This window comes from Camellia sinensis, chromosome 12 (genome assembly GCF_055761805.1).
Source record: "Camellia sinensis isolate YWXY chromosome 12, ASM5576180v1, whole genome shotgun sequence".
In the NCBI taxonomy this organism is placed as follows: domain Eukaryota; kingdom Viridiplantae; phylum Streptophyta; class Magnoliopsida; order Ericales; family Theaceae; genus Camellia; species Camellia sinensis.
Genome location: NC_138972.1, coordinates 62,544,021 through 62,615,909, shown reverse-complemented (window position 1 = coordinate 62,615,909; position 71,889 = coordinate 62,544,021). Strand labels below are relative to the sequence as shown.

Below are 71,889 nucleotides of genomic sequence, written 5' to 3'. Positions count from 1 at the left end.
AACACAACATTAGTAGCAGTACTGTTAGATATAGTAACATGAGGCAATGAAATACATTTATGATACAAAAATGTAAGCTCAAGAGAACCAAATATTGCAAATATGAAGCATGGCAAACAAGGCATCCAACATGAAAATCACTTCAATATGGTTAGAAACTTAATTAATAAAGCAAGTGAAGAGATCACATTAACACAGGGCAATCTAGAAAAACAAAAATCCCCAATTTAAACCAGAGAAAGAAATCTAACAAAAAGCCCAAAACACTAACCCTAGATGCCAGAGAGAGAGACTAAACCATTATGAAATAAGCAAAACCAACAATGGAGAACCCTAGACATGAAGAACAAAAACAAAATAGACACAGCAACATATTATAAAACAAACTCGATCAGACCAAACACTAGGAAACCATGGGGACAGAAATTCTAAGAAATACGACACAAGTAAAATATGAGAAAGAGAGGAGAGACATACCTTGGGTGTGCACACACAAAAATCACCAAGAAGAGACCAAGGAATGGCAATGGACTGGAATCGCAAAGGAAGCCCTAGGAGAGAGAAACCACTTTGAAAAAAATAAACTCAAAGGTCGAAGGAGGGAGAATTTAAACAAACCAGTCCGCTTGAGTGTGCAGTTTAACGCTCAAGCGTGAGACAAAACATGTAGAGACCCGCTCCAGCGAGAAAAAGGACGCTCGAGCGCCAATTCACCCCTCGCAGAACTGTAAAGCTAAGTGCAAAATGCTGCAAGGCTCAAAACCACGCTCAAGCGGGAACAAAACAAATTTTTTTTGTTTTTGTTTTTGTTTTTGTTTTTGTTTTTTTTTTGTTTTTTTAAACAAAAAACAACTAAGATGACCTGTAATCAGCAGAGAGTCCAAGTGGACGACTATATCTCTAGGATAAAAGAATCCATCAATCATGAGTCCTGAAGACTTGTAGAAAAAAATTATAACACCAGATCATGAACAGAACAGATATGGTTTTAATCAATGACATAAGCAACATACGAATGCATAACTCAAAAACACGCATGAGAGCTCACAAATAGGCTGTGAGTGTGTGTAATCCTTGAGAGCCTCAAAGATAGAGTTAATCCTCGTAGTGATCGAATGGCTGGACCTCCGACAAGAGTAATAGACCATCACAGAGAAAAGTCAAACCACTAAGAATCACGGGGTATTTGTTGAGTAAACGTGGAGGCTCTCCCTTCAATAATGATTCCCTCTTTTTTATGTTTTTGAACTTTTCTTTCTTGTGGGCACTCACTGGTGGCATGCAAGCTCAAGAGTATGGAGACCAAACCAGAGAAGAATGAAATCAACAAGGATGGCCTGGTTGGTGCCTTTGAGGTAGCCTTTTCCTAATGCCCGAATTTCAATGAACTGAGGGAGAAACCATGGAAGTGAAAAAAGATGGTAGATGGTTAAGAGACTCAACACACCCATGATATACTAGTATAGGTCAATTCCTCTGAAAAAGTACCAAAAACACTGTTAGTGGTCCATAGAGAACTTTGATCACTTGTGCGAAAACCCCTGCAACAGTTTATCTCAAGAATGTGTACAAAATGAGATCATGAAGTAAATGAGTATGGGCATTTAGAATGAGCTATGAACAAAGACGAATGAGATCTTGTAAGCAACATGAGCAGTGTTCATATAAATTTTTGATGCAAAGATATTAGGACTCAATGACAATGAGATTATCACATCCAAGTATACAATAAGCCAACCACTCACATCCTTTTTAGAAAACAGGAAACACCCTAGTTACTGAGCACGACACCCAAGGTCTTTCTAAGAAACTCAAATCGAAGAAGATCAAGGGGTTTTGTAAAAATATCAGTTTTTTGATGCTCAGTGGGTACATGTTCCAGAACAACAAGGCATTATTCCACTAACTCTCGAATAAAATGATGACGAATGTCAATGTGTTTGGTACGAGAGTGTTGGATAGGATTTTTTGAAATGTTTATGGCACTTGTGTTATCACAGAAAAGAGTGAGAGTGTTCTGTTCTATCCCATAATTATGAAGCATTTGCTTCATCCACAACATTTGTGCACAATAACTTCCTATAGTAATGTACTCAGCCTCAACATTCGAAAGAGAGATGGCATTTTACTTTTTGCTATGCCAAGAAACCAGATTATTCCCAAGGTAAAAACACCCCCCGGATGTACTCTTCCTATCATCAGCACACCCTGCCCAGTCGGCATCAGAAAAACTAGTAATTTCAGCTTTAGTATCAGTAGAAAAGCAAACCCCATACCCCAATATCCCATTAACATATTTGATGATGCGTTTGACCGCAAGAAGGTGAGACTCTTTAGGACTGGCTTGGTATCGGGCACAAACACCTACACTGAAAGCAATATCAGGACGATTGGCTGTGAGATACAAAAGACTCCCTATCATACTCCTATAAAGGGTAGGATCAACATCAATACTAGAGGAATCTTTGGAAAGGTGAAGGCTGGTGCTCATGGGAGTACGCGTATGTTTGGCAGACTTAAGACCAAACTTTGACACAAGAGTTTTGGCATACTTAGATTGAGAAAAAACATACCTGAAGGAGACTGTTTAATTTGAGGACCCAAAAAATAAGACAACTCTCCCATCATGCTCATCTCAAACTCATGTGTCATGCAATCCAAAAAATATTTCACAAGATGATCAACAGCGGATCCAAACACAATATCATCAACATAAATCTAAGCAACAAGAATATGAGACTTAGTATGTTTCACAAATAAAGTCTTGTCCACACTACCCCTTTGAAAATCATTATTAAGAAGAAATGTAGTAAGTCTATCATACCAAGCCCGAGGGGCTTGTTTTAACCCATACAAAGCCTTGTCTAACTTGTAGACATGATTTGGACATTTAGGGTCCTCAAACCCTTTTGGTTGCTCAACATATGCCTCTTCTTTCAAGTACCCATTCAGAAAGGCACTTTTCACATCCATTTGAAACAATTTGAAACCAAGATAACAAGTAACACCAAGTAAAATACGAATAGATTCGAGACGTGCAACTAGGGCAAACGTCTCATCATAGTCAACACTTTCTACTTGAGTGTAACCTTGAGCAACCAGCCTGGCTTTATTCCTAACCACAGTACCATTCTCATCAGATTTATTTTTAAAGATCCATTTGGTACCTATCACATTCATGTCTCTAGGTCTTGGAACTAGAGTCCAAACCTTATTACGTTCAAATTGCCCTAATTCTTCATGCATAGCATTGCCCAACTATCATCTAGCAAGGCCTCTTTGAAGTTTTTATGTTCAATTAATGAAACATAACATATATGTGATACCTCATCCCGAATCTGTCTTCGGGTTTTCATTCGATCCGATACACTTCCAATCACCTGTTGAGCTGGATGATTCAGTTTCACCCTTGCTAATGGTTTGAATTCAGGACTTGCAGTGACAGAAGCATCAGGAGTGATGTTTCTTTGTGCACTCTTTGGACTTTGACTTACCTGTGAGGATGGTGACGTCTCAACTTCTTGTGCTTGGACCTCAGCTTCTCTTTGACTTTGTGGTTCAGTATCCAAGATTGGAGACTCACCATTGTCATCCTCATTTGTTGCTGGAGTAGGGGAACCTGTATATCCTAGAAAAATACCTTCATCACTTCGGGAGTCAAAATTTTCCCAAAGGCTCTCTATCTTTGAAAATGTAACACTTACTCCCAAAAGTTTTGAAGTATCTTACATTAGGTTTCAATCCCTTCCACAATTCATATGGAGTTTGTAAAGTGCCGGGCCTTAAATACACGCGATTTATGACATAAACAGCAGTATTTAAGGCTTCAGCCCAAAACTTTGGAGGAAGTTTCTTACTAAGGAGCATGACCCTAGCCATTTCTTGAACAACTCTGTTCTTCCTCTCAACCACTCCATTTTGTTGTGGAGTAATAGGTGCAGAAAATTCATGCTTAATTCCATGAATATCACAAAAATCCGAAAACGAACTATTTTCAAACTCACGACCATGATCAGTTCGGATTCTTATGATACGCCCAATGGAAACACCCTGTTCATTTTGGATTTTAAGGACTAAGGCCTGAAAAGCATCAAATGTATCAGATTTTTCCCTTAAAAAATTTACCCACGAAAATCGAGTAAAATCATCAACAATTAAAAAAATGTATCTTTTACCTTCGATGCTTTCAGTGCGAGTAGGACCCATTAAATCCATGTGAACCAATTCAAGAGGACGTTTGGTTATAAAGCTGTTCACCTTTTTATGAGGGGCACGGGTTTGCTTTCCAAGTTGACATGGTCCACACACATGGTTCAGATTCTTACCCAGTTTAGGTACTCCTCTCACGAGCTCCTTGTTGGCTATCTTAGTTAGGTCTTTCAAATTCATATGACCTAATCTTTGATGCCACAAGTCAATGTTACTTATGATGGCAGAGTGACAAGTGAGATCATTAGTAGTAACAATCCCATAGCAGTTATCAGATGTGCGAACCCCATGCAAGACAGTATTTCCCTTTTTATCCCAAATTTCACATTTATTTTTTGAAAACAATACTTCATGGTGGGAATCACACATTTGACTAATGCTCAAAAGATTTTCTTTAAGACCATCAACAAGAAGAGCATTATCGAGCTTGGGAAGACCAGCAACACTTATAGAGCCCTTACCAATGACTCTAGAAGTGCCGCCATCTCCAAAGGTAACAATTCCTCCTTCATATTTTTCAAGGGAGGTGAAGCAGGATTTGTTACCGGACATGTGATGAGAGCACCCACTATCAAGATATCACATGTGTGAGTCACGTGCTTTTAGGGTAGTGTGAACAACTAAACAAGTCAAATCATCTTTTCTTACGCAAATCTTTTTGGTCTTGGTAAATGTCTTGGCGTTGTGAACACCCTCATGAATCTTGGTCTTCCGCCTAGACATGTAAGGTTGTCTCCTAACCCAAAAAGTATTCGAATTTCTACCCTTTTGAGACACCTTACCAAACAATTCATAGCAATAAGGACAAATGTGGCCATACCTACCACAGTGATGACAAATAAAAACAGGTTTTACCTTCCTTTTGTTAATCTTACCCCCTTTAGGTAGATGAAGAGAGGGATCACCCTAGTCTACCTTCAGCTTTCCCTTTGCTTGAGTCTTCGGGTCATGTGAAGTAGAGGCCTGTCCTTTGTGAGCTGTCGCACCATAGCCTAGACCACTTTTGTCACACCCCATTTGTTGAGACCTGAGGATGTCTTCTAAAGATTTGGAACCTTTGTTCCACATGGCAATAGTGGCTCTAGCAATATGGAGTTCTTCATCTTTCTGACAGACTATCTCTTCCAATGTAGCTTGTGACATCTCAAGGCTTTCAAGCTTCTCTTCATATGTGGAATACACCTTCAGAAGTTCATTCCTTTCAGTTTCATAGGATAGAAGTTTTCCACATAAGTCTTGCCTGTCACTTGAGATCTTGATGATATTCTGCTTTGCTGTTACAAGTTCTCCTTTCAGCTTGACATTCTCACTTTCACATGCTTTGAGTTTGAAAGAGAGTTTGTCATTGATTTTTGACAAATTTAGAGATTCCTTGTAAAGCTTTTTGTAAGCTTATTGCAGTTCATCACCATTAATCTCATCATTGTCTTATGATGTTTCATCATCCTCTTTTTGCTCTTCATTCTCCTTGACCTCATCCAATCTAGCAACTAAGGCAGGAAAGTTGCTGGATGGTGGTGAAGGTGAATCTCTTCTTTCATAAAATTGGCTCAGAATTTTCCATGCATCTTTAGCCTTTGTGCAGTGAGCAACCCGTTGCTATTCTTCATCAGAAATTGCTCCATGAATAGTAATCAGGGTTCTCTGATTGCACAGATTGTCAGCACTTTCTGTATCTTCTTCAATGGCCTGCTAGCCTTCTAGATCAAAAGCTCTCAGAAAAGCCTCATTCTGATCTTCTAATACAAGTAGTTACTCTCATCAAAGGTGGGAGCATGATGCAGGTTCTGACCATGAGCTAATTCCACTGGCTTTGGAAGAGGTTGGGTGAAAGTGGACCAAAATGCCATGAAAGCACTATCCCCGTCTTCTCCGGATTCATGTTCTTCAAGTTCTTGCTTCGACCCGCTTTCATCATCCCAAGTCACAGTGTAGACTTTCTTTCAATTCTTTTTCGAAGGGCATTCAAGGGTAATATGACCAAACCCTTGACATTCATAGCACTTGATCCCTTGCCCTTTTACAATCTTCTTTTCAGTTTTAGGAGCAAGTTTTGGTGGAAAAGTTTTGGATTTTTCATTACTCTTGTCTTTTGAAATAGGGTCTCTGAAATTAGGCTTCTTTTTCTTCAAATTTTTTTTAAACTATTTAGTAAACATAGCCGTCATCTCAGACTCTAAATCAAATTCAGTCTCCGGAGTTTTTGCAGTCTTATGAGCACTAGTGAAAGCCACACTATCTTTTTGTTTTTTCTTTGAAATCTGGTAGGCTTCATAAGTCTGCAAGTTTCCAACCAACTGATCAAGCTTGAGGGTATCAACATTCTGAGCCTCCTCAATGACTGTCACTTTTGATTGGAACCTCTCGGGTAAAGACCTCAAAATTTTTCCAACAACTTTAGCTTCTGGGATTTTTTCACCGAGTGTGAAACAGGAATTCACGATATCACTGAGTTTTGCATAGAAATCATCAAATGTCTCTTCATTGCGCATAAAAAGGGTTTCAAAAGTGGAGGTGAGACGCTGAAGTTTTGACCTTTTGACAGAAGTAGTACCTTCGTGAGTCATTTCCAGAATGTCCCAAGCCTCTTTTGCTACCTCACACGTGCAGATACGATGAAACTCTTCAGGTGTGACGGAGCAAAACAGGGGATTGAGAGCCTTACTATTCCAACTCGAGTTCTGGTAATCAGTTGTGTCCCATTTAGTAAGGGGTTTAGCAATATTAACACCATCAATGGTGACAATAGGTTCACTCCACCCATAGATCACACAGTGGCAAACTTTCTCATCGATGGATTTTAAAAACGCTCTCATACGAGCTTTTCAATAAGAATAGTTTGTACCATCGAGTAAAGGAGGTCTATGGGTCGAGTTACCTTCACGAATTGAATCCATGACACTAGTCACACAAAATCACACTCCTATAGTTTTGATAAAAACAAAGAGTGACCCGCTCTGATACCAATTTAAAATCCTAAGTGATTCGTGCTTAGATCAAGATTAAAATATTCCAAATCCCAATTATTCAAAACACGCAATCTAAATCATCAAGTACTTACGAAAGTGATTTAGATTGTTGTTTTTCTGAATAAACAATAAATCAACACAAACGATTTTTTCATGGAAAAAACCACAATTGAAGAACCTTCAATTGTAATAAAAAACCACGGGTGAAACACCACTAATCAATCCACTACTGAAGAAAGAAAGATTACAAAGATAATACACAAATTACCCAACTCAGTCAATTTGTCTTCACACATTCTGTAATTCTTTCACCAAGCCTTCGTCTCGGAACTGATCAACCTGAAGTTGAATCCACAACTTCACTTGTCGAATCAATGACTACGTACAGAATCAAACAACTTTGAAACTCTACGTTTGAATCTTCAGAATCCACCGAAGATTAACACTCTTGTATGTATTCGATCAACCTTCTTGATATGTGCTTCTCAATTCATGAGTGTAATACTCATTCAATCTTATCAAGGAAAACTCACAAAAGTCTCCAGAAGAAAACCTCACACAAAACCCTAAAAAACCTTAAACAAGATCTAGGAGAAGTAATCCTAAAATTGACCCAACATGCGAATAAATAGAATCTGAGATAGCGTGGTCCGCTCGAGCGTGGGAATTCCTGCTCGAGCGGAGACTGCATATTCCATGATTCATACAAGGTTCACGTTCGAGCAGAAGTTTCCATGCTCGAGCGTAGAATCAAACTATCTAGTATTTTTGCAGGCGTGGCAGAGATGCTGTGAGAGTGCAAACCCCGCTCGAGCGTTACTTTCCCCGCTCGAGCGGGAAGACCAAAACTGGAAAATCTGGAATATTATAAATTGTTACAACCTTGGTTTTGTTCCATGGAATTTGACAACAAAGGGTCCTAACACTTGTTGCTTCATTTATGTTCATTGTATGTCTAAGTGGCTATATGGTTGATAAATTTTATCAATCTTGCTACTGTTACACCATAATAATGGTTATTTTTCTGTCTGATTGCTACAGATTGTGCTAGTAGTAATTGAGCTTCTTGTTGCTCAGTTCATGTGGTTGGATTATGATAACCCATCAAAGCCTATATATTTGTATATGAATTCTTCTGTGACTCAGGTTAATACTTATAGCATTTCCCCCATTTTTGTCTCATTTTTTCTTCTTATTATCAGTCCATTTATTTCATGAGGTAAGTTCTTGACAAGGCAGATCTTGTGACAATTATATTTTCTTGTACCTCATAATGTCCTTACCATTACCTTTTAACCTAGTTTTTCATCACAAAAATGCTAATTCTTCTTTATTCCCAACTTAATATCCATGGCTTAAATTGTTCATTGTAAGTAGTATTTTTTGTATTTCATTCTTGCGCTTTGTTTTAAACTTTCTGGTCCATAAATTAACCGTCTTCATTAGAGACTCAATAATTTATACGTGTATAAGATTTTTGGTAATTGCTTCTTGAGTGTTAATGTAATATGGCCAACATGGATTGGTCTGTAAATCTAATTCTCTTTTTCTCTCTGTGTGTGTGTGTGTATATATATATATATATATATAAGTAGAACAATTTATTAATAATAAAAAGGAACATGGCATAGTCAAGCTTTGTCATGTAATTTGCCCATAAGTTGGTCAATGACATTTTCTGAATTTGAAAGGCTTTAATTGACAAATTTACGATATCATGTTGGTTTTGCAGGCATATTTTGTAACTAATATGGAGCCAATCAAGTTTTGGGAGTTTGGTTCACTTGTTCTTGAAGGTCTTGGCCATGAAAGGTACTCATCTTCTTGAAGGTCCTAAACTAATTATAGAACATGTGTAGGCAGCTTTGTCTCAAGTTTCCTAAGTTGTCCTACATTAGAAGAAGGTAATTTGGTGTATTGAACCTCATCTTCATGAAACTGCTAATTTGGGAAGGTTTTTCTAATTGTCATAATTCTTTTAAGCTCAATTTAATGAGCTAGTGAATGTTTATTCAAAATTCAAATACGCATATCCTCAGAATAGGTTCTTATTAAATCAAGTCCCTAAAAATATTATCCTTATATTTTGGTTTTATGTTATTACGCTCAAGCATATTATCGAGTTCCCGGTTTGGGAGTTAGAGCCGGATTTCGGTCTAGGCAAACTAGTTCCGTAAGAAACTTAGAATTCGAGATGTTGACGCCTCAAAATCACCAAACGGCGTCGGATTAGCACGAAGCTTGGCACACGCGACCGCCATGGCACGAGAGACTTGTGGGAGAAGACGAGACTTGAATCGGGTCCCTGGTTTGGGAGTTAGAGATGGATTTCAGCCTAGGGAAACTAGTTTCTTAAGAAACTTAGAATTTGAGGTGTTGATGCCCCAAAATCACCAAACAGCGTCGGATTAGCACGAAACTTGGCACACATGACCACCTTGGCACGAGAGACTTGTGGGAGAAGACGAGACTTAAATCGGGTTTCCGGTTTGGGAATTAGAGCCAAATTTCGATCTAGGCAAACTAGTTCCTTAAGAAACTTTGAATTCGAGGTGTTGACGCCCTAAAATCACCAAACGGCATCAGATTATCCCAAAACTTGGTACACACAACCACCTTGGCACGGGAGACTTGTGGGAGAAGACGGGACTCAAATCGGGTTCCCAATTTGGGAGTTAGAGGCGAATTTCGGTCTAGGCAAACTAGTTTCTTAAGAAACTTAGAATTCGAGGTGTTGATAACCCAAAATCTCCAAACAACGTTGGATTAGCATGGAACATGGCACACACCACCACCTAGGCACGAGAAACTTGTGGGAGAAGCGGGACTCGAATCAGGTTCCCAGTTTGGGAGTTAGAGCTGAATTTCGATCTAGGCAAACTAGTTCCTTAAGAAACTTAGAATTTGAGGTGTTGACACCTCAAAATCACCAAACGGTGTTGGATTAGCACGAAACTTGGCACACACGACCGCCTGGGCAGGAGAGGCTTGTGGGGGAAGACGAGACTCGAATTGGGTTCCCAGTTTGGGAGTTAGAGCCGGATTTCGGTCTAGGCAAACTAGTTTATTAAGAAACTTAAAATTTAAGGTGTTGAAGCCCCAAAATACCAAACTACGTCAGATTAGCATGAAACTTGGCACAAATGACCGCCTTGGCATGAGAGACTTGTGGGAGAAGACGAGACTGGAATCGGGTTCCCGATTTGTGAGTTAGAGTCGGATTTCAGTCTAGGCAAATTAGTCCTTTAAGAAACTTAGAATTTGAGGTGTTGACGCCCCAAAATACCAAACGGCGTCAGATTAGTACGAAACTTGGCATACACGACCGCCTAAGCACGAGAGACTTGTGGGAGAAGACGGGACTCGAATCAAGTTCCCGATTTGGGAGTTAGAGTCAGATTTCGGTCTAGGCAAACTAGTTTTTTAAAAAACTTAGAATTCGAGGTGTTGATGCCCCAAAATCTCCAAACAATGCTGGATTAGCATGAAACTTGGCACACACCACCACCTAGGCACAAGAGACTTGTGGGAGAAGACGAGACTTGAAACGGGTTCCCGGTTTGGGAGTTAGAGCTGGATTTCGGTCTAGGCAAACTAGCTCCTTAAGAAACTTAGAATTCGAGGTGTTGACACCCTAAAATCACCAAATGGTGTCGAATTAGCATGAAACTTGGCACACACGACCGTCTAGACATTAGAGACTTGTGGGAGAAGACGGGACTCGAGTCGGGTTCCCGGTTTGGGAGTTAGATCCAGATTTCGGTCTAGGCAAATTAGTTTATTAAGAAACTTAGAATTCAAGGTATTGATGCCCCAAAATCACCAAACGGCGTCGGATTAGCATGAAACTTGGCACGCACGACTGCCTTGGCACGAGAGACTTGTGGGAGAAGACGGGACTTGAATCGGGTTCCCGATTTGGGAGTTAGAGCTAGTTTCGGTCTAGGCAAAATTTATTACTTAATTATCTTTGTAATTGTATACTAGTTAATTTTTTTTTTTTTTGTAATTAACATATTAATACATAATTATATTGTCATTAATTTTTTTTTTTCCAGATATTTCCCGAGTAGGAGTTTGCTTCTTGTGGAATGCATGCCTGTGAAAAATGCGACTAACTTTTGTTTTTGTTATCCACGGAGAATGATGAGGAAAACTTTTGCTTTTGGTTTATGTTATTTTGAATTGTGAACAACATTATATATTTAAACATTATACATGCACTATGGAACATTATGTAATGGGGTAATTTTGTTGATATGTAATTATGAATGCAAGAATATTTTTATTATAGAGAAATTGTTATTTCTATATAGAAATTTTTATATTATTATGCAACTATTGGTTTCTTTTTCATTTTTTTGCATTTAATGCAGGTAATTTTAATATTTTTAATAATCTTTTTTTTTTTTTGGGCGACGGTACCACACCATTGCAAAAAAACATTAGAACTAAAATCTATTTTTTTCGCGACATAGGCAATGCCGTCACAAAAGAAATTGGCGACAGAGGTCATGTTGTCGCAACAAAAAAAATTTCGTGACAGCATTTTGTTTTCCGTCTCAAATAAAACTTTTAGTGACGGTACAACATTGCCGTCGCAAAAGGTCTCAATTTTTTATATATTATAGACGACAGTAAAATGCTGTCGCTAAAACGTTTTAGCAACGTCCTTTGTTGTGACCCTCTCTTTGCCGTCGCTAAAATTTTTTTAAGACGGCATTAGGAGTATTAGTGTCGTCGCAAAAAATTGAAATTTTTGTAGTGCAACAAGTTAACTCATCAATTATGGCTCCGAACAATGAGGAGGAAGTTTCAATTATAATAACTAAAAGGTCAAATGCAACCCATAACTTTTCAAAAGTCCCAAAAAAAATAAAAAAAATAAAAAAAATGTAAGTATAGAGTAACGGTTACCACTTAACATAAACAAGTCGGGATTAAGACCTTAGACACTACATCTACAACCCAGAAAGTGTTTTTAATTAGTTTTTCTATTTGTATAGAAATTGATCATAGAACCTAGATTTTTATTTATTTATTATTTTAATTAATAATTGCACTGATTTAAGCACCTAATTAGTAGTATTGACTAGAATATGTCGTAGTGTAGTTGTATACAGAGTATCTAGTGATAAGTATCAGGAATCAGGTGATGTAGTCATGAATTTTTAAAAATCATTAACTATGAAAAAAATATTTATGTTGGCGATTGTGGATCTTGATTAGTATATTGTAGACTTTACCACACACGTTCATGGATCCAACTAAAGGCATTGTTGTCTTAAAAAAATGTAAGTGCGTATGTTTGAGGTTGCAATTGCACGAAAAATACCTTGCAAGGAGGAATGGTGCATTTTAAATGTTGCCAACTCCTATATATTATTAGTTGATAGATGTGGTATTAATTTTATATGTTAACATGACTATTGTATACATTATGTTCTTTCAAGCCTTTAGATTCAATAAGGGAATTTTCATTCAAATAAAACGTACTCTTGGAAAACTTATATTAGTAATACTATTTTTGTGTCCTTGCATTTGTAAAGATTTATAATGCAGGAGCTAAAAACAAAACCCTCTACAAATTTTGAGCACTATAATTCTAAATTTTCCAAATTTAAGTATTAAAAGTAAATTAATAATAATGTGATGCCAGGGACAAAACACTTTCAACTTAGAAACTGAATGATGCGACACCAATCATCGATGATAGAAGACAAATCGGCGAAGTCATTTTCAAATTTCAAAGAAATTTGGAGAGTATATGAAGCAATTTTTTTCTAATGTGAAGTTGGTGATATTGTTTGAATAACACAATAACCTCCAAGGGTGTTTTAGTAACTATAACCTCAATGGGGGTAATTTTATTTCCACATACTAAATTTCCTCAAAGCACACACTTAATGAATACTTTCTCAGAGCACACAATGAATACTTTCTCAGAGCACACATCAAAAACAAAAATATTCTCAGTACACATCTCTTCATTCCAACAATGTTCTTATCTTTTATTTTCAAAATCCTTTTTTTTTTTAATTTTTTTATCCACCTATTCTTCTTCTTTTGAAAAACTTGGAATGACGCTACTACCGTTGCCGTTGCCGCCACCACCACCACTCTTAACCCTCCATTGCCACCGCTACTCTTAGCCCATCCTTGTTTTAGCCTAAACCACCCTAATATACCCTTGCTACCTACCATTCTTCAAAACCCTAACCTCTACGACCTTCTCCGCCACGATCCCAACCTCTACAAATCTTTTTATTGCCGCGAACCCAACATTTGCAAACCCTAGATCCGTTCGAAGGTTGATATCCAACCAAACCCTATATGTTCGGATATGTATTGGGAAAATAGAAAAAGATAAAGATTTGTCCTAAATTATAATTTAATTTTGAAGAAATTCATTAAGTGTGTGTCCTGAGGGGATTTAGTGTGTGAAAATAGAATTACTCATCAATGGGATTTATTGGAACATAAGAAAACAATTTGGATTAAGTGAAACATAAATAGGTGAAGAGAGATTTATGAAAAAGTACCTCTATAATTTATTCTTTAACTTAAAGCAAGATTTATCTATTTAAGGGGAATGGGCTCAATGAGCAACAAAGTCACACGTTCTTTGTTCTTCCCTCCAATATCATGTCCGTGGCCATCTCCATGTTGGTACATGAATTGGGAAACCCTAGCCATGTTTGTTACAATCTCAACAAAAGTGCCATTGATGGAAGAGTCCACAACACGAGCTTCATTGATCTTTTTCCATGCCTCACTAATCAAATAGATTATGTGTTCTTTGGCATCTTCTGCAGAAACACCAGTTTCGTGCATGTAAATTTGGATTGATTTAGGAATGTCACCTCGTTTTACCTCATCCTAAACAAATCAAGAAGAAATTGCAGATCAATAGGTGTTAGTAAAGAAGAAGGAATTGCAAGTAACTTTATGAAGTACTTAGGTTGATATCGTAGATATATATTGCTCTAATTGGACTAGAGGATCCAACTTAGGGCAATTTGGACCCATTTCAGGTGCATCTCGGTGATCTGAACCACTTATTATTTTTATACCTTCCGAGCAGATCATCCATGCAAAAAACACATCGAATGGATATCGGCAGTAACATATTCGGATCACATTTGTCTTTTTAAAAAATAGACTGTCTATTCTCAAGATTATACTTATCATTCATTTTTTTATAAAGGAAAACGTGATCCAACCATGTGACTAATAATATCTGATCAATTGAATTTCTTGTGTTAATAATCTATTTAAAACACACTAAAAATTAAACAGTTTAGATTATCAAGATAGACTCAAAACAGGCCAAAATTGCTCTATATTAAACCCTCTAGTCTAATTAGAGAACTTGAAAGAAGCCCAATCCAATTAGCTTACACACCCATGATGTTCCCAAATCATCTGCAAGTCTTGCAACCATTGATGACCACTTAATTATGTCATCGCACTTTTCTATGCATTCCAACTCCTCGTTGGTTATGGCATTTTTACTAAGAAAATAAGCATGTGCTAGTAATGTAGGAATAGAGGATGAAGTCCATGCATGGTCAAGGTACTGTAGACACCCCATTTTTGACCGCCCTTAAGACTTGGGCACTACTGATGGTTTGCTCGGTGTTGAGAGATGTGCAGGGCAAAGATTATTAGTTTCTTCGGCTAGAAGAGAGGCAAATCTTTCAAAACACTTTGTTTAGGGTTTTGGAGTTGAAGAAAAGAGGAAAGGAGAGGAGAAAACTGGTCTGGGAAAAGTTCGGCATGAATCCGGGTAGAAGCAAGTCGAGCAGCCCTCGCTGAATCGGGCTTATCTATCTGTACACTTGGAGTTTAGCTATGGGGCCACCACCGTCGGAAAGCTTACTTCCGGGGCTTCATTTTGCACTCAAGAATCTCCTAGAGCCAAGTCCGGGTGGGGGAGATATGATCAGTTGAAGTCGGGCATCATCCCGGTTGGATCGAATCTGCGCGGCTTCACGGAAAAGGGCATAACTTTTTGCACAGAAGGAATTTTAATGCAAGGTTTGCGCCATTGGAAAGCTAACTTCCGGGGCTTCAATCTGGACATCCACCGGCACTTTTTTGACCTCACCGGCCACCCATCGGCACTCTGTTTGTGCCGGCCGGCAATTTATTGTGCCGACCGGCCATTTATTGTGCCGACCGGCACTTTATTGTGCTGACCGGCAATTTCTGCTAGCCGAAGACCTTTCGGAGCATTCTGCAGATTGAGTGGATTCCAGCTGTACCAGCTGGAATGCACAGAATTGATCCCCCACGTGCATGTGTGCTTGTTTTGCACCCTTTGCACACCTTTGGCCCCTTTTCTTGCACCCTTTGCTCAAGGCTTCTTGAGGAAGCCTTGACCCCTTTTCTTGGCTTCCTCAAGAAGCCTACCAGCTGTCCAAGCTTCTCCAATAAGCCTTGAACCCCTTTGACCCTTTGAAGCTTGTCTTAGAAGCTTAGCATTGCTTATATAAGCACCTCTCCTCCTCCTTTGTTTAGGTTAGAGACTTGAGGCAAAAAAACCAGAGATATACCATATATATCTGATATATATACATACAAACCTCCATCTCTCTCTATATCTCTCCCATTCAACCATCAAACACCCTTGTTCTTGGGCCATTTCTTCATCAACTCATAGCACAAGGCATCCAACGCCTATTCCAACAGCTTGAGGCTGTTCTCCAGAGCTTAGGAGCACCTAAACTTGGTCCAAGAGGTGCTGGTTCATTGGTCTACAAGGGTGAGTCCTCATCTTCCCTTTTCTAGCCTTTTTTGCTTCATATCTAAGCCATAGTTTCTTGCACTTTTGGGCTCCGACCTAAACTTCAAATCATCATATTTTGAGGTCCTCTTCATGTTTGATTGAGGACCTCTTGCTGTTTGAGGATAGTAGCTAGCACTTCCTTCTTTATCTCTCCTTTAGGCCCTAATCTTGCATGTTATTTTTGGCCTACGTGTAATCTGTTTTTGAGGATGTAGTAAACTGTAGATAGGCTTATTTTGAGCCCTTCTTCAACATTGAAGAAGGGCTCAACACTGTTTGGGACTTCCATGTTGTACTCCCCTTTATATCCTCTTTTTGGTCCCATTTTTGTATGTCTTGGCAGCCCCTGATGTTGCTGTTTTTGGACCTTGGTCCGAACTAAAAGTGGCTTTATTTTGACCTCCTGAACATGTTTTATTAAGGTTATTTTCTTGTTTGGTGAATTTTTTGTATACCTCATGTTATAGCCACTTTTTGAGCCTCATTTTGCATTGTATTTCTAGCATGTTTGTATACTGATTTCGGGGCTTCCATGAACTGTAAATGTGCATATTTTGGGCCCCTCTTCAATGTTGTTGAAGGGCCCTAACATGTTTGGGGACAGCAGCTGTGAGTTGCTTCATAATCTCATGTTTAGGCCCTTTTTTGTATGCCATTTTAGCCCTATCTTTGCTTGCTGTTTGGCCATGCCATAAACTGTAAAAATGCTTATTTTGAAGCTGTTTTGCTTCTGTCTTCATGCTCCATGTCCATATTGTGCATGCTTTGTATAGCTGTAAGCCATTTCGGGTGCCAAAAGTCCATGTTTCGGGACTATTCCATGTATCGGTTGTGTTTTCGCCTCATTTCGGGGCTGTTTTCCCCCACATTTCAGTGCTGAAATCCCATTAGCATATTTGCATGTCATTTTCCATGCCATTGCATTGCATATGCCATTGCCTCGGTTTGCGTGCCCGTGCGCACGCATTTCGAGGCACTTCATTTTCATTCATCGGCCTCTTATGTGAGTGTGGCTGAGGCTCTCTCATGTTAGTATAAGTCCATGTTGCATTCTATATGCCATTTTAGCCATTGCATCGGTTTGCGTGCCCGTGCGCACGCATTTCGAGGCACTTCATCTTCTTCCATTGGCCACTGTTTTAGGCCTTGCTTAGAGTTGCCTAATTCATGTTTAAGTCCATCTTGTCATCCATTTGCATGCCTCTATGTTTGCTTGTATGCTTGCATAAATGAGTCGCCATGTCATGTTGCATCCTTAGCTTGCATGCTTAGGTTGCATTGCATCTTGCATGCATGCCTTGTTCCTTGACTTGGTGATAGGAATTGGGCCTTATTTGGTTTGTTTGGTTTGCATGCATTTGAAATCAAAGTTGCATACTTGGTTCCTTGGGCCATCATGCATGGAAATGCGTGATTGGTGGTCCGAGAATCGAGGCACATGCCCCTTTGAGTCATTACCATGATAAGGGACGTGAATGGTGCATATATGCCTTGAATTGTGCTGCCATGCTTTGCCTTGCCCTCTGTTGCTGCCAGTTGCAGGTTCTGCAGGCTTCCTCTGCCGACCGGCAGTGTAAGGTGCCGGCCGGCAATCTTTTTCTGCCGACAGCTCCAATTTTGTGCCGATGGACACATGCCAGTGCCGGTGATGATCCCACTCAGCCGGTGGTACTCCCCAGTGCCCAGGGATGTAACCCTGAGGTTTTGACAGCCTCCAGAGGAGGAAAGGAAGGAAAACAGAGGCAGCCCATGCATGGTGGTGCGCTTCCCGAGGCGTTTTCCTGTTTTAATTAATTTATTTAATTTGTTAATTAAATTAGTTAATTTGTAATATTAATTAGCTTGCGTAGTTAATTAATTTGTAATATTTATTTGGTCCCTCCGAGCGAGGGCATATTTGTAATAAGTGTGCGTGCATGTGATGTATGTCTTCCAACCCCACTTCTTTCTTCCCTTTTATTTACCTGCTTATGATGGTAGATTAGGGCACATTTATTTTAGCATACCTTATGCTATGCATGCGTGCATTCATGCATTTGTTGACATGCATCAGGCTCGGAACATCATGCTAACTGCATTTGTATTTCAAATTCTAAACCGAATATGTGATAATTGTGCATTTTCACATGCCATGTTTAGGGTTAGCCGAGCCTGCCTAGATTGCATTTTTGCATGTGATGCATTAGCCATTTTTAACATGAACTAGGGCATGCATGTTTGCTAACTAGTTTTCTGTTTTGGCTCGGAGTACAATGTAAGTGTTTTCGCTTTAGCATCTCGCATGCGTGTGAATGTTAACATGACAGTATGCTTGCCATGCGGCTAAATGCTTATGTGATATAACTGCTTGAATGCCTGTGGATGGAGGTTGAATTACCTAAATTGGAAGAATGCATTAAAACTGCGATTTTTAAGCCCACTAGATAGTGGCAAAACAATCTTTTCCAAAAGCCCACTTGAAGGTGGCAAAACCTGCATTTTAGCCTACTTACGAGTAGCAAACCATTTTCAAAACAAACATGAAATGTTTTGTTCCAATTTGGGCGATTTGGTCTATACTTGTTTGCTGCGCGCATAACATAGTAATTCTAGGCTAATAACCGGTTTAAGAACACATAAAGTTTTCAAAAACGGATATCACGGTTAGTAGAGGCCGGTATTCGGACCGGGCGAAAGGGGGTGCTCATAGCTGACCTTCCCCGATCGTACCCAAGCTCCCGAGCCGAGACAACTCCGGTGATGACGGACATGTGGCCTTCGGCACCGAGTCAGGGTTTCCTAAATCCTCCCATAAAAAAAAATATTTAGGTGGCGACTCTGTATCTGGCAAAGCAGTCCATGTTTGGCACTACTTTTTCAAAAATTTGTTTCTCAAAACAATTTGCCAGATTTGGACTCTTTGGTTCAGATTAAGAACCGTGACACAAATCGAGTCCGAACTGTAGCACGAGGTCCCACGCGGGCGCCGGTTACAGGTACTCTTCAAGTGTTGGCATGTATCCACTATAAGACCATCTTGCTTCCTTCATGTAACATTGACATAAATCTCGCCACTACAACATTTCAAAAAAGGCAAATTATATTCTTTATATTTTTCCTCATGTCAATTTGGTCTGTAATTTAAATTGTATTGATTTTGTTCTTCAATTTTTTTTATGTTGTGTCGATTTAGTCTTATTAATAACATCTATTAAGAAATTGAATAGAAAAAAAAAGGATGAAATAACCCATTCGAAAAGAAATAGATCATTTTTAATTAGATGACAACCCTTCAATCACTTTGAAGAGAATGAATGAACTATTTTGTCCCTTTTCATTCTATTTTTCAAATGGACATTATCAATTAGATATAATTGACACTCTTTGAAAATTTTCAAGATAAAATTGATACCATGAGAACTATAAGAATCAAATTGACACAACAAATAAATTTCATAGACTAATGAAAAAAAAAAAACATTTGAGCACCTTTTTTTTTTTTTTTTTTTTTTTCTTTTCTTGATAAAATTGAGCATGAATTTAGTAAGCTAATATACTGCATTTTTTTGAATGTGATCAAGTAATTATATGGTAGTTTGCTTAAATAAGATATAAAAAAGGATGTGGGTACCTTATTTTGAAGGTATGGGAGGATATGGACACCATGTTCCTTAAGAGTGACATAAGCCATTTCATTAATGGTATTGAATAAACCAAGGAAGCATATCTTCATATAGTCTGGAAGGTGTTCGACTGCATTGACATCCCATCTGAGATGCAAAAGTATTTTTAAAATTTTGTGTTAAAAACTTAAATAATTTTTTTACTTGTACAAAAAATAATTATAGAATCAAATAAATTCTCTCATATAAGTGTGGAAGGTAACAAAAAAGTGAAATCCACCTCACATGAGAGAAGATTATGTTTGATTTTGTAATCAATGAATGTCTCTTTAGACTTTTTAAAACTTAAAAAGTCCAGAAATTGTTCCGTTGCATTAACATCTCATCTGAGACGCATAAGTGTTTTCAAAATTTTGTGTTAGAAACTTAAATAATTCTTCAACTTATGTATAAACTAATCGCAAAATCAAACATAACCTAAATCTGTTATGAGTGAAAAAATTATGTCTGATTTTATGATCGATTTTTATACTATTAGACTTTTTCAAACTTTCATGGTCACCTAAGAGCAAATATTAAGAAGGAATGGCATTCCCTACTTGTACCAACCTGTCAATGGCAGTGGTGAAAAGTTGGAGTTCATCCAAGGTACCATAAGCATCATAAACATCATCAACACATGTTGCCAATATATTGATCCTTGTTTCCATGCTCCTAAAATTTTGGAACTTAGGCTCAAAAGCCTCTCCCAGAGACCATAAATAATTCTCCACCACCCTGTCCCTAACAAAGGGCAACTTTTCCCCCCAACCTGTGCTTTCCCACCACCTATTAATTATTAAGTAAAGTATGTAGAAAGATAAAATCAGTAATAATATATAAATAAATAATTTAATAAAAAAATAATAATGTAACAAATTTTGGTCTTACCATTTTAAACGTGGCTTATTATTTTAAAAATGTCGCTATCACATATTTTGGTGGAGAATTGTGCATAGAGCTATTAAACGAATCAAGTTACTTAAACTCGAACTCGACTTGTGTTCAATTCATTAAAAACTCATTTAAAATCAGTTTATTACGTAAACAAACAAAACTTCAACACATTTTGAAACCCGTTAAGTTTTTAAACCAAGAATAAACCACCTACTGCTCAACTCAATAAATTTAAATGGTAAACTACACTTTGCTTCATTTATGTTTGACCACTTTCTCACTTTGGCTCTTAAAGTTTATTTTTTGCCACTTTGGCCTATTAAAACTTAGATAGAAAATGACACATTAATAATCACGTGGTATAAAAATATTTTATTATATATGACTAACATCTCTGACATAAATTTAAACTTCAATATAATAATATATTTTTTATATTATGTGATAGTTATTGTGACCTTTTTTTAATCTAATTTTGAATAGAAGTTAGCTTTAAAAGTAAAGTGAGAAAAGTTTGAAACATGAAGGGCCAAAATAAGAAAAACAAGCTTTAAGGGGCAAAGTGGAAAAATGTCCAAATATAAAAAGGGGAAAGTGTAATAACCAGAATTTATATGCACCATAAACAAAATGAAATCAAATTACTAGATCTCAGTTTGTTGTCGGCTCTATTAAAACTCGCTTTGAGATAAGATAAATAAGTCAAATTTAAACACATTTTAAGTCAAATTTTCAAACCAAATTGAAACAACCTATTACTCGATTTATTTGGTATCCTAATTGTATATAACAATTAAAAAATAGATTTTTTTTGGATAAAATAAAATACATTAAATTGAGTAATAAGTTGTTCCAATTTGGTAATAATACAAATGAAACTACCACATCATTCTTGTGCAAAATTCTATATAAATATTCTAGTAGAATAGCATTTTCCTATGGTTTAATTCTATTTCATGGAAGTGATCTTTTACCTTGATGCATGCTTTAGGTCTTCCTGGTGAATTGCTTGTAAGATGTTGAAATCCAATTTGGCAAACTCAAGGAACTTGGCATTCATATCCAATCTCCTCTCATATGCATCAATGAACCACCTTGCCTCCATTCTTGGCATTGCCCAATGTAATGGGAGCTCCAAAGCATGACTCACAAGCATGCCAAGATTTGGATCTATGCTCTCCTTCTTGAGCCACTCTCTGAGATGTTTAGCTGTGAAATCTCTAGCTTCTTCCAATATACTTTCATCCTCCATTAAAAGATATGAAGCTTCATACAATGAAAGAAGTCCCTTAGTATCCTCACATAAAGACTTCTTGAAGTTCCCAAACTTGTCCCTGAAACTATTAAAAACCTCTGCAAGCAAGCAAGTGTTTGTAATCAGTTTTTCAATTTGTACAGAAATTGATCATAGAACCTAGAATTTTTCTTATTGTTTTTAATTAGTAATTGCACTGATATAAGAAGCAACGTTTTAAATAGTAACATTGGGAAAAAATTGGTATACGTCATGTAGTTGTATGCAGAGTATACATCCAATGATAAGTATTATAAATTGGACATTGCAGTCGTAAGTTTTTAAAAATCATTAACCATGAAACATATTTACATTGAGATTGTAGAGCTTGATTAGTATTGTATACTTTATCACAACCATTGATGGATCTAACTAAAGTTATTATAATAATTTTTTGACATTAAACCTAACACACATACCCATATGAATTTGGGGATGCTGTTCCTCACCCCGCGCAACAGCATCTATTGTGGGGCGAAATGAGCCCATTTTGGGACCCATTTTGATAATCCGAACTGTTCGCATTTTAAAATATATCAAGTAGAACATATATGCAAAAAATCAAGTTATCGGATATCGTTTACCTATTCATTCACTCGCATTTGTATTCAATTTGATACTTTAAATCACAATTATTATTTATTTTTTAGTAAATAGAAATGTGAGTGGATGAATAAGTAAACGATATTCGATTAATCTAATTTTTTATAGACATGTTTTACTTGATATATTCTAAAATATGAATGGTCTGAATTACCAAAATAGACCCCCGAAATGAACCCATTTAACTGTATAGCAGATGCTGTTGCGCACCCGACACAACAGAATCTCCAATCCCCATACATATAATTTATTAGTATTGTGTTGTATACTTTACCACACAAATATTCACGGATCTAACTAAAGTTATTATAATAATTTATTGACGTCAACCTAATAATTTATTGGCCCTTAATTCTTATTTTTTATTTTTTTTTCGTTTTGGTCCTTTGTGTTTCAAAATTTTCTTAATTTACTCCAAAAGTTAATTTATATCTAAAATTAGACAAAAAATAATACATTGATAATCATGTGCATAAAAATAATTTATTATATATATTAATCCTATGGTTTGATTTTCATAATGTCTAGAATATTATAAGATAAATTATAATTTTTTAATATACAAAGTTTACAACAATTTAACACAAAATATGAAAATGAATTTTATCATATTAATACAAGTTGCACCGATTGAAAAATATTTAAGTCTACTATACATCTTTTATATATATATATATATATATATTTATATAAAATATAATAATAATAATAAAAGGAAAAGATCGACAAAACCACGTGGTGGCTTGTACATGTATATCATTTCAAATTCATTTCCATCTAGTGGGTTTGATTTTAATTTTTTAAATTTAATTTTTGAAAATTTGAATTTTTTTTATTTTTTTATTTTTAGTGAGTATTTTTAAAATTTTAAATAATTTTTGTACTATTTTAGATTTACCTTACTTAGATGTATCTGAATAGTAAAATATTTGTGAAAAAATATTTTAAAAAATTAATAAATACACAAAAAAAATGTACTGAATTTTCATATTTTTTTTATATTTTTAATATTTAGTAAAAAAATTCACAAATATTATAATTTCAAGTGTATTTATGTTAAATATGTCTAAAAATTAAAAAAATTACTTAAAATATTAAAAAAGTTTAGTGAAAACAAAAAAATATGAAAAATGAAAAAAAAGAGACAGTGTTTGGTAGAGTTTTAGAATTATGATTTGAAAATAGAGTTGTATTATGAGTTTGTGAGTTTTGGAATTATGATTTGAAAAGAGTTTTGAATTTTTTATGTGATATATAAAGTGAGAAAAATTGTTTGATTATGAATTTTGAAAAGAGTTTTCAAAACTTAATTGAAAAACTTATAACTCATAACTAAACACACAACTCAGAACTCTACTGAAAATTCTATTCAAAACTCATAACCAAACTCTTTTTAAAATTCAATTCAAAAAAATAATTTTTATGTTCAAAAAATATCAAAAACATATATTTTTTTTCCCAAATAATAGGTGGCGATTGGCGATTGGCAATTGGAAAAAAAAAAAGTACGATTTCGATCAACCGACCGGACATCCGGAGAGGATGTCCGAGTGGACAACTGGGTAAACCAAAATTTTAAAAACTGTTTGGTTTACCAAACATGTTTTCAAAATATGTTTTGAAATTAATTTAAAATTATGATTTAAAAATTTCGACCAAACATAGCATTAGAATATAAAAATAAAATTAATTCTAAAAATTTAAATCAGACACAGCCGAAATTTTTTGAAAAATAAATTTTAAAAACTTTAATCAAACAGAGTAATTATTTTTCCTTTCCGTGGGGTGTTGTACATTATTTTTCCTTTCCTTTCCTTTTTTGCAGTACTTTCCTTTTTTGGGACAAAACCACGTGGTGGTTTCCTTTTTTTGCAATACTTCCCTCTTTTGGGACAACGTGGTGGGTTGTACATCATTTCAAATTCATTTCCATCTTCTCTTTCTAAAAAACCTCCTTCCCAGGCCTCACTCTTGGGCCGGCCGGCCGCCGCCTCTGGCTATGGAGGTCGACTGGCTCAGCTCTTTTATTGTGTATGGTTGTTAGATTTCCGTTTAATAAACTTGATTCTCCTATTATTTTCCCACCGGTGATGTACGGGCTGCCGTAGTTTTGGCTTGGTCTTTTGGGGTGTTTTGGTGAACGTTTTGGTTGTTTTTTGGGTCGGCAAAGAGGACGACCCAGATCTGGTTTGGTTGTTCACTCGGGCGCTTCTGTGCGAATGGAAGTTTGAGGGGTGTTCTCAATTTAGATTTATGGAGGTGTACGCCGTCCAGTTGTGTTTGTGGAAGATTTCATTCGAGCACTTCTATGCGTATGGGAGTTTTGAGGAGTGAGCGTCGTCCAGTTGTGTGGTGTGTTTTCGGATGTTTCGACCATAGGAGTGTGTGGGTGTGTTCGGATGTTTCGACCTTAGGTTGTAGCAGGTTTGCTTGGAGATGTCGTGGCTGGGCTGGGCTGGGTGAGGTCGTGGCTGGGCTTTGGGAGTGATTGCAGCAGGTTAGAAGAGGAGGGTGAAGCAAAAAGAGGAGAGTGAATGGTACAAGAAGAGGCTGTCAATGTTCAGAGGTGAAGCAAAGGAGGATCGATCTCGGGTGGTTGTTGACGGCAATGGAGCCTGTATGGAGGTTGAGTGCATCAGTGTAGCTGTGTACCAGTCTGCAATGGAGGGAGCTGTTTGGGTCTCGGAGAAGATGAGGGTGCAGCAAGAAGGAGGTTCGGTCACGGGTGGTTGTGTGTCCGGCAATGGAGCTGTGTATCAGTGTATTTTATACTACAATGGAGCTGTGTATCACGGCAATGGAGCCTGTGTGTCCGGCAAGTATGGTGGTTGAGTGTACCAGTGTAGCTGTGTATCAGGCGTGGGGCTCAAGAGTGGTCTATTTGGCTATGGAGCTTTCCGGCGTGGGCGTGTAGCACAGGTGGGTGCTGGGTGTTGTCAGGCGTGGGTGTGTAGTAGGTAGGCGTTGGGAGTTGAGGCAGCACAGGTGGAAAACTTTAGTTTGAAAAATTGTAAGTGGGCGGGAAAACTTTGGTGTTTGTTGTTGGGTTTTGATTTGGCTTGGTTTTTGTGGGCAGATTTTGTGAGGTTTCTTGTATTTTATTTTATAGTTAAGTCCTTCTTAACTTTTTTTTTTTGTTTTTTGTTTTTTGTTTAAAAAAAATTGTGAGGCCGAGGGGTTGGTTGTATGGATGCGAGTAGCAGTAGTAGGGGTAATTTTTACTTTCCGAATCTCTCTCGATGCATGCCATCTTCCTGTACCTTTAATTTTATGTTGTTAATGAAATTTTTACTTTGCCGATCAAAAAAAAAAAATTCATTTCCATCTTATTTTTCCTTTCCTTTATTTTTCGTGTGGTAAACCTGGCATTGTGTTGTATTATTTCTTTATTTATTTTTATTTTTGTCAAGAATGGAAGAGTGCAATAGTTAGTAAATTCAAATGGAAGCAGGAATAAGGAAGGAAAGAGGTTCAACGGCTATATCTTTTGATAAGAAAAAGAATGCAGGAAAAATTGGGGTATTTTTTTTAAGGTCCCTGATATTATGATTTTATAGTAAAAAGGACATCAAATATTTTCATGATGTCTAAGGTCCCTCAACATCAATCCAGAGAAATTTCAGTCCCAGAGAAAATTGGTCCAGAGAAATTCTGGGAAGAATTTCTCTGGACCAACCCAGAGAAAATTTAGTTCAAAAACCAGAAAATTTCTCTGGTTTTAACCCAGAGAAAATTCAGTTAAAAACCAGAGAAATTTGAAAAATCCAGAGAATGAGGTTCAAAGCAAATTCAACACATCCAACTCTACAAAGCCCATGAATGTACGTGTTGTATGTTACAATAGTTGGGCAATTAATAGTTCTTCTATGAGTTTGTGATAAATTTTCTTTAAACTTAATGGTATGAATTTCTCTGGGTTGAATCCAGAGAAAATTCAAATTTCTCTGGATCACTTTCTCTGGGTTGAATCCAGAGAAAATTCAAATTTCTCTGGATCACTTTCTCTGGGTTGAATTTCTCTGGGTTGAATCCAGAGAAAATTCAAATTTCTCTGAACCTGAAGATATTATATTCAACACTGGATATATATATAAATATATATATATGTGCTGACATTGTATATATATATGTATGTATCATATATATATATATATATATACGTTTGCAACCATAGATAAGATAACTAAGAGTGACTGTTTGATTATGGTTGAAAAACCACCACAAAACCCTAGACAACAACAACAATCACATCATCAATGTGGAGACAAGAACCCAAATACCCAGTTCAACAAGTGACGAAGGCACCTTAGATCTGGTTTCGAGAAATTGAAGTCTCCTACTGACTGTTTGTTTCTCGGCGACGCCATTGAAGGCCGGATCCGGTGAAGCTGGAGCTCAATCGGTTGGAGAATGAAGTTAGGGGTGAGGAACAAGAGTTGATCTAGACAGGTATGAGAATGGAGAAGTTTAGAGAGAGAGAGAGATGAGTTTTGATTTGGTAAGGTCAAATTTCTCTGTGATATGTTTAGGGACCTTAGACATTAAAAAATAATTTTGTGGATCTCTTCCATTATGAAAAGTGGGAGAGGGACCCTAGACCAATTTTCCCGGAAAAAATTTGTGATATTTATTTGCTCTAAAAAAATATTATTGCGCTTCATTATGTAATATTTTTTAAGAGAAATTTGTTGAGCATTAGAGCGTAGTTGTAAAAGAATTTTCTAGTCCGTACTCTATTCTTATAAATAGAGATATTTTTGTGAGTAATTTTTTAAAATAAAATTATTTGGGTTAGGCGTGACTAAGGAGCAATTTGGAAACTTAATAAAAAGCTAACTTTTTGACATTTTACCATGTTCTTACAAAAAAGTCATCAAAAAAGTCAAAAAGTCAAAAAGCTAATTTTCTACCAATTTTCCAAAATACTCCTAAGTATAGAATTCTAAACTAGTCATTGGAGTGGTCGGGGGTGATCACTTGCTTAGATGTGACTAGTACTGAATTTAAAACTAGTTGGTGTAACGCTATTTGATTAACAGTGGTGATACAGACCACTAAAATGGTAGCACTAGAGCCGGCAATGCAATAATAAAAAAAAAAAAGGACAAACTATCACATTAGTGATAGGGTCCATATGGTGCCACATCATTAGTGATGTATTAGTGGTCTGAAACATTTTTCTTTGATTAATAGTGGAGAAATCTCAAGGAGAATCTTGAGAAGTAGACGTATGCTTTATTTGAACGAACCACTATAAAGTATATGTTTGCTTTCTTATCTCTTTGCTCATTTTACTTTTGTATATTGTTGCACAAATTTATTTGTTTATATGTTGGTTTAATACTTTTAATTTAACAATTTAATTAGAAACTCAATTTACTCCCTCTTGGGTTGTCTTTTGAATAACAATATATAATCCACTCATTTAACCCAAACCCAAACCTTTTTTTATCTAGTTTTAAACATAATTTAACTGTAAGAGTAAATTGAAAAAAACTTAAAATATAATGAGTCAAAGTAAAAATAAATAAATACATAAATAAATAAATAATAATAACAATAAAATGAGCCCTCGTTTGGCTTAGATTTTGGGACTAAAAAAGCACAAAATAGATTATATAAGCCAATAAGACAAAATATTATTTTTACCCATAATCATTACACTTTTTTTCTTACAAAAATAAAAAAAGCCAAATCAAATGAAGCTATAAAAGTCCTAACAAAAAAAAGTTAACTATTTTAGCCAATGTCAAACTAGCTACTACACACACATATATATATATATATATATATTATTGTACTCACAGCAACTGCATGTACTCTTTTCTTGTAGCTAATGAAACTAAGCATGAGCTATCAACATGATCAATTTTTTATACTATATTTTCTTATTTATGATTGATTCTTCTTGTTATTATTTGTGTATGCGGTTTATTTCACAACAATTTATTACCGCCTATTGGAAAAACCCACCACCCAACACTGCCGAACAGGGCTTATCGGTTGTGAGTTAATGTTTTTTTTTTTGATCGGCAAAGAGAAATCTTTATTGATGAAAGTATACAAGAAGGATACAAGACATCAATAAAGAGGAGCTATAAGCTTGCTAAAGCTCGAAGCTCCAAAATGAAAGAGCAAAACAACAACACAAAAGGGAACAAAAAGACTCAACAGCCTGCACAACAAATGCAGGACACAGATGAAGCCAACCCATTAGCCTAGTTCATCTGGACAGCAAGGAAGTAAGGTGTGGACACCCAGAATTGAGCCATAGCAGATTCTATGCCGGGAAAGAATTAGATGAAACCCTGTTTTGCTTCCATTAGAACAACCATACTGCATGGCATATAACTTCAGTGTTGCACAGAGGCAAACCAGAACTACTCCTTTGGCCTTATATCAGAATTTCCATTAGAACTACTCCTCTGGCCTTATTCCAGAATTTCCACCCAACAGAGCATCATGCATACCCAAGCCTGCTGAAGTTCATTCAACATACCAGACAGCCTAACAACAGGTCACAGACGCATACCTGGCAGACAGCCTATCCACAAACCAGGAGCCTAAACCCACACTGACATACCCTTCACATACCACCCACAGACCCACCCAAGCACCTTCTGATTTGACTTAAATTGCAGATGAAGTCCTGCACTGTAAAACAGAAATTTGGAAAGTAAGGTTTTACCCAAAAGGCAATCCGAAGCTTGATTACCTCACAAAGATCTTCCAGATTCGGGGTGATGGCACTGAACACACACTCATTTCTGCACTTCCAAGTGGACCACATTACAACCATCGGAATTACTCCCCAAATCTTCCTTTCGAACTTCCTCAACTTCCCTCCTGCCCACCACCAGAGAAGGGTCTCCACCGAGCCAGGAATAACAGCTTGGGTATCCCACCATCTCAGCATTTCTGCCCAGATTTTCCACACAAAGGGGCACCAAATTAGTACATGGTTCACTGATTCACTTTCACTGCCACAGAACACACACGTTGTAGAGGCTCCTTGATCAAGCACACCCAAACGCTGTAAATACTCCTTGGTCTTTACTCTCCCCTTCCATGCAAACCAACAGAAAACCTGCACCTTGGGGGGGATAAGCTTTAGCCATATCAGTTTTGTTATGCTCAAGGTATCACCTGCAGAAGCCAGAAAGGACTTGTACAGATCTGCCACAGTTAGGATTCCAGAAGAAGAAGCTAGCCAGACAGACTGGTCAGGACAACCAGGACGCAGGTCAGGAGCTTCAAGCAGTATATTTAGGAGCCTAGCCAGATCCAGCTTCTCCCAATCATACAACTCCCTCCTAAAAGCCAGAGCCCAACCCCCTGCTCTGATTTTCTTATCAACCAAAATGCTCAAGGTCTCCTTCTTTTCCAAAGACAGCCTGAAGAGAGTAGGAAATTCATCCTTCAAACACCCAGAACGACGCCAATTATCAGCCCAAAAGCTTATCCTCTGCCCATCCCCTACCTTCAACTGAAAATTGTTCAAGTAATGCTCCTTAAGGCTAGTGCACTGATCAGCAGCAGAGATGATCCCCCTCCAAATTGGTGAGAATTTATTTGACGGAGTGAGTGATGGAATCCAACCACCCACCCCCATCTTATATTTATTGCAGATAACTCGTTTCCACAACGCATCCTTCTCACAAGCAAACCTCCACCACCATTTGATTAACAGACACTTATTCACATTTCTCAAATTCCTGATACCCAACCCTCCTTGGTCCATACCTTTAGACAAATCCTCCCATTTAATCATGTGGATTTTCCTATCCTGTTCGGATCCACCCCATAAAAAGGTAGCTTGGAGCCTGTCCAACTCTGAAGCAACTCCTTCAGGCAACTTAAACAACGATAAATAAAACACTGGCAAGGCTGAGGTTACTGTTTTAACAAGTATGAGTCTCCCCGCAAAAGACAACATCTTCCTCTTCCAACCAGCCAGCTTACTTTTAACCTTATCCACAACTGGTTTCCAAGTGGCCTTCTTTCTTGGATTAGCTCCGAGAGGTAGCCCTAAGTAAGTGAGTGGTAATTTTTTAACCTTACAATTCAACACTGCAGCCATTTCATTCATCCTAGCCGTAGAGACACCCACACCACATACCACACTCTTATGAAAATTTATTTTAAGACCAGACAAAATTTCGAAACATCTTAGCACCCTTTTCAACTTTCTCACCTCTTCCACCTCAGCTTCACAAAATAGGAGTGAATCATCTGCGAACTGTAAGTGAGACAATAAGACTCCCTTAGATCCTACCTTCACCCCTTTAATAAGATTAAGCTCACAAGCTCTACTCAACAACAAGTGGAGACCCTCTGCAACTAGGTTAAACAAGAAAGGAGACAGTGGATCACCTTGCCTTAGACCCCTTTGAGGGCTAAACTCTTCAGTTGGGGAACCGTTGACTAGAACTGAGACTCTTGTACTTGTAATACACTCCTTCATCCAATTGACCCACTTAGCTCCAAACCCAAGCTTCTTCAACATAGAGAAAAGGAAGCCCCAATTTATGGAATCATATGCTTTTTCAAAATCCAACTGGATAAGTACTCCCTTCTTCTTTGCTTTCTTCCAACCCTCAACAACCTCATTTGCAATAAGCACGCCATCTAGAATATTCCGCCCACTTAAGAACGCAGACTGGGGTTCACTAATGATAAATGGCATGACAGATTTCAATCTCTTAGCCAGCAGTTTTGCTAGGATTTTATAAGTCGAACCCACCAAGCTTATGGGTCTGTAGTCAGTTAGCCCAATTGGATTGTCCTTCTTAGGAATGAGGGTTATGAAGGAACTGTTAATGCCTTTTACCAGCTTGCCATTCCTATGAAATTCGTTCACAAAGTTAATAACCTCACCCTTCATGACCTTCCAAAACTTCTGGAAGCACAGCATATTGAACCCATCGGGTCCCGATGCTTTGTTCCTATCACACTCCATCACAGCTGATTTTATCTCTGCTTCTGTAAACTCTGATTCAAGCAAGTCAGCCCTAGCTCTATCTAGTACTGAAGGAAAGTGACCCCCCAACACAGGTCGTGCTGCCCAACTCTCTGAGAACTGATTTTGAAAATATTCAAGCACCTTGCTCTTTACATGCCTCGGCTCTTCAAACACCACATCCCCTTCTGTAATAGAGTTTATTTCATTTCTTATTGTTCTGCTTTTTGTTATGACATGAAAAAATCTTGTATTCTTATCCCCTTTCATAGTCCAGTTAAGCCTAGACTTTTGCAGCCATAACCATTCGACCATCCTACTCAATCTCCACATTTCAATTCTAGCTTCACTTCTCCTAACCTTTTCCTCCCCATCAAGGTCTCTAACCTCTGCCAGAAGATCCAAGCTGTGAAGATCTCCCTCGACAGACTTTAATTTATTAACTACATTGCCAAAAACCTCTACATTCCAACTTTTAAGGTTATTTTTTAACAACTTCAATTTCTGAGTCAGGATAAATCCAGCCCAGCCTTCCACAGCAGACTCTTGCCACTTAGACTCCCAGAAACTCTGAAAATTTTTGTGTAAAAACCAAGCATTCAGAACCCTGAAGGGCTTTGGGCCCCAGTCTCTCTCATCCTCCATCATAAGAAGAGGGCAATGATCAGAGACCATCCTGGGAAGACCCCAGAGTTTGATGTTAAACATTTCTAGCCACTTTGGGTCTACAAAAATTCGATCTATCCGACTCCACTTCTCCCCAGTATACGAATTGCACCAAGTGAATCTCCTTCCAAGTAATGGTAAATCGAAGATCTCACATTTATCAATGAACTCGTTGAAGTCTTTCATGCCTCTATCCCTCCTCGAGCACCCTCTCCTATCTCCAATCTGCCTAATCTCATTGAAGTCACCTCCCAAACACCAGGGGTTAGGGAATTCCTCCTTCAATTTCAATAGACAGTTCCACAGCACCCCTCTAGGGCCCACATCATTTGGTGCATAGATGTTAAGAATAGCACAATTAAAATGGTTGAAAAGGGTACCTGATAATAAAATAAATCTTCTATTGCTGCAGCATTCTTTAACTTGGAAGACATCTGGATCCCAAATGCACACTAAACCCCCAGCAGAGCCTACGGCATCAACCTCCATGAACTCCATGTTGCTCCTGACCCACACAGACCTAACATCCACCTCTGTTAATTCTGACTTCTTTGTTTCTTGGAGCAGCACGACATCAACATTCCTTTCCTTGATAAGCTTCTTAATTTTACCTCGCTTCTCCCTCCTACCCAATTCTCTAACATTCCATGAAAGGATCTTCATTATAGACACAATTTCTCTTATACAGCCACCCATCTGGCGTCCTTCAGACCCCATCTCTCACTCCCCCTTCGATCCGATCCTTATCCCTTAATTCAAGATCCCTGATATGCTCCAACACCTCATCGCGCTGTCCATTGAATTGTACACCTAGGACCTCCCCCATTTTCAGGGTTGCTTCAGCTTCATTGAGGACCATCCTTCCCTTGTCAACTCCACCCTCGATTGATGCAGATAGGGACACAGCTGCCACTGCTGCCCGCCATACCGCAGCTTTGGGACGTACTTTGCTGGATGAGGCGCCTCTACTACCATACTTCCTCATCAGGTCAATGTATTTTTTCCTTAGAGGATACTGGTTCGATTTTGATCTATTCGAAACTTTTTCCTTCCCCTTCCTTAGCCGTAGATGACTACCACCACTAGGCTCCTCCTCATGGCCTTCAGAAAGGCTTGACACTCTCCCATCTGGTAAGCCCTCCTCAGGCTTATTCCTTGCACTTAGGTCCTGCTGGCTCGGCCCAATTTGAGAGTTATAAGGCCCACCCACCTGCTCTAGTTTACTGATCTGGCCCAAACACACTTCAATATTCACACCTGGCCCTTCCAGGCTCGATCCACCTAGACTTCGAACAAAACCTGGCGTACACATTTGAATTTCCTTACTCTGATTAACAACTGTCTCCTCAGTGAAGCCGGTCCTCTGGTTTCGCACCTCCATCATCATTTTGGTGCAGTTCGCAGCCGACATTGCCTTCTCCCCATCATGTCGAGCAGCTATGGCTTTCCCTACACTCCTCTGACCAACCACCCCATCCACCTCCACGCTCTTGCTACGGCCAGCTGGCCTATCTACCTGAGGTACACCATGGCCTACCTCCAGGTCAGCCGCTGATACAACCTCTGCATCCTTGTCAGCATCATCACCTCCACCTTCCCTGTAATGCCAACCCACATCATGTTCCTCCGATGTGTTTGAACTTCCAATCTCAAGTGCATCTTTAATCTCATTACATCTGCAAGAAAGTTTAAGTGTTTGTACTATAACCACCTGTTCTTCACATATTCTCATTGGATACACCGAGCCTCTGCATTCCATGTTTACAACAGAATTTATAGGTTCCATACTTCTAGTGGACACCTTTACCTTTGCACATACAAAGGAAGAGGGTTGGCTCATATCACCTTCGAAGCATAACACTTGGCCCCATACCTCTCCTAGCCTCCTTACATTAGAACTATTCCAAAGATGAAGAGGTATACCATAGCAGCTCAGCCACACGCATCTTTCCTGTTCCAGAACCTGCCTTAACTCTCCATCGACAATATCTTCACACCACTCCAGAATCAGCTCCTTCATGGGTGGTAGTTTCAGTGTCCTCTCCTCCTTTGATCGGAATGTGATAACCACGTCTCTGCCCCCACTTTCCCGAACCACAATATCCTCAATACCAATACCTTCCAACTCCTTTTTGAGATTGACATCGGCATATTGAGCCTTCAATCTGATGACTACACTTTCAAACAGCCAACCATTTCCAAATTCCTCTGCTTTTAAGTATATGCCCCCTAATCCTTTGTCCCTTTCTCCTACCACCGCCTGTACATAAGACCTCTGATCTCTAAGACCCTTTGGTCCGTCTCTACCCACTCCTGCTCCAGTGGCCTGAGGTATTTCCTCCCGCCTTGGAGCACTCGGTAGCATTCGAGCAGCTTTATGAACTGCTTGGTCCTTCCCAAACTCTGCATGCTTTACCTGCAATGGACGGTCGCCCACCCAAAGCCCATTGGCCTTGTGAACGGCTACTCTGGCTGCCTCCAAGCAATCGAACCTCACAAAGCCAAACCTGGTGTTGGTAGCCCTTCTCCTCTTTCTTGGTATGAAAACATCTTTTATCACCCCAAACTTCGTAAAGAGGTTGAACATTCCTTTTGGATCCAACGATGGTGGGAGATTATCCACAAACACAGTGAACACTCCTGAACTCATCCTCGTCCTCCATGTCCCTGATCTACCCTTAGCTCTCACAACTGGTATCCATCCACCTTCCATAATTGCGAAAGGCGAGGGACGAGTTGTTTTGCTGCCCTAGTTTAGAGTGAACAACTTAGACTAGACTCCAAGTTGTGAGTTAATGTGACTACAGAAAATTAAGGTTTTAGCAATTAAAATATAAGAATAAAATTATTTTATAGGTATCAAATATTTTTGTTACTGTAAGTATTGTTATTATATTTTTAGTAACGAAAATTAGATATTAGTGGTGAATTATTATCTTTTTGGGGCTAAATTTTTTCTCTAAAAAAATAAACCCTTTTGAGACCAAATTATTTTGTCTCTAAAAGTATATTTATTAGTGACATTTTCAAAATTTTGTCGCTAAAAACCTTATTTTTGACTTTTTAAGACGATCTTTAAACGATTATTCTCATGATGATAAAAATTGATCCTTAAATGTCTTTTACAACAAAATTTTTACTTTTACCAATTAAAAAATTTAGTGTCTAAAACTCTTATATATTATAATGTGCGCATTAAATATAAAGTCATTTATCACGAATTGGCCAATGCATATGTGAAAAAAAAAATAATCAAGTATTGGCCTATACGTAAAACCATCATAGCACAAAAGCCAAATAATAATAAATAATAAATAATAAAAAGGTAAATTATAAATGTACTTTTTGAGATTCGTTTAAAATACGAATTATTTTTTATGATTTAAAAAATTATAAATGTTTTATTGTCAAATTTTTTTATTTAACAAAATTAATTAAAAAAATGAAATTCTTAACTGTTTCCTATACAATAATAAAATTATGTGAATAATTAATTGAAATAAAATTTTAACATCATTAAAAACTGTTAATTAACTTAATAATTTATTAATAAAAATGAGTATTTGTTATAAATTAAAAACATTAGAGGACAATATGTAATTTTTAAAACTATAAGAGACAATTCGTATTTTAAATAATTTTAAAAAATGTGTTTATAATTTACCCTAATAAAAAATAAAGTTGAGGGAATCATTGAAGTACCTTGGGGTATATTATAACCATGTTGTCTCAAAAGCCTAAATTGAAGAGCTGTAGAATGTAAATCCTCATTGTTCCACTTATCATCATTTCTAATATTGTCCAACACTCTCTTTGTTTCATCCTCAAAGTGGTAAAACACTCCAAGCCTTTGCAAGTCATCAATCATCTCAAGTCCACCCAATGGATCCACCACTTCTGCAAGCATTCTCTTCACTTCTTCCTTCAACTTTTCAGCACCCTTTACATATATATCTCCCTAAAAAAAAAAAAAAGTATTAATTAATTTTAGCAAGCAAAACATTGCTTCAAACGAAACACAATTTAGAGAGTAAATAAAATTAATAAAAATCATATATATACCACATATTTACTATTTAGTGACTGCAGAGAGTCATAGTCCCAAATGGGAGGTTTATAGTTGGCGGTTCGCCTAACAATCGTCTGATCACAAGTTTGGTTCAAACTGATGCATCGAACGGTGCGCAGAGCTTGGCCATGATCAATGGAAGCAGCAGATTGTGATGATGCACAGCTTTGAGATGGTATCCTAGTTGAAGTGTAAAGAGAAGAGGTTGGAACTACAAGTTTAAGAAGAGCAAGAGCCATTGCAATGAGTTTCTAACAAAGCTGCCGCTGTTGTGATTGTTCGGCTGTGAAACAACCTCTATTTAAAGGAAAGGAAATAGGTTAATTACACTTATTGTAATGTCATTTTGGCCTTTACCCTTTTAATTATGTCAGCTAATGTCTTACATTTTAAATTAAGTTATAATATCACACTTTTGTCCATTTATAATTAATATGATTGACGTAACTTGTCAAATTTGGTAAAAGTGACATTTTTTTTTTCTAATCAACATTTCTACATTTTTATCAAAATTACTTTAATCTTTTCACTTTCATTAAAATTTTAATTTTCGTCAACTTTATTGACAGTAGATATATAGAATGATAACATTGCAACTTGATTTAAAATATAAAAAGTTGACTATCAATCACAATTGAAAATAAATAGACCAAAAGTAAGATTAGGATGAAAGTGTAAATGTGATAAATGTAATTAACTCAAAAATAAAAAATAAAAATGATACATATGCACAAAGGGTTTATCCGATTTCATTACTACTGAATATGACATTATTACTCTTTTAAGCAAATGTAAATTTCATTTTATCCTTTATGTATCACCATTTTCTCATTTAGAAGTAAAAAATTATTTCTCTCCGTCACCTCCTCCATGCAAACCGAAGCAACACACACTCAAAAGAACTCTACTAAAGTCATAGATTTCTTATTTTCTCACATCGTTCCTCTCCTCTTCTTCTTCTTCTCTCAATCTTTTTTCTTCTTCTTTTTTTTTTTTTTTTTTTTTTTATATAAAAAATTGAAAGAATAATGTTAAAAATATTTTTCATATGATTAAATATTAATATTTTCATATGATTTCTCTCTCTCTTGAGGTAAATAATTTTTAAAATTTTTAATTTTTTTTTGTGTTTATTTTTTTAAATTAGTTTTTCTATTAAATTAAAATTTAAAAATTAAATTTCAACCAAACACATGTGATGATAGGATGAATTGGGTTGATATTAATTGTGTGAATGTATTGGTTTAGACAGAGAAATGAAGAGTGAAATGTTTGCCGGGTATGTATTATAAATATATTATTGTCCTGTGTAATAATGCAATGTAACATGTGAGACAAAAGAGTGCTTGTATTGTATTGTATTATATTTTTTTTTTGATTTTTATTTGTATTACTTGTCCTATAATTATATGAGTGAGAATGACCGCGTATGTTGCTTTTTTAAATAAAAATGTCGTTGAAACAAAGAGATATATAAGTTAATGTAAATATATAAAGTCTTCAGATACATATTTAAACAGCTTTGAGATGGTATCCTAGTTGAAGTGTAAAGAGAAGAGGTTGGAGCTACAAGTTTAAGAAGAGGAAGAGCCATTGCAATGAGTTTCTAACAAAGCTCTGCTGATGCTGCTGCTGTTGTGATTGTTTGGCTGTGAAACAACCTTTATTTAAAGGAAAGGAAATGGGTTAATTACACTTATTGTAATGTCATTTTGGCCTTTTCCCTTTTAATTATGTCAGCTAATGTCTTACATTTTAAATTAAGCTATAATATCACACTTTTGTCCATTTATAATTAATATGATTGACGTAACTTGTCAAATTGGTAAAAGTGACATTTTTTTTTTCTCATTAACATTTCTACATTTTATCAAAATTATTTTAATCTTTACACTTTCATTAAAATCCTAATTTTCACCAATTTCATTGACAGTAAATAAATAAAATGATGACATTGTAACTTGATTTAAAATATCCAGGATTGACTATCAATCACAATTGAAAATAAATAGATCAAAAGTAAGAATATAATAAAAGTGTAATGCTGTGTTTGGTTGGAGGATTTGGGGAGGGATTTGGAAAGGAAAAAAGAAAAGGTGTGTGAAACTATGTGAAATTTAGGCATATTTTATTCTCATTTCGCCTACCTTTTCCATTTTCCTTTCCAAATCCCTCCTTAAATCTCCCAACCAAACGCAACATAAGAGAGATAAGTGTAATTAAAAAAAAAAAAGAAAAAAAGATACATATGCAGAAAGGGTTTATCCGATTTTACTCTTTTAAGAAAAAGTAAATTACATTTTATCACCTCCTCCATGCAAACCGAAGCAATACACACTCCCCAAAAGAACTCTACTGAAGTCATAGATTTCTTATTTTCTCACATCTTCCCCCCCCTTTGGGTGAGATAAAAAATATTAAAAAAAACTTGAAAAAATAATGTTACAAATATTTTTGATGTGATTAAATATTAATATTTTCATATGATTTTTTTTGAGGTAGAAATAATTTTAAAAATTTTAAAATATTTTTTTTGTATTTGTTTTTTTCAAATTAATTTTAAATTAGTTTTTCTATTAAATTAAAATTTAAAATTTAAAAATTAAAAATTCAACCAAACACATATGATGATAGTATGAAGTGGGTTGATATTAATTGTGTGAATGTATTGGTTTAGACAGAGAAAATAAAGAGTGAAATGTTTGTTGTGTATGCATTATAAATAAATTATTGTCTTGTGTAATAATGCAATGCAACACGTGAGGTAAGAGTGCTTGTATTGTTATTATTGTTATTTATTTATTTTTTTTCCTATTTGTATTACTTGTCCTATCACTACAAGAATTAACACTTTTAGCAACAAAAAAATTGGTCGCTAAAAGTCTATTTTTGGTCGGCAAAAGTTATCCGCGACCAAAATTTTTGGTCGCTAGTTTGGTCGCCAATTGAGGGTCGGCAAAAGTAATTCGCGACCAAAATTTTTCGTTGGTCGGCAAAAGTTGGATTTGCCGACTAAATTTTTGGTCGCTAAATATTTAATTACCGCGACTAATTTATTTTGTCGCTAAAACACTTTGGTCGCGAAAAGTGATATTTTCCCGACCAAAATTTCTTAGTCGCCAATTGTCACATTTTGCGACCAAAAAGTTTGGTCGCCAATTATCACATTTCGCGACCAAATGTTTTGGTCGCCAATTATCACATTTCGCGACCAAAAAATTTGGTCGTCATTTGTTACTTTTCGCGACCAAAACTTTTGATCGGCAAAAGTGAGTTTCCACGACCAAGAGCTGTTTTGGTCGGCAATAGATGTATTTTTTGCGACCAAAACTCTTGGTCGGCAATTATCATTTTTTGTGAAAAAAAATTATTTTGGATGCCGCGACTAATAAATTGGTCGCCAAAGCAAGAAAATAATACACCTGTATATTTAGCGAATTCATAATCAAAACAGGACGAATTCATAATCAAAACAGATTTTATTATAAAATTTTCTATATCCAAGTTTCAACACATAACTCAGTAGCAGCAACATTGATTCCAAAAACAAGGAACGATTCACAAAACCCTATTCTAAACCCCAAAAACCAAAAAACAATTCATTCCAACAAAAATTTAACATAATCAAAATCAATTTAAAAAAAAAAGAACATCTGGTCTTAACAAGGTTGAGTATTGTTGTTCTTTTTTATGTAAGGCATCCAACTCCTTTCTGGCCTCTGCAAATCTCTCTTTGTCGTACGCGTCAACAAGGTAAACTTCACCAGCATCTGCCCTATGGATGAGGCGGTATAGACTACCCCTGTTCCACAAAATCAGGACAGTTAAGCTTTCCATGTTTTCATGTTCCAGACAAGGGCATACCATAGCCTTCCGTGTTTTCTTTCTTTAAAAATTCCAACTAGCTTATCAGCCTCCCACATTACTCTCCTGGTATAGGTAATCTCAGCATGTTAACAGCTTTCATCATAAATACCTGACAGTACCATCCACAGAAGCACTGGCAATATTGTTTCCTGATGCAGAAAAGCGGCACCGACTGATTGGACTTGTGTGGCCTAAAAATGTCTCCTATATTATGTTATAGAAAGTTACACAGACATCAAACATAAATGAACAAACAAATGCAGTAAATAAACAAGACAAATACGGGCAAGGGGAGAACAAATTTCAGCAGCAAAATTTTGGAGAGTAACATCAAAAGTCATAAATAGTGTTATAAGCCATATAACCTGAAAATCTACTTTCACTTCCAAAAATTCTTCTTCTCCATCCATTTCTCTGCCAGTTTCTGCAACAACACAATCAATATTTACTTTCAGTACTGTGGGACAAGCTATTTTCCTTATTATTAGAATAGAAAATTTCCCTATTTTTGTTCAGAAGAAAATCATCTGTGAAGCACAATAATACTATGCTGGAGAAGACATGTCCAGTGCTTGCACAAGTCAAGCAAGCACTGGACACTTTCGAATATAATTTTTAAAAAAGGAAAAAAATCCTATAACTAATACAGAATGAGTAGTAGTATATGTTGAAAATATGTATATGGAACTCTTTCCGATGAAAAGAGCTATTGAGGGTTCATCTTCCAAGTAATGCAATTGTTAATATGGAAACTAGAACAAATCAATCAATTATATATTGGTCTCTTGTGAAATAGAAATATGTATACAAATAGAACTTAAATTCTACATATTGAGATGTTTTCCCCATGCCCACTTGATCAAAATTGTTGTGTCCATATCCCGTAAAGCGTTGTGTTTATGTCATGTCTGCATATCCTTGTGACAAATGAGCACTAAGCTATCACTCGTTTTTATTCATATATAAACGAGAGAATGAATGCAATCATGACTTACCAATATAAAAGTCATCCCGAAGCATTTCAAGGGTATCACTTGTCCCACTCTCTCCAAGACAGCGGTCTAATTTAGAACTTGAACCTTGGGCAAACTTCGATGGGATCAATTCTGATGAAACCTCGGCAGGTCCAGCAACAACCCAATCCTTCGCTGAATCTGCTTCACTCGCAGGTGCACAAGTTTCATGAGAAACCCTGGATGGGAGAACACTCACTTCATGAACACCGGTTGATGGAATCCCGGTTACGGAGCTCATTGTGCCATTTGTCTGGCCCATTCTTACTTCCAATACTGATGAAGCATTACTGTTATAACGATAATGTGGTAAGCAAAGCATTGACAGTATAAAGAAAAATATAAGTATCTCCAGGCAGACCACACTTACCTCCTTGATCAAAATAACTAAGCTTCTTTCTCCTCCAACAAAGCCTGAAGTTCAGACAATCTAACATTAAGTTGCCTAATGTCTTTTTTGAGTCGGTTGACAGTATTCTTTTCAGAACTGATCTTCAGTAGGGCAGGGATGCGTAAATTAGCTAAGGAAAATTTCCACGTAATCAAAAAGTATTGTGATAATACAGTATGTGGTCAATGTGATTGCAAAGACATAGCCACATTAGTTTCCTGGTTACTACCAGCAGAAGTATGTCAAGGTTAAGCCAAGCCCCTTCTACTAATTGGTCGTGTTATGCATGTTGGCATTTTACATAGTACACACCTCTTCTAAATGTTAACAGTTTATCTTATAATCATAATCTACAAACTACTAATCAGTTTAACAGAACAACATACGAAAAAAAGAATAACATTAACCTCAAATGGCTTCCAAAGCAAATATTGGGCATAAGATAAATGGTCAGTTATATGCATTTGTATTGGGGTTGGGGTAGGGAACTATGAGACAAATGCGTGAAAATTTATATTTTAAGGATATGGGTACCATTAAACATCTCGCTTAAGAAGTTCCTAACTGAAAGATGGAGGGCATTAAACCACTCCTGTGAAAAATAAATGCGAAACTGGGGATCCATGCTTGGATTCTTAAGATACAGGATGGCTGCACGGAATACAAAAGGTTAAATGCGAAACTGGGGATCCATGCTTCGAGTTTTCCCTCTTCTAAAGCTGTTTTTGATTGTCTGTCGTCCATCTGCAGATGAGCACGCTGCATGCTGCCGCAAAGAAACGGAGAATACAGAAGTTATACAGAGCACTGACCAATTCAGTGTCATTATTCTACCAAGCAAGTAACATGGTGTATTGCATTGCACTAACACTAATAATAATGTCTAGTTTCCCGACATTTCTAAAACACTGTTAAACTGTGAAAAAAATACCGGTATGCAATGTTTTCGCCAACTATGCTGCCGTCATCTTAGGTTTCTGGAATCTTTTTATTTAAATCAAGAAACACAAAGAAAATAAACCCAAAAAAAATAGAGGAACAAGAAGCTTCCTTACCCATAAGTATTAACTCGTTGAACCTATGGAAGACAACAGAAGCCAGATCATTTCTAGTGAGCTAAAGAATAAAAAGAGAACATACTAGGAAAAATGTTCACAACCAAATTAATTGAAGTGCTGGAACTATATATGAAACTTATAAAAAAGATAATTCCATTATTAAATGACTATCCATCAAATTATCTGAATAGAAATTAATTATTAAATGTTGCATTATTCATACTATCATAATCAGTTACAAAAATACATGACAGATGTTCTCAAAACAAAAACTCAAAGAAAAATATGTAGAAATATAACCTTAGACTCTCCCATCTTTTTTATGCCAAATCCAGAAAATGGAGTGGTCGTGTCAAGATGCTCAAGCAGCCTATCGTAGTGTTGGTGCTGATCCAAAAGATAGATCTAAAAATCAATATAGGAAGAGGAAAAGAAGCAAACTGCATATCAGCTAACAAATAAGTCCACCCTAGCTGCAGTTAAAGGTGGGTGATGACAAGATCCAAGAAACTTTGGTGATGTCATACTGCTGCTGTCCATTCCACAGTGCCCTTCCTCTACCTCTTCCTCTGCTGCATCCCAAAGGAATTGAGCATACGAAGCTAGAATATAACCGGTTGAAGAAGCTCAAAGCCACAGACAAAAGCCAAAACAAGCAGAAAAAATAGACTTGATCATAATTAATTACAAGTTATAACCCTCATTTAAAGTAAAGCTATACAATTTCCTTCTGCCCTCGATATAGATGACACCAGGAGCCACTTCTCTGAAAATAAAAACCATGAATTGAACCAACACAGCCTGCAACTGTGAAGATTACTTGGTATATTTCTCATAAAAATTTTAAATTTATAAATTCATTACTTAGCACCAGAAATTTTAAGTTTTATCAAGCAAAACCAATAGCCGACTCCATTTGATGGGACTTAAGGCTTGGTTTGGCTTGGTATCAAACAAAACCACAAAACCTAAATCTAGCATTTCACTTATTGTCTTACATCTTCTCAGCAATAAAACAAGGCATCAACATATGGATAAGTAAACCATTCCAAACAATTTATCCATATTGCCAAACTCATACAATGATACAAACTATTCTAAAAATAACATATTCATTTTCCTAACACCTAGAACATATTAATTTTTTAAGCAATCATGATAGAAATATGATTCAAATATAATGTGCCATCCCTCATCATAACCAACAATTTTTTAGCTCCCACATTATAATCAATGGCAAATTCAAAGCAATGCTAGAAATTATTCAAAACAAAAAAAAAAATTCAATGTCTAATGCCGAAAGAATAAAACGCTAAGATGGATCAGACTTTGCAATATTTTTTTTCTCCTCTTTCTCAAATCATCCAGAGGTAATAGCTAGGCTGTTCTGAAACCCAAAAAAAAGGTAAAGATTTAATAGCATTATTACAATGAACCGCAATTTATCGACATACCTTATTCAAACTTGATTGGGATAAAAATAAACCACAAATCACCTCCTGAATTTTCTCCATCAAACATATCAAGTTCCCATATCAACAATTCATTCAAATTTAAAGATCCAAAGAGAATTCAGATGAACCCTAAAGCAACAATTGAACATCACAAGTTGAAATCCAACAAAATAGAATAACCAAAACTAGATTCTTTCTAGTTCAATTTCGTTTTCCTGGAAAGAATTTTCCATCCAAACAAGCTAATACAAAAGATATTGATATGTATATGTATATTTGTATAATTTGAGAAATGTAAAGACTTCACCTTTGGGGTATGAGAGACGTCCCAACCTAACCTGGGACGCTTCTTCGGACGTCGATCCATGTGAGTGTGATGAAATTCCGTCACGTACTCCATCTCCATAGATGGATCTCGAAACCAAAATGAAGAGGATAGAGAGAGAGAAACCCTAGCTCGGTATGAGATGTGGGTCGGCGGTAGACTTGTGGTCAGAGAGAGACCGAGGGCAAAGGCTAGAGAGGGAGAGAGCGAGAAACAGAGAGACAGAGAGAGACAAACAGACAGACCGAGAGTGAGAGAGAACCTGTGAGGATGCGGTGGCGGCGGTGGCGGTGGCGCTAGCAGTGGCGTGCGACGCTGGTCAGCGATGAGGTGAGATTGGGTGAGGATCCCCCAGAGATGAGGAGTCCATTAGACAGAGGACGATGGCGATGGCGATGGAGATGTGCGACGGACGTGAGCAATGGTTGTAAGGGACTTCGGTGAGCTAGAGAGAGTGGGCACGATTGAGAGAGAGAACACAGAGAGAGGGAGAGGGTGGATCAACATACACAGAGCGAGTTGGAGACAGAGGAGATCAGAGCTTTTTTTAATTTTTTTTTCCCGTTTTCCAGGTACAAAACGACGTCGTTTTGTACCTGGCGACCAAATTTTTTTTGTCGCCAAAAAATTTCATTTTCCCCCTCCATGTTTCAAATTTCCCTCCCAAACTTTTGGCGACCAAAACACCATATTAGTCGAAGAAAATGTACGTTCGCCAACAAAATTTTTTAGTCGCTAAATCTCAATCAACGGCGACTAAAATATTAGTCGCTAAAAGTACTAATTTGGCGACTAATTTTTTTTGGTCGCCAAAATGTAATCTTCCGCGACCAAAAATGTAGTTGGTCGCCAAAAGCATACCAATTTCTGCGACTAACTCATTTTTAGTCGCCAAAATGTGACCTTCTGCGACCAACTCATATTTGGTCGCGAAAATTTTTGATCATTCGCGACTAATTAATATTTGGTCGCCAAATGTCATTTTTTTGCGACCAAAATTTTTTTGGTCGGCAAAAGTGGTCGCCAAATGTGTAAATTCTTGTAGTGTATAATTATATGAGTGACAGTGACAACCAGGTTGTCTATGTGAGTGAATAGTTATTAAATAAAAATTTCGTTCAAACAAAGAGAAATATAAGTTAACGTAAATAATTTGTGTACTAGGTTGGTTTCTTGAGAGTTTTTATTTATACACAACATAAATAATTTGGCTATTGATTGGGGCCTAAATATTACATATTTGATCCATTAAAATATATTTTATTAATCTATTTACTTTTACTATTTTATAATTTTACATATTTTTATGTGTTTTTATATATTTTAAATGTTTGTACAAATATTAAAGTGAATAATACATATTAAATATTTTATATATTATATTATTATATATATTAGAAAATAAATTAAAAATAAAAATAAAAATTATCAACGAGAGTGTCGGCTTGCCTACACCCCCTTCCCACTGATATTATATATATATATATATATATATAAGGATGGTACACGTTTTTTTTTTTTGATCAGCAAAGGAAAATTTCATTAACAGCATAAAATTAAGAGTACACGTAATATGTATGTAATTTAGATAACCAATAATAAAAGTACATAATAAAAAATTTAATATCATAATATTTATATTGTTTAAGTAAGATATATGTTTTTAATGAAATTAAATATCATGGGTTCAAACTTTGTTTACGTTGTGTATAATAATTATTTTTTATTTTTTATTTTAGCGTATATAAAGTTGATGCGTAGTAAGTTTCCCTAAATTAATTTAGGCATTTACTCAATAATAACATAGATAATATAATATTTCGTTATTATATTATATTTTACGTTTTGTTCTGCAGGTTCTCTCCTTTATAAACAGGGAGCTCGGTTGAGGCAAGAAAAAAAGGAAGCAGAAAGCTTCGGCCAATAGGGAAAAAGAAAGAAAAAAAGAGAGTGGGAGGATATAATTTGTATCTATTAGAGTGTAGTAGTTATATGAGTTCTAATAATTAATATTTTTTTTCTTAATATAGAGATGAAATCTTGACCAAATAATTGAGATAAATTGTATTTGATATTTTTATTTTTAATTTGATTTTGATAAATTATATAACTTGTAGCTCTTTTTGTCCAATAAATATTTTATTCAAATCATGTTATACAATTATTTTCATTGCGATGTATTAAAATTGTTAGACGAATCAAATCTAGTAAGACGGGTTGTGCATCAACCATAGTTTAGTTTAGTTTGGTGGTTACGGTCTGTGCTAAGCGAATATGATTTGTGACTTTCGGGTTTTAATATACAAATCTTTTTGATGATGTGTTTTTGATCAATTTACATCATTTTAGCTAAATTAATGATTTTCTGAAAACTAATGCAATGACCCCTAATTATCAGATTTGCGGCGGATTCAAAACCCTAAGATATTTCTTATTTTATTTTACTTATTTTATGTTTTATTAAGTTTAGTTTTATTATTTTCTAAACTAATTTTCAAAATCAATCATTTTAAATTACTTTCATTATTATTTTTGAGTCAACACAACTCGATTAGTCTCTGAAGATCGACACCTGGTCATAACTACTGTACTTCGGAGTAGTAGTTATTACTTGGTTATATATAGAATATTTTGGTGTGCAAACGACAACATCAACCACGTTTTTTGGCTACACAAAATGGAGGAGATCAAGAGTATGATGAGATTGAGTGAGGCGATTATTAATATAATGATATTAAGTTAGAGATATAAGATAAAAAAGTGTTTGTTTGTATACCATCGTGTTGGTAATACTATAGATAGTATTAATATATAAAATTAATATTTTTTTAATTATTATTAATTTTTTAATATTATAATAATAATTATTTTTTTGTTCTAGAAAATATAATTTTGGCTTATAAATTATTTAAAAATTCACTAATTCCCTCACTCAATTTCTAATCTCAACCTTTCCATAGCTTTATTTGTCTTACATTATAACATATAAGAGTTTTAGAAAGTAAATTTTTTGGTCTCTAAAAGTGAAAATTTTGTTGCAAAAGATATTTAGGAGCTAATTTCTATCGTATTGAGGATAGTTGCTAACATGTCATTCCAAGAAGTAAAAAAAAAAAAACTTTTAATGACAAAATTTTGAAAACATCTGTAGACGCGTCCGCGAGGGACCCCGCTACTAGTTCGAACTCGATTTGTATCGCGGTTCTTAATCTTGAACCAAAGAGTCCAAATCTGGCAAATCGTTTTGAGAAAACAGATTTTAGGAAAGAAGTGCCAAACATGGACTGCTTTGCCAGATACAGAGTCGCCACCTAAATATTTTTTTTTTATGGGGGAATTTAGGAAACCCTGACTCGGTGTCGAAGGCCACATGTCCGTCATCACCGGAGTTGTCTCGGCTCGGGAGCTAGGGTACGATTGGGGAAGGTCAGCTATGAGCACCCCCTCTCGCTCGATCCGAAGATCGGCCTCTACTAACCGTGATATCCGTTTTTGAAAATGTTTATGTGTTCTTATTCCAATTGTTAGCCTAGAATTACTATGTTATGCGCACAACAAACAAGTATAGACCAGATTGCCTAATTTGGAAAGAAACATTGCATATCCGTTTGTTTTGGAAAATGTTTTGGAATTTGCTACTCGCAAGTAGGCTAAAATACGGATTTCAACGAGTTTTTCCAACTCAAATAATCCAACCTTCACCCACAGGCATTCAAACAGTTTATCACATAAGCAACTAGCCACATGGTAAGCATACTGTCATGATAGCATTCACACACATGCGATGATGCTAAAGCATAAATACTTACATCGTACTCCAAGCCAAAACAATAAACTGGTTAACAAACATGCGTGATCCTAGTTCATGTTAAATTGACTAATGCAGCACATACAGGATGCAATTAGATAGGCTCGGCTATCCTAAACATGGTATATGAAATGCAACCAGTTTAATGCACATATTCAATTTGGAACTGAAATACAAATGTAGTTAGCGTGATGTACCGAGCCCAGTGTATGCGGGACAAATGTATGAACGCACACATGCATTGCATAAGGTATGCTAATTTTAAATATGCCCTAGTCTACCATCGTAAGCAGGTAAATAAAAGGGAAGAAAGACGTGGGGTTGGAAGACATACACCCACTCACGCACACTTATTACACAATTGCCTTCACTCAGAGGGTACAAATAAATATTACAGTCTGGATAACAAATACATTAATTATTACAGAATTTCTAACTAATTAATAGAAAGAATGCAAAAAAAGGAGAAAGGTGGCCACAGCCTCCGCCTCGGGATGCGCGAATGATGCATGCTCGAAATCTGGTTCACCCGGAAAGCCCGTACCATACCACTGCCGCCTCTGTTTATACTGCCCTGTCTTTCTGAAAATTTCCAAAGTCCTAGGACAGGTTCCTTGCATGCTGAAGAGTACCACCGGCTGGAGGAAATTCCCACCGGCCCTGTATAATTTCCATCGGCCGCTGTTGGGGTTATCGGCCATTCATACAATGCCGGTCGGCAAAAGGTTCCTGCAGAGGCCAGTTTTGACAGCAACAGAAGGCAGACAGTATATGGCATGGGATTTCAGGCACATGTGAGCACGGTCATGTTTCCCATCATGCTTTGAATTCAGAAAAGCATGACCTTCGATCCTTGAGCCATCAATGGTGCATGATAGCCCAAGAGATCGAGTTTGCCACTTGATGTAAAAATGCATGCAATCACACAAATGAGGACCAAGACCCAATCATACCGAAGTCAAGGGCCCCGGTGACCGAGAGTCAAGGCGCATTACATCACTTATAGTATGAATGCTCCTTGACCCTTACACTTGGTTTGACACCCCAAACCAAGTAATGCAATGCATGTTATGCAAACAATGCCTCAAAGATACAACATGGGATTGGAAATGCAAGGCATGCCGAATACCATGCAACTAATATGGCAAGTATGCAATGCTAGGCATGCAAGATGCAAATGCAATGCAAACATGGACAATTTGAGCAATGGGATCAAGATATTACATCACTTAATGAAGCAAATATGCAATGGACATGAGACAAGCATGCAAAGAGGCCGTAAACCATAAAGGGGCAAACCTTAATCCACCCCAAAACAGTGGCCAAAAGTGCCTAAAAGGGTGGACAAATACTTATGCCAACAAGCAAGCCTATGGTACTAAGGTTAAGGCACAAAAGGGGGGCACTTCACTCACACCAACATGACCACTCATGGCATGAATTGGACAAGCCAAAATAGAAATTTAACATGCAAAATGGACTCCAAACCTACTGATATGGCAGCTTAAATGGCTCCAAGGGGATGCATGCACCAAGGCTCATTTCTAGGCATAAGAGGGCACACCCTCAAGGCATGAAAGAGGTCACACATGCACACATACAAACATGATTTATGGGCTGAAAAACGATCCTAAATGATGCCAAATCATGAGGATGGTCATAGCTATGCATGCTAGAAGTCAAAATGTTCAAAGCTTACAAGCCAAAACACAAAGAGAGGACACCAAATAAGGCAAGCATGACTGAAATAGATGGCCAACAGACCTTAAACATGGTAAAATAATGCCAACACCTTCACGGGACTAAGCCAACACATGCAAGAATCATGGCCTAAACATGAGATGCATTTCTAGGCCAAATGGAGGAATGTAAAGCAAGTATATTAAGCATGCAAAAGGCCACAAATCCAACCAAAAATAGAGATTACATATGACCTAAAAACACCCAAAAACCTCTGAAAAAGGGGGAAAACCAATCAAGCATGCATGTTACCCTTTAAGCCAAAATGCAAGGAAATAAGACAATGAAGGGAGAGGGGTGTTCCTCCCTTATGCAAGACTTCAAACCACCTTCCTCACCACTGAAAATCCACTGGTTTTCAGTGGTGAAAAGACCAAAACACTTAAGCAAACAAGGCCTTAACAAAGAGGCAACAAAAAGGCCAAATAAGGCCTAAGAGGGGTGAGTTTGAACTCAAACCACAAAGGACCCTTAATGAAAGTTCTTAAGCATGAAAATATAAGCCTTTTTTATGTTATGCACGAAAACTAAATCAGCAAGCAAGATAGGTAAAAGACTATTGCAAGTTTGGGGAAACTAAAGTAAAATGCTCACCCTTGAAGCACACTTCAAGAACAGCCAAGACAGCCCCCTTTTTTTGATCAAAAACAGCCCAAAAACTCAAGAATCAACCCTCAAAGTCCTCAATCTCGGAGCAAGGTGTAATAGTGTGTGTATTCGTGCAAAAGTAAGGTAAAATCACACTTTTAGGCCAAGAAACACACACAAGGGAGGAGAGAGAGGGAAATATAGGGATAGGGTGTATCTATATGTGTAAGCTCTGGTTTTGCCTTCCAAGTCTCTAACCTAGAGCAAGGAGAAGGCCTCTCCTCTTATAGAAGTCCCTCTTGCAAAGCTTATACAACAAGCTTGCTTAGAGGGAAATCCCTCCATACACGTGTATGGAGGGAAGCAGAGTTGGTGCCAGCTATCACAGCTGGCACAAAATATCTACATAAAGTAGATGAACAGTGGTCGGCTGCCCAAAAATGTCATTTTGACAAAATTTAGTGCCGACCGGCAACAAACAGTGCCGACCGGCAAAATAGATTGCCGACAGCAACAAAACACAGTCGGTGGCCTATGGCCATGGCCGGTGGTGTGTGGGGATGCCTCACAAGGCATTCCCTGCCCCTCCAAGGCAAAACACGAGTGTTTGGTGTGAAACCAGACACTAAACAGTCGAGTTCGGAGATCCTGAGGCAAGGCGTGTAGCCGAGACCTCCGGGAACTCCAAACGAACACAAACGAGGGTAATCACCAAGTGTTCCAATGGTGACATCCAAGTCTTGAGGACGGTCAAAAATGAGGTGTCTACAGTTGCCCCTCTTTGACAGAACTCGAAAGTCATAACAATGACGGGAGTGAATGTCAAAGCCCAGAGACAACCCATTTTTGACAAGGCCGAAGACTCAGACAAACATACAAGACAAACAAGGTATGCGCCCGAAGGCAGGGGTAAAATGCAAGACAATGCACGAAGCCGAGCATAACTTATGATCATGCAAAGAAAGCTGTAACGAAGCACACATGCGACAGTTTTAAGCTAGCATACACCGAGCTACACTACAATGCAGAAGGGATGTAAGAGAATTATGTAATTCTAAATACGTCTCACTCGGAGGATATAATACCTGCGCGGCTCGTCTGGTTGCACCAGCCTCAAATGAACCGTACATACAATATCGTGCCTGCAAAGAAAACAAACTTAACAGGTACAATATCGTTAACAATATGCATAATAGTGTACTCGAAATGCGTGACAACGCAAAGCAAGTGGGGAGCATAACAATGTTGTGAAGGTACAGATGTGTAAGTGGAACATGCGGTCTACGCAGGTAATGAATTTGATCATAAGCATGCGGTCTACGCAAGCAATGAAATTGGACATAAGAATGCGGTCTACGCAGGTAATGAAATTGATCAATCATGCGGTCTACGCAAGCAAAACATGCGGTCTACGCAAGTAATGAAATTAAACAAACATGCGGTCTACGCAAGTAATGAAATTGAACAATCATGCGGTCTACGCAAGAAAAACATGCGGTCTACGCAAGTAATGTAGGTGGTCACAAACATGCGGTCTACGCAGGTAATGTAATTAACATGCGGTCTACGCAAGTAAAGAAAGTGATTACAAACATGCGGTCTACGCAGGTAATGTAATTAACATGCGGTCTACGCAAGTAAAGAAAGTGATTACAAACATGCGGTCTACGTAGGTAATGTAATTAACATGCGGTCTACACAAGAAAAGAAAGTGATTACAAACATGCGGTCTACGCAGGTAATGTAATTAACATGCGGTCTACGCAAGTAAAGAAATTGATTACAAACATGCGGTCTACGCAGGTAATGTAATTAACATGCGGTCTACGCAAGTAAAGAAAGTGATTACAAACATGCGGTCTACGCAGGTAATGTAATTGACATGCGGTCTACGCAAGTAAAGAAAGCGATTACAAACATGCGGTCTACGCAGGTAATGTAATTAACATGCGGTCTACGCAAGTAAAGAAAGTGATTACAAACATGCGGTCTACGCAGGTAATGTAATTGACATGCGGTCTACGCAAGTAAAGAAAGTGATTACAAACATGCGGTCTACGCAGGTAATGTAATTGACATGCGGTCTACGCAAGTAAAGAAATTGATTACAAACATGCGATCTACGCAGGTAATGTAATTGACATGCGGTCTACGCAAGTAAAGAAAGTGATTACAAACATGCGGTCTACGCAGGTAATGTAATTGACATGCGGTCTACGCAAGTAAAGAAAGTGATTACAAACATGCGGTCTACGCAGGTAATGTAATTGACATGCGGTCTACGCAAGTAAAGAAAGTGATTACAAACATGCGGTCTACGCAGGTAATGTAATTGACATGCGGTCTACGCAAGTAAAGAAATTGATTACAAACATGCGGTCTACGCAGGTAATGTAATTGACATGCGGTCTACGCAAGTAAAGAAAGTGATTACAAACATGCGGTCTACGCAGGTAATGTAATTAACATGCGGTCTACGCAAGTAAAGAAATTGATTACAAACATGCGGTCTACGCAGGTAATGTAATTAATATGCGGTCTACGCAAGTAAAGAAAGTGATTACAAACATGCGGTCTACGCAGGTAATGTAATTAACATGCGGTCTACGCAAGTAAAGTATATAAAGAGAGACTTGAACACATGTGAGTGGGAACATATCGTCCATAATACAGGGATGCAAAACATTGTAACACAGCGTAATTGAAGCGATTTGTGGGAATCCTCAAGACATGGAAAGGATATGTGAAGGGACGTTCTTCGTACGTATCGAGCATCATTCGCAGAAGTTGTGGCCTGAGGCCGACTCGAAGGTCCATGTTTCAAAAGTGTGCTTCCCCGCAGGGTCTCAAGTAACGAAGGTGCGAAACCATGTCGTTGACCCGAACAAAGGCATGGAAGGTGCGTTGACCGCAAGGGGAGTTTTTCTGGTATCCATTCCGACACTTGGCTACCCTGTCATTCTATGTTTTACTTTCCTTTTTACTGGTAGTTTAAGAACATTGCACTGCCTCGGGCAGGTTTTATTCTTTCTCAAAATTACACATTTTGCAAAGCACATGACGGGAATGAAACAACCATTTTATTCAAAAGATGTTTGCATTTGTAAACTTTCTATGCATCGCATCGCAAGGTATCACACCACAATGTGAACGAAATTGAACTCATTTTGAACACCGAGCATTCGCATCGTAATAATCAGGCAGTGAACCGACTTACAACTCGATAAGCAAATGTACAAAGGCATGATAGGACTAAACAAGTGTGAGTACAACTCGATAGACAAATCAAAAACAAACTCAAAGAGAGTGAAATACAACTCGATAAACAAATGTACAATAACTCGATAAGCGGACAAGTGTGACTCTGCAAGAATCGATCACCGGGGGAGGGATCGGAGGTGGTGGAGTTCCCCAATCCCTAGCATACACAGCTCAGGGAACCAGGAGGAAGCCCATCGGCCAGGGGGAGAGGCCATCGGCCACAAGGAATGGCTATCGGCTAAAAATTTGTTCGGTCGGCAAAATATGATGGCCGGTCGGCATAATATTTGGTCGGCCGGACATGAATGAGGGAATCACCAGAATGTTGACACCTGCCCTCCACCCAACCTTATCTCCTACAAAAGACCCAGCTTCGTAGTTTTTCTCAATTCCAAACTGATTTGCTTTAATGGAAGAGTTTCTTGTTCAAAATCTCGCAGCTTGGATCGCTAGCTTGGATGGCTCGGAAAAGTTGAATTTCCGGGGTTTTGGCATAAATGCACTATTCACTCTGGGTCGTACCCCATTGCACCTTCCGTTTCTCCATGCCGCGGCAAGGTTTTGGAATCCGGTGACGCATGTCTTTAGCTTTGCCGGGCAAGAGATATGTCCTACCTTTGAAGATTTCCGAGCCTTAATGGAGTCCGAGCGCGACTAGGAGCTCCTGCCCCAACTTAATTTTGGCCATGCCCAATCCCTAGGGCGAATGTGTGGACTCAGCATGCGTGACGCTCAGTCTCTGATTTGTGACGGGATGCTGGACATTCCGAGTCTGACCGATCGGTTTTCTGATGCTGGTGATCGCAACAACCATTACTGGCAAGGCTTCCGGCGACATATATGCCCTCTGTTTGTGCATGCTATCCCATTTCTATTCGTCTCAGGCTCTGGAGGGTCTAGTGTCCGGCTGATTGAGGTTGCCCAAGGCTTGAAGGAGGGCAAGAGCTGCATTGCCATGACTCTGGCTGAGACGTTAATGGGCTTAGACGCCTTTTATCGTCGTGAGACGACCAAATTAGCAGGGAGTCCACTACTACTACAGGTAATGTTTCCCACCCAATCTCGCATATGTATTTGCTCACATCACTCGGCCCTCAAGCTCGGTCTTTTCTCACAAGGCCCTATTCTCACTTTTCTCTCCTCGTACATCTCTCTATTCTTTACTCTCTCATTTTACATCCCTCCCCGGGTATGGTTGATGGACAAACTGCAGGTTGTGGACTCTTGCCCAGCATATTCAGCTCGCGGCTACTTCTTCCGGCACCGTCTAGTCAATGCCTTAGATGAGGGATGGTGGTTCGCTTGGATGTGCCGCTTGTTCGCAGACCGTATTGCTTGGCGGTGCCCTTGGCTGAGCCTTCCGGCAATGAGTTACAATATGCCCCGGCAGACTGGGATTCAATTGGTTGGTCTCACTCACTGTGTATTCTACTTCCCATTTCGGATTCGACGCCAATTTGGCCATGATCAATCCTGCCCGTCAGAGGGGATAGAGTATCCTGTTGCATTCCCAGCCCGAGGCGCACAGCTTGCTTGGCAGGCCACCGCGTGGAGGATGAGAGAACTCCTGGCCCCTGCCCCTACTTTCAGTTGCACTTTGTCTGACGAGTGCGTGGATTGGCTCAACGAAGAAGCACAGATTGGGCCCAGCTTGGCATCAGAGGCTTCGACCAGCTCTGGGAGGGGGCGCAGGAGCACCTGACTGGACTATGCCCCAGATTTATTGCTTTATTAGTACTTTCAAGTTTTCTTTATGAATGTAATGAAAAAGAAACTTCGATTGTATGCAAGAGCAGGACAACTCTGTTTTGAAATCAATGAAATTGAAGGTTGTGGTACTGAAAATTTTCCGCTTTGGTCCAAAAATGGTCAAAGTTGTAAAAAGATTATTTGAACAAAGTCGGCTTTTATTAAAACTTCTCAAAAATCATTTTCGATGTGGACCAGAACTGGACACGCTTGAGATCTGTCACTGAGATGCACAACCCCAGATCCCTGCAACTGGAAAGTTGCCCCTAGTTTGAAGAGCACCACAGCACTGCACAGCAACGGAAAGTTGCCCCTAGTCTGAAGAGCACTGCGCTGGAGGTTCCAATGGATGCTGATAGAAAGAGATGACTGAGATGATCAAATGGACAAAGTTGATCGGGGAAAAGGGTTATGGCTGAACTTCAGAATGAAGCTGCCTACGTATCCCAAAGATGGGAATTAAGCCTTACGTAGTTCAGGCTTAGGTTCACTCGAGTATTTTCACTCTCCTTTTGCGCTCTAACTTTTGCCAAAGTCGCCCTTTGCGGGTTTTCAGCCTTGCGAGCTCAGTTTTTATATTTTCTAATTTTTTGTGCTCTAACTTTTGCCTAGGTCGCCCTTTCGGGTTTTCGGCCTAGCGAGCCTGTCAAGGGTAATATTTCTTCAACTTGTCCATGTTGATCGGTTGGGAGAACTCCAGGCCATCTAGGTCCATCAGAACCACAGCTCCACCTGACCAGATAGCTTTGATTCTGAACTTGCCCCTTGGGTCGTGGATGGGAGCTAGGTTGTCCTTGAGCACCAAATCCCCTTCCTTTAGATTTCTAGACTTAACCTTCTTGTTGAAAGCCCGGGCAATTCTGCGTTGATAACTTTGAACGTGATACAATGCTTTCAGTCTTCTCTCGTCAAAGAGCATGAGTTCCTCAAACCTGCTCTGCTGCCAATCTGCTTCAGCTATTTGACACTCAGCCAATACCCGTAAGGACAGAACCTCAATTTCGATAGGTTGAACGGCCTCCATTCCATAAACTAATGAATACGGAGTCGCTCCGGTAGAAGTTCTAATTGAAGTCCTGTAGCCCCACAGAGCAAACGACATCTTATCTGGCCAATCCCGGTAGGTTTCCACCATCTTCCGCAGTATATGCTTGATGTTCTTGTTGGCGGCCTCAACTGCTCCGTTGGTTTACGGCCGGTATGTGGATGACTTATGAAAAGCCACGTTATATTTCTCCAACAAGTCAATCACTTCCTTCTTGAAGTGGGAACCATTATCCGAAATAATCTCGTTTGGCACCCCGTAGCGACAGATGATGTTGTTTCTGATGAACTTTGCGACGTGCGACGCCTTCAACACCGCGTATGATTGGGCCTCGACCCACTTCGTGAAATAATCTATCGCTACCAGGATAAAGTCATGCCCATTCGACCCCTTCGGGGTAACAGCTCCGATCACATCAATTCCCCAAATGGAAAATGGCCATGGGGACTTCATGTTGTACAGCTTTGACGGTGGGATGTTCATACGGTTTGCATGGATCTGGCATTTATGGCATCGCCGAACAAAGCCGATACAATCCTCCTCCATGGTAGACCAGTAGTAGCCCTGTCTGAGGATCTTTCTGGCCAGCATTACTCCATTCATGTGTGCACCGCACTCTCCTCCATGGATGGCCTCCATCAGGCGCTTCGATTCTTCAGCTTCTACACAGAGCTTATGCATTCCCAGATGACCCCTCTTGTACAGCTTACCCCCGCAGATGATGAACTGAACAACCATTCTTCTGATTGCCCTTTTATCCTTGGCATTTGCCCCTGGTGGATACGCCTCCTTTTCCAAGAAGTTCCAAATATCGTAATACCAGGGGTTGTCGTCCTGGGCCTCATCTATGGCGGAAATTCACTCGTATGCTGGCGCAAACTTCTGGTCAATAATGACTGGACGCATCCGGACTCCGGACGGAATGTCTATCATGGAAGATAGAGTTGCTAGTGAATCTGCGAACCTGTTGTTCTCTCTTACTAGGTGGGTGAAATTTAGCTTCTCAAACTGAGGAATTAGCAAATCCAAGGTTTGGTGGTAAATTATCATCCTTTCCTCTTTGGCTTTCCAGTCTCCTTTTGCTTGAGATACAACAAGATTCGAGTCCCCAATGACGTCCAACCATCTTGCCCCTAGTTCTAGGGCTGCTTCTAGGCCAGCAATATATGCCTCATATTCTGCTTCATTGTTCGAGACTTTGAACCGGAGCTTGAATGCTAAAGGGATACGGGAATCGTCCGGCGCTATTAGCAACACTCCTATCCCATACCCGTACTGGTTTGACGCTCCGTCAAAGTACATCGTCCAAGTTTCGTCTTCGATGTGCAGAATGGCTTCATCTGGGAACAGGTACACAACCGCTTCATCCCCTTCAACCGGGTGGTCGGCAAGGAACTCTGCTACTGCTCTTCCTTTCACTGACTTGTGTGTCACATACTTCAGATCAAATTCGGAAAGCAACAGCAGCCAACGAGCTAGCCTACCCGTAAGTGCCGGTTTCTCGAAAAGATATTTGATGGGATCTAAGCGTGAAACCAACATTACAGAGTGAGCTAACAGGTAGTGCCGCAGCTTCCTGGTAGCCCATACCAAGGCCAAGCAAGCCTTCTCCAGCGGAGTGTGGCGAGTCTCGTAATCCAGCATCTTCTTGCTCAGATAGTAGATGGCCCTTTCCACCTTGTCCTCTGACTCTTGTGCGAGCATGCAGCCCATGGTAGTCTCAGTTACTGAAAGGTGCAATATCAACGGTCTCCCCGGCTCTGGTGGTGACAACACGGGCGGGTTCTGTAGATATTCTTTGATTTGTTCAAAAGCTGCTTGACATCGGCCGTCCCATTGGAACTTCTTTCCTTTCTTCAGGAGACCAAAAAGTGGTTCACAAGTCAAGGTTAATTTCGAGATAAACCGTCTTATGAATTGCACTTTACCTAGAAAGCCTCGCACCTCCTTTTCAGTCATTGGTGGTGGCATTTCCAAGATGGCCTTGATTTTGGAAGGGTTGACCTCGATGCCCCTTTGTGTAATCAGAAACCCCAGCATTTTCCCCGCTGTAACACCGAATGTACACTTTTGAGGATTCAACCGCAGCCGAAACTCTCTGATCCTTTGAAAAAACTTTTGTAAGGCGGTGTAGTGGCCCTCTCTTTCTTTGGACTTGACAATCATGTCGTCCACGTACACCTCGACCTCTTTATGAGTCATATCATGTAATATTGTGGTTGCTGCCCGTTGATAAGTTGCTCCGGCGTTCTTCAACCTAAATGGCATCACTCTGTAACAATATGTACCCCACGGGGTAGTGAATGCAGTCTTCTCCCGGTCTTCGGGTGCCATTACTATCTGGTTATAGCCTAAGAAGCCATCCATAAACGAAAGCAAGGCGTGTCCTGCCGTGAAATCCACCAATTCATCAATGTGCGACAAGGGAAAGTCGTCCTTCGGACTGGCCCTGTTCAAATATCTGAAGTCTACACATACCCGAATTCTGCCATCTTTCTTCGGTACCAGAACAATGTTGGCCAACCAAGTCGGGTATTTGGATACCAGCAGGAAGCCTGCATCGATTTGCTTGGTGACCTCTTCCTTGATCTTAATGGCCCAATCAGGGTGGATCCTTCTGAGTTTCTGCTTGACAGGTCGGGTCTCGTGATCAAGAGGGATTCGGTGCAGTACAATCTCAGGATCGATTCCAGGCATGTCTTCGTAGGACCACGCGAAAACATCTTTGAAATCTTTTAATAAAGCGACTAAGCGCTCACGTTCCTCCGAAGACAACGTGGACTCGATCTGGACCAGCCGCGGGTCCTTCTCAGTACCAACATTCACGGTAGGGATTTCATCCATTAAGGGTTTAACAAATCTTTCCTGCTCTTGATCAATTAACCGTTGCAAAACCAGAAGAATTTCTTCCTCGTCGTTTTCATCAAAATTTTGAAAATCCTGATTTAAGCAATAAATCAAAGGCACAGAAAAATACTCAGAAACCACATCCACATCGTTCTCATTAAATACTTCCAAGCCGTCTGATTCTTCTGTTACAACAGACTCAAAAGAGAAAGAAAATGACGACCTAGACAGGACTGTGGCATCCGGGTTATCACCCCCAGGAATACCGGACTCAGACTCAGTCGAGCTGGAACCTGATTCCGACTCACAGGACTCGGTGGAATCAGATTCCGGCTCACTACCTGACCCGGTGCTGCTGGACAAAAATCCCTCTTCATATTGCCAGACGAGAGAGGGTGCGATAGATGCATCCAAAATAGTTGCTGGTAGGCTCGCGGCCATTTCGTTCCCGATCACACACACCGAGGAGCTATCCCCCAAGCACTTCTGTTTGATCGGAGGATCTGAAAGCAGACATGCCAGTGCTACCCCCATTTCATTTTCAGCATCCTCAGACTGCACTTCCTTACTTTGTTCAGCCTCAACCGATAAATCTGTTTGCCCTTCGGCGATGTCATTCTCAGGTAGCTGCAGGTCGAAGAAAATCTCAAAACCTGGCACGCGCTTCTTCTCTGCGTTCAGCCATGGTTCTGGGAAGCCACAAAACAGAAAGTCCTCCCCCTCCCGGACGAAGCGTCCGTTTAGGGTACCCTGAATGGGCCTATGCATCAACTTGAAAGGCTTCCCAGCCTTCTTTGCTCTGGCTCTTCCGGCCATTTCCTTTCCTTTCCTTATCCAGTCCTCTTTGGTGGGTAGATAACCCAATCCAAAAGTATGAGGGTTGTGTGGCACTTCGGCCAATGCTGCGACGCCCTTCCGGCCGCTCTTGCCCAATCCCATCCCGGGGATGTGTTGGAGTTTGTTCATGAGATAGACTGCCTGAGCACTGACATATACTCCTTCACTAGCAGCCATGATGTCCTGTACAACCCGAGCCTCAGCCAAGGTAAAACCCGATATGAACACATCTTCCATACCGTGTTCAATTTCTAGAACAGGCGTAGATACTTCCGGCGACGGATGAATCGATGAATTTCCGAAAACGATGGTTACTCCCTTCCCATAGGGTTATTTCACCACTTGATGTAGGGTGGAGGAGACTGCCTTTACCTGATGCAGCCACGGCCGCCCTAAAAGCAGGTTGAAAGTTGCAGAAACCTCAAAGACATGGAAATCTATCTCATGCTGTCCCGACCCAACCTTTGTTTGAATTTTAATTGTTCCCATTACTTCCCGGCTTGTGTTGTCATACGCCCGAATCACCTGGGCCGTTGGCACAAAATCCGCGATTTTCAAACCGATCGCATAGGCTGTCCTTGCTGGGCAGACGTTGATGGCGGACCCCGTGCCGACAAGCACCACGGGTATCCATTTATCTCTGCACTCCACAGAGATGCAGAGTGGCTTGTTATGGTTCGCACCCTCAGGTGGCAATTCTTTGTCAGAAAAGGTCAATGCCGGGGAACTTCCTCCCGAAAAAACTAGGCCCACCAGCTGTTCGGGCGTGGTGTCTATAGAAAGCTTGGCTTTATCCATGGCTGAAAGGACAGCCTGTCTATGTACTCGAGAAGCCATAAGCAGCCCCCAGATGGAGATGTCTGCTTGTATCTTCTTCAATTGTCTCAATACGGCCTCATCTTCGAGTTGCTTTTCCTTTTGCTTCTCTGCCTCCTTATCTTTTCCAGATGCCTCCGGTTGATCTAGGTGTGGAGGCTTGAAGTACCGTCCACTCCTAGTCATGTGATCGACTTCGCCGATATACCAGGTATCATCTGGTTGGTTACCTTCCCAATCCTCATTCGTGTGGGCAAGACATAGATCATCATCTTCCCACCACATGCCATCTGCAGCTGACAGGCACCTGTCCGGTTCTGGCATGACTGTTCCGATACTTGCGGTACCTTCTATTCTTATGCTCGCAGCATTCTCCATTTCTGTACTTGTGGTAGTCTCAACCCCCACGTGGGCTTTTGCCTTCCTGATCCTCTCAGAATCTTCGAATCTTTCCTATTCTGACTGTGTCAATGCGGTAGATTGTTCAATGATCCCTGTACTCAAAATGCTCCATTCCCGAGCGAAACTCTCGACACCGGCGCTCTTCGGCGATGTATTCTGTTCTTCGACCCTCCCGACTGTTACTGATATTCCTCCTCCTGCCGGGCCTTGTTCTGACTGAAACTCTCCTACCACATCTGGCTGATCGTCCAACCATCCCGTGGCCTCTGCCGATTCCTCATAATCGAACCAGTTGACGGCTGAGTCTTCTAGGTCTTGGTTACTGTAAAACTGGAACTTGGTAAGATCCTCTTCCACAGCTGTCAAATCATCCGTTCCCTGTCCTGGACTATCCCCTTGGATTGCACACAGCTCTCCTCCCGCTGGAAATTCCACATCTGGTCTATTCTGGCCCATTGGTGAAATGTAGTCACTCGTACTATAAGCATTCCCAACATCACTCCCAGACTCTGCAAACTCTGGCTCAACAACCCCCTTCTCCTTTGGAGTCTTCTCTCTTCTGTTCTCGATGGTCACCACCACTGGCTTGGGTTGGGTTATGGAGACGTCCATCATGCACAAATCAGTGCAATCAGGAAGGAAAACCTCCGGCTTAGGCAGGTAGGAAGGTGTGATATAGATACTAGGATCGTAGGACGCGACCCCAGTGTGGATGAAATTGATTCTTTTGGGTGGTGGAGCTTGGTTATGTGTGGGGAGAGGATTTGTAGTAACGTTGGGTTTCTCAGGAGGTAAAATCACCCCGTTATCAATGAGATCTTGAATCTCATGACGCAATCGAAAGCACAGGTCGGTGTCGTGACCGTGCTGCTGGTGAAACGCACAATATTTGGCTGGATTGTGGGCAGCGGGGAGTCTTTCTGGTAAGGGCCACGACTCTAGGAGCTTCAGATGCCATTTTCTAATCAAAACCCCCAAAGCTTTGGACAGGGGCATATAAAGCGGAGCGAAGGTTCTGGTATTTTTGGGAGGGTATTTGGCTGTTTGTGGGTTGCTTCCGGACGCACCGGAGAATGGTGTGGCTGCCATAGTTCTCGGGGAAGGGTTGGTGGTGACCATACTCACTTCGGAGGTCCTGGTAGTTGTAGCGCCACTCGGGCCTGCATTAGTATTACGATTGAAAGTTCTGCGGGGTTGCTCCCGGTCATTATCAATCAAGCCTTGTTTTAAGGCATCCTCGATCTGCACCCCCATTTCATGCAGATCAGAAAAGGTAGGGAAGGGGAGTACAATCATCTTTTGCATTAGTTTCGGCTGAAGATTGCGCACAATCATCCGAATCTGGTCTTTGTCCGTGGGTCTTAAGGTCATCATCGAAGCCTTAGCCCGCCATCTGGTTACGAATTCTGAGAAGCTCTCCTTGGGTTCTTGCCTCGTTGTCTCGAGATCCCGGGTCGTGATCTCGATTTGTGTATTATATGAGTACTGCAGGATGAAGGCCTCAGCCATCTCGTCCCAACTTCTCTTGACGTCATCCTCCAATTTGGCATACCACGTGGCCGCTACACCCGACAGGGTCTGGCCAAATAAAGATAGCTTTTGCAGTCTAGTGAGGCCCATTGGCCTTAGGACGTCTGAAAATAGTCGCAGGTGCACCACGAGATCCTCGGATCTGTCAAAACGATCAGTTTGTGGCATCTTAAACCGATCTGGCAGCGTCACGGCTGCGTCAGTGTATCCGTCTCTAATGTCCGGAATGGACTTCACACCTTGAGATTTCTTGAACAGCTTTTCAAGCTTGCGCATTTTTATTGCCAAGGGGTCTACCTCGGACTCGAAGGGAGAATCTGATTAATTGATAGGAGTGGGTGCCTTGGATAGTTGAGGCAGAATCGGGGGTGGAGCCGGCCCCGTTGGGATGTCTGTATCTTCTTGGACATTCCGGGCATTTGGCGTCTCTTCGGGTATTGGAACCCTTAGTGGGGGAGGGACTTGCTGTGAAGTTGACGCCCCAGTTTGCTGCTGCAATCTCACGATTAACTCCGCTTGCTCATTCATAACTGTGGCTTGTTGTTTGGCGAATTTTGCCTGTCGGACAGTATCCTGCTACATCACTTTCATGCTTTCTTGGAGTTGGCGCACCATCTCTTCTAAACTAGCCATGCTGCTCTGTTCTGACTGAATTGTCGGTATATGTTCCCTTTCTGTGGGCGAAACAGGATTCTGATCTCTACTGTACACAGGTGGGGTAGATAAAGCCCTCTGTACTGACCGTTGAGCTGATGCCCTCTGCCTAGTTGTCCTCCATCTGGTAACTGGGGGTAGAGAGTGGTACACTGGTTGTCCGTCTACCAGATCCTCAGATCGATGGAGCCGATGACCTCTAATCCAGAGTGCTTGGGGAATATCTACCGGGTTGGAAGCAATGATGCTAAACTACCTAGCAAAAAGGTAAATAAAGCAGTAAATAAACTAACAATCGGACAGCACAACAGCGTAAAATAAACACATACAACACACAGTTGGGTATCCATAATACACAGTTGGTAAGCCGAACACACTGTTCCTCGACTGTGATCACTGTTCCCTAAAATCGCTGTTCCCGAAACTGAACCTGATACCCGCAGATAACTGATTCTCATAAACTGATACTGATGTCCTCAGACCTAATACTCAATCTTGCAAACTGATATGCACGTTCCTGTAGAGCAACACCCTAAAAGCACATAGCAAGTAAAGAGAGCCAAAACACCCCTATGTTGGGGTAGGGTTTCCCTGCCCTATTTTGTCAGGAACTAGGGTTTCACTACGCAGACAGCAGTTTCAAACAACCTAACATCGGGTGAGCAGCCTGTCCTAACTTGGAATGGTCACTATGGATCCGAATATGCACTAGGTTGAATGGTCGAAAAGGGTGCCCCGGTAAAACCGGGGTTTGTGTTCCCATACTGTCAGAGCCCATAACCGGTCAGCCTTATGGTCATGTCTTGACAAGACAAGCCTCCGGCAAACCGTTCAAGAATGGCAGATGGCAAACACTGTGTTCCTAGGAGCACCAATGCACATGCAATGCAAAGAGACACATAAACGAAATCAAAACAGGATATCACGAGTTCGAGTCAAGCTCTCTTAATCCCTAGCGGAGTCGCCAGAAACTGTAGACGCGTCCGCGAGGGACCCCGCTACTAGTTCGGACTCAATTTGTATCGCGGTTCTTAATCTTGAACCAAAGAGTCCAAATCTGGCAAATTGTTTTGAGAAAACAGATTTTAGGAAAGAAGTGCCAAACATGGACTGCTTTGCCAGATACAGAGTCGCCACCTAAATATTTTTTTTTTATGGGGGAATTTAGGAAACCCTGACTCGGTGCCGAAGGCCACATGTCCGTCATCACCGGAGTTGTCTCGACTCGGGAGCTAGGGTACGATTGGGGAAGGTCAGCTATGAGCACCCCCTCTCGTCCGATCCGAAGATTGGCCTCTACTAACCGTGATATCCGTTTTTGAAAATGTTTATGTGTTCTTATTCCAATTGTTAGCCTAGAATTACTATGTTATGCGCTCAACAAACAAGTATAGACCAGATTGCCTAATTTGGAAAGAAACATTGCATATCCGTTTGTTTTGGAAAATGTTTTGGAATTTGCTACTCGCAAGTAGGCTAAAATACGGATTTCAACGAGTTTTTCCAACTCAAACAATCTAACCTTCACCCACAGGCATTCAAACAGTTTATCATATAAGCAACTAGCCACATGGTAAGCATACTGTCATGATAGCATTCACACACATGCGATGATGCTAAAGCATAAATACTTACATCGTACTCCAAGCCAAAACAATAAACTGGTTAACAAACATGCGTGATCCTAGTTCATGTTAAATTGACTAATGCAGCACATACAGGATGCAATTAGATAGGCTCGGCTATCCTAAACATGGTATATGAAATGCAACCAGTTTAATGCACATATTCAATTTGGAACTGAAATACAAATGCAGTTAGCGTGATGTACCGAGCCCGGTATATGCGGGACAAATGTATGAATGCACACATGCATTGCATAAGGTATGCTAATTTTAAATATGCCCTAGTCTACCATCGTAAGCAGGTAAATAAAAGGGAAGAAAGACGTGGGGTTGGAAGACATACACCCACTCACGCACACTTATTACACAATTGCCCTCACTCAGAGGGTACAAATAAATATTACAGTCCGGATAACAAATACATTAATTATTACAGAATTTCTAACTAATTAATAGAAAGAATGCAAAAAAAGGAGAAAGGTGGCCACAGCCTCCGCCTCGGGATGCGCGAATGATGCATGCTCGAAATCTGGTTCGCCCGGAAAGCCCATACCATAACACTGCCGCCTCTGTTTATACTGCCCTATCTTTCTGAAAATTTCCAAAGTCCTAGGACAGGTTCCTTGCATGCTGAAGAGTACCACCGGCTGGAGGAAATTCCCACCGGCCCTGTATAATTTCCATCGGCCGCTGTTGGGGTTATCGGCCATTCACACAATGCCGATCGGCATTGAATTCTGCCGGTCGGCAGAAGGTTCCTGCAGAGGCCAGTTTTGACAGCAACAGAAGACAGACAGTATATGGCATGGGATTTCAGGCACATGTGAGCACGGTCATGTTTCCCATCATGCTTTGAACTCAGGGAAGCATGGCCTTCGATCCTCGAGCCATCAATGGTGCATGATAGCCCAAGAGATCGAGTTTGCCACTTGATGTAAAAATGCATGCAATCACACAAATGAGGACCAAGACCCAATCATACCGAAGTCAAGGGCCCCGGTGATCGAGAGTCAAGGCGCATTACATCACTTATAGTATGAATGCTCATTGACCCTTACACTTGGTTTGACACCCCAAACCAAGTAATGCAATGCATGTTATGCAAACAATGCCTCAAAGATACAACATGGGATTGGAAATGCAAGGCATGCCGAACACCATGCAACTAATATGGCAAGTATGCAATGCTAGGCATGCAAGATGCAAATGCAATGCAAACATGGACAATTTGAGCAATGGGATCAACATATTACATCATTTAATGAAGCAAATATGCAATGGACATGAGACAAGCATGCAAAGAGGCCTTAAACCATAAAGGGGCAGACCTTAATCCACCCCAAAACAGTGGCCAAAAGTGCCTAAAAGGGTGGACAAATACTTATGCCAACAAGCAAGCCTATGGTCCTAAGGTTAAGGCACAAAAGGGGGGCACTTCACTCACACCAACATGACCACTCATGGCATGAATTGGACAAGCCAAAACAGAAATTTAACATGCAAAATGGACTCCAAACCTACTGATATGGCAGCTTAAATGGCTCCAAGGGGATGCATGCACCAAGGCTCATTTCTAGGCATAAGAGGGCACACCCTCAAGGCATGAAAGAGGTCACACATGCACACATACAAACGTGATTTATGGGCTGAAAAACGATCCTAAATGATGCCAAATCATGAGGATGGTCATAGCTATGCATGCTAGAAGTCAAAATGTTCAAAGCTTACAAGCCAAAACACAAAGAGAGGACACAAAATACGGCAAGCATGACTGAAATAGATGGCCAATAGACCTTAAACATGGTAAAATAATGCCAACACCTTCATGGGACTAAGCCAACAAATGCAAGAATCATAGCCTAAACATGAGATGCATTTCTAGGCCAAATGGAGGAATGTAAAGCAAGTATATTAAGCATGCAAAAGGCCACAAATCCAACCAAAAACAGAGATTACATATGACCTAAAAACACCCAAAAACCTCTGAAAAAGGGGGAAAACCAATCAAGCATGCATGTTACCCTTTAAGCCAAAATGCAAGGAAATAAGACAATGAAGGGAGAGGGGTGTCCCTCCCCTATGCAAGACTTCAAACCACCTTCCTCACCACTGAAAATCCACTGGTTTTCAGTGGTGAAAAGACCAAAACACTTAAGCAAACAAGGCCTTAACAAAGAGGCAACAAAAAGGCCAAATAAGGCCTAAGAGGGTGAGTTTGAACTCAAACCACAAAGGACCCTTAATGAAAGTTCTTAAGCATGAAAATATAAGCCTTTTTTATGTTATGCACAAAAACTAAATCAACAAGCAAGATAGGTAAAAGACTAGTGCAAGTTTGGGGAAACTAAAGTAAAATGCTCACCCTTGAAGCACACTTCAAGAACAGCCAAGACCGCCCCCTTTTTTTGATCAAAAACATCCCAAAAACTCAAGAATCAACCCTCAAAGTCCTCAATCTCGGAGCAAGGTGTAATAGCGTGTGTATTCGTGCAAAAGTAAGGTAAAATCACACTTTTAGGCGAAGAAACACACACAAGGGAGGAGCGAGAGGGAAATATAGAGATAGGGTGTATCTATATGTGTAAGCTCTGGTTTTGCCTTCCAAGTCTCTAACCTAGAGCAAGGAGAAGGCCTCTCCTCTTATAGAAGTCCCTCTTGCAAAGCTTATACAACAAGCTTGCTTAGAGGGAAATCCCTCCATACACGTGTATGGAGGGAAGCAGAGTTGGTGCCAGCTATCACAGCTAGCACAAAATATCTACATAAAGTAGATGAACAGTGGTCGGCTGCCCAAAAATGTCATTTTGACAAAATTTAGTGCCGACCGGCAACAAACAGTGCCGACCGGCAAAATAGATTACCGACAGCAACAAAACACAGCCGGTGGCCTATGGCCATGGCCGGTGGTGTGTGGGGATGCCTCACAAGGCATTCCCTACCCCTCCAAGGCAAAACACAAGTGTTTGGTGTGAAACCAGACACTAAACAGTCGAGTTCGGAGATCCTGAGGCAAGGCGCGTAGCCGAGACCTTTGGGAACTCCAAACGAACACAAACGAGGGTAATCACCAAGTGTTCCAATGGTGACATCCAAGTCTTGAGGACGGTCAAAAATGGGCTGTCTACAACATCACTAATAAATACACTTTTAGAGACAAAATAATTTGATCTAAAAAATGTTTATTTTTTGGGACAAAAAATTTGGTCCTTAAAAGATAATAATTCATAACTAATTTTCAATTTCCATTGATAAAAATATAATGACGATATTTATCGGAACAAAAATATTTGATCCCTAAAAAATAATTATGTCCTTAAATTTTGGTCTCTAAAATCTTAATTTTTTGTAATGCTACCACATTGGGTGATTACTAGTCTAAGGAAATAGTTAATCCCCTCACTTATGTTCCCAATCAAATGCTCACAAACTATTTGTCCAATCCTCTTTCCCAAAGAGCCAAACAAACATGGTATTTGTGCACATCATTTTTTTTTTTTGATCAATCAAAAGAGAATCTTTATTAATAAATCAACCAATACAAAGTATAGGTGATACAACAATAAAGGAAAAAAAGGAAGGAATGAGAAGGTGCAAACATCATCAAACTTCCCAATCCCAACTATGTTGGCACCAAGAAGCAAACTCAATCATTTGACAACACCACCCCAAGGCTAGTTAGATACCAACCAAACAACAAAAATAAAAACAGAGTAGCAGTACAACACACCAGCCCCTATCCACCTGCAGAACACAGCAACCACCTATACCCAGACATCTCAAATGCATTGCCTCACCTGACTTAGATTCTCTACAATTTGATGCACTGAGTAATGGTCATTAGGCAAAGAAGATCTAACCCACAACCTAACCCTCACTTTTACTAACTCACCAAGTTCCTTGATATCTGGCAGATGACCTTTGAATACAACCTCATTCCTAAGCCTCCACGTTGACCACAACATTGCCACTAGTACCATCACCCAGATTTTCTTTACTAATTTCCTATGCTTAGTTCCCAACTACCAAGAAAGCACATCATCCACTAAAGCAGGAGATACCCAACATAAATTCCACCATTGCAACAACCTTCCCCAAACCTTCCATATTTCAGTACACTGCACAAAAAGATGACCCACAGACTCTTCTGCAGCTGAACAGAATGGGCATACAACACTCACACTACTACCCAGCACCCTTAATCTTTGCAAAACAACTGATGACTTAACCCTTCCTCTCCAAGCCAACCAGCTCAAGAATTGTGCTTTATATAGTCCTAAATTATTCCATAGCATCTTAGGAACCAGTAGACTAGGACCATAATTTTTGTGATGCCACACTCTCACAGATGCCACTGTGAACACACCAGATGAGGATGCAGTCCACTTGACAAAATCACACAGATTATCATTCAACCTGGGCATATCCTTTGTCATCATTTGCATTTTCTTAACCTCCTCTACCTCCCACGCAAACAAAGATCTTCTAAACTGTAGTCTCCAATGACCATCTCTGTCCCTCTTCTGCATAAAACAACTCAGCTTTTCATCTTTTTCCACAGAGAGTCTAAACAACCTAGGGAACTCCTCTTTTAACTGCAAATCCATGCACCACCTATCATGCCAAAACTGTATCCGACACCCATCCCCAACCATAATCTTCAGATTTGACACAAAAAATTGATACAACTCAAGATTAACTTCTGCCACTCTCAAAATATCACTCCACAAAATAGACTCTTTGCTTTCCCTATTCTATATTGGTATCCACCTGCCCCCATCAGCTCCATACTTGCTAACCACAACCCTTTTCCACAGTGACTCATCCTCCACTCCATATCTCCACCATCACTTTAGCAACATACAATCATTTATATCCTTAGCCTTCCTTATACCTAGCCCTCCCTAATCTTTACTCTTTGTGACATCCTTCCATTTTACCATATGAACCTTTCTTTTTAACTTAGTATTGCCCCATAAGAAAGCAGTCTTCAATTTATCAATTTCCCTAGCCATACCTTTAGGCAATTTAAAGATTGAAATATATTACCCAGGTAAACTATCCATAACTGATTTAACCAAGGTTAGCCTACCAGCAAATAACAAAAGCTTCCTCTTCCAAAGAGCTAATTTGGACTTGACCTTATCCACCATAGGTTGCCAAGTTTGTTTCCTCCTAGGATTTGCACCAAGTGGCAGACCTAAACACTTTAGAGGTAATTTCTGACATAAACAATGCAAGAAAGAAGCAAATTCATGAACCTGATCATCACCTATTCTTACACCACACACCACACTTTTATGGAAATTGATCTTCAAACCTGACATTACCTCAAAGCATCTAAGAATTCTTTTAACATTAACAATCTCGTCCCATTTTGCTGCACAAAACAGTATAGTATCATCTGCAAATTGAAGGTGAGATAGTTCCAACCCTGCAGACCCAACAATAGCTCCCTTAAAAACACCTAAACTCTTAGCCCTTTCTAGCAACAGATTCAATCCTTTGGCTACGATATTGAATAGGAAGGGTGACAAAGGATCACCCTGCCTCAGCCCCTTTTGTAGGCAAAATTCATCAGTAGGTGATCCATTAACTAACATAGAAACTCTTGCTATGATAACACAAGTTTTCATCCATTTAATCCATCTTTCTCCAAACCCAAAATTTGCCATCATGGAAAACAAAAACTCCTAATTAACTGAATCATATGCTTTTTCAAAGTTAAGATTTAATATAACTCCCTTCCCTTTTGACTTCTTCCACCAATCCACAACTTCATTAGCAATCATTACTCCATCAAAAATATTTCTTCCACCCAAGAAAGCTGTCTGAACTTCAATAATAATATCTGGTTACACCTTCTTCAATCTTCTTGAAAGCACCTTAGCCAAGATTTTATAGACAACCCCCACCAAACTAATAGGTCGATAATCTATCAAACCACTAGGACACTCTTTTTTGGGGACAAGGGTGATAAAGGAGTTGTTAAGTCCTCTAACCACTTTACCATGATGATAAAACTCCTTCATAAAGTCAAAAAAAAATCACTCTTCATAAACTTCCAACATTTCTGAATGCATAGCATATTGAACCCATTCGAACCTGGCGCTTTATTCCCATCACACTCTTTCACTGCTTCCTAGACTTCTTCCATTGTAAATTCAGGTTCAAGTACCTCCACACTCTTTACATTACCAATTGGTACAAAACTTCCAGACATCTTTGGCTTGGATGGCCACTCTTCAGCAAATGCCTTTGAAAAGTGTCGTACCACTTCAAGCCTCACAAGCTCAAGATCTTCAATGCTGATCCCATTAACTACCACTGAGTCCACCGTATTTCTTCTTTGCCTCTTACTTGCAATAATATGAAAATACCTCGCGTTTCTATCCCCATGTTGTGCCCAATTCAATCTAGACTTCTGAAACCATATCCAGTCCTTTCTTTTTCTCAGCTTCCAGACTGGATGTTTTGCCTCCCTTCTAGATTCAACTTCACTGGATGCCAGCTCCCTAGATTCTGTTAATGAGTCATATGAATGCAAATCCTCCTTTTCTTTTTTTAGTTGCTCCTCAACCACTCCAAATACTTCTATGTTCCATTTTTTCAGTTCAATTTTCATACCTCCTAACTTTCTTTACACTCTATATCCAGCCCAGCCTTGTACCTGGTACTTAGACCAAGCTTGTTTAGCAATTGACATAAAACTTGAGTGCAGTGTCCATGCATTAAGGAACCTGAATGGTCTTGGTCCCCAATTCCTCTCATCTTTCATCAACAA

At 39.2% G+C, this 71,889-nt stretch overlaps 5 protein-coding genes and 1 long non-coding RNA gene across 7 annotated transcripts in view; all 6 read right to left on the bottom strand.

Annotated features, from left to right (window-relative positions):
• Positions 1–13,757: 13,757 nt before the first annotated feature.
• Positions 13,758–36,337, bottom strand: LOC114292448 (terpene synthase 10-like). The gene is made up of 9 exons (XM_082898778.1): positions 36,092–36,337; positions 35,732–35,987; positions 21,482–21,860; positions 20,181–20,399; positions 19,580–19,718; positions 18,949–19,022; position 18,866; positions 14,584–14,757; positions 13,758–14,057 (listed from the first exon to the last, which is right to left on the bottom strand). Exons 1-9 carry the CDS (start codon positions 36,335–36,337, stop codon positions 13,758–13,760), a joined length of 1,788 nt encoding a protein of 595 aa, XP_082754904.1.
• Positions 36,338–39,560: 3,223 nt separating this feature from the next.
• LOC114291911 (uncharacterized) lies at positions 39,561–41,320 on the bottom strand. 2 transcript variants are annotated; one of them, XM_028235797.2, is made up of 3 exons: positions 40,961–41,316; positions 40,331–40,389; positions 39,561–40,169 (listed from the first exon to the last, which is right to left on the bottom strand). In XM_028235797.2, the coding sequence occupies exons 1-3, from the start codon at positions 41,298–41,300 to the stop codon at positions 40,065–40,067; spliced, it is 504 nt and encodes a 167-aa protein (XP_028091598.2). In that variant the 5' UTR covers positions 41,301–41,316; the 3' UTR covers positions 39,561–40,064. The 2 variants fall into 2 exon arrangements, with proteins under 2 accessions (XP_028091598.2, XP_082754903.1); XM_082898777.1 differs by having other exon boundaries at positions 39,561–40,389; positions 40,961–41,320.
• Positions 41,321–42,064: 744 nt separating this feature from the next.
• Positions 42,065–45,236, bottom strand: LOC114291912 (uncharacterized). Its single transcript, XR_003639520.2, has 3 exons — positions 42,728–45,236; positions 42,425–42,447; positions 42,065–42,135 (listed from the first exon to the last, which is right to left on the bottom strand). It is a non-coding gene; the product is annotated as an uncharacterized LOC114291912 (long non-coding RNA).
• A 23,891-nt stretch (positions 45,237–69,127) lies between these two features.
• On the bottom strand, positions 69,128–70,780 carry LOC145803620 (uncharacterized). Its single transcript, XM_082896937.1, has 4 exons — positions 70,436–70,780; positions 70,198–70,327; positions 70,046–70,122; positions 69,128–69,763 (listed from the first exon to the last, which is right to left on the bottom strand). Exons 1-4 carry the CDS (start codon positions 70,778–70,780, stop codon positions 69,128–69,130), a joined length of 1,188 nt encoding a protein of 395 aa, XP_082753063.1.
• An 18-nt stretch (positions 70,781–70,798) lies between these two features.
• On the bottom strand, positions 70,799–71,730 carry LOC145803619 (uncharacterized). Its single transcript, XM_082896936.1, has 3 exons — positions 71,284–71,730; positions 70,991–71,131; positions 70,799–70,936 (listed from the first exon to the last, which is right to left on the bottom strand). The coding sequence occupies exons 1-3, from the start codon at positions 71,728–71,730 to the stop codon at positions 70,799–70,801; spliced, it is 726 nt and encodes a 241-aa protein (XP_082753062.1).
• A 15-nt stretch (positions 71,731–71,745) lies between these two features.
• LOC145803618 (uncharacterized) overlaps positions 71,746–71,889 on the bottom strand; it is a 657-nt gene continuing 513 nt past the window's right edge. Inside the window, exon 1 of the mRNA XM_082896934.1 lies at positions 71,746–71,889. This exon is cut by the window's right edge and continues 513 nt beyond it. Coding sequence (XP_082753060.1) covers positions 71,746–71,889 — 144 coding nt within the window.

What these genes read in the sequence shown, in the direction of transcription:
- LOC114292448 (XM_082898778.1), bottom strand. Translation starts at nt 36,337, where the DNA reads ATGGCTCTTGCTCTTCTTAAACTTGTAGTTCCAACCTCTTCTCTTTAC. An exon ending in TTCACCACTGCCATTGACAG is followed by an intron (nt 19,719 to 20,180) that starts GTTGGTACAAGT and finishes TTTGCATCTCAG; the next exon opens with ATGGGATGTCAATGCAGTCG. An exon ending in TCCCATACCTTCAAAATAAG is followed by an intron (nt 19,023 to 19,579) that starts GTACCCACATCC and finishes GAAATGTTGTAG; the next exon opens with TGGCGAGATTTATGTCAATG.
- LOC114291911 (XM_082898777.1), bottom strand. Translation starts at nt 41,300, where the DNA reads ATGCTTTGCTTACCACATTATCGTTATAACAGTAATGCTTCATCAGTA. An exon ending in TCGGGATGACTTTTATATTG is followed by an intron (nt 40,390 to 40,960) that starts GTAAGTCATGAT and finishes GTGTTGTTGCAG; the next exon opens with AAACTGGCAGAGAAATGGAT.
- LOC145803620 (XM_082896937.1), bottom strand. Translation starts at nt 70,780, where the DNA reads ATGGCAAATTTTGGGTTTGGAGAAAGATGGATTAAATGGATGAAAACT. An exon ending in GAATTCTTAGATGCTTTGAG is followed by an intron (nt 70,328 to 70,435) that starts GTAATGTCAGGT and finishes TGTTTATGTCAG; the next exon opens with AAATTACCTCTAAAGTGTTT. An exon ending in TAAAAAGAAAGGTTCATATG is followed by an intron (nt 69,764 to 70,045) that starts GTAAAATGGAAG and finishes TCAAATCTGAAG; the next exon opens with ATTATGGTTGGGGATGGGTG.
- LOC145803619 (XM_082896936.1), bottom strand. Translation starts at nt 71,730, where the DNA reads ATGAAAATTGAACTGAAAAAATGGAACATAGAAGTATTTGGAGTGGTT. An exon ending in GTAATGTAAAGAGTGTGGAG is followed by an intron (nt 71,132 to 71,283) that starts GTACTTGAACCT and finishes GACTTTATGAAG; the next exon opens with GAGTTTTATCATCATGGTAA. An exon ending in TCTATAAAATCTTGGCTAAG is followed by an intron (nt 70,937 to 70,990) that starts GTGCTTTCAAGA and finishes ATTGAAGTTCAG; the next exon opens with ACAGCTTTCTTGGGTGGAAG.